At 34.8% G+C, this 72,089-nt stretch overlaps 1 long non-coding RNA gene across 1 annotated transcript; it reads right to left on the bottom strand.

Annotated features, from left to right (window-relative positions):
• Window positions 1-15,860: 15,860 nt before the first annotated feature.
• On the bottom strand, window positions 15,861-22,374 carry LOC134247675 (uncharacterized). Its single transcript, XR_009987907.1, has 3 exons — window positions 22,091-22,374; window positions 19,149-19,321; window positions 15,861-16,012 (listed from the first exon to the last, which is right to left on the bottom strand). It is a non-coding gene; the product is annotated as an uncharacterized LOC134247675 (long non-coding RNA).
• Window positions 22,375-72,089: the final 49,715 nt, after the last annotated feature.

Here is a 72,089-nt window from a genome sequence, read left to right as displayed (position 1 = left end):
ACAGAAGAAAGTTTACAATGTCGGGGTATGTCACAGAAGCCCATTTTTCCACGTCTTTCGACCATTTCGTTTTCTCTATCTGATACGGGTCTTCTTTCTGAATTAAAGCGAGTTTGTCATCATATCTCTGTTTTGAAACGCTGTCTAAACTCTCTCGGTACGTTAAGGAACGATCGACTAACTTTTCCCTTGATGTACCCCTTTGACATGGTTTGTTAACGCCTTTTTCACTCATGATGCGAAAACAAACTCCACCTCCAATATGGCTGCCAACTCTATTTTGAGAGGGCGGAAGTCACGTGATCGAAAACTATCTATACATTTTATTTCTATTACGGAACTCTTCAGAGTTAGAGGTACGGTTAGTCAGCGCATTATGTGACAAAATAAATTACGTAAGAAAAATTATGCTTTGCTCTAATAATAAACAATAAATATTTTATAAATAGTACATTGAACATTAAAACAAACAGATAAGTACTCTATAACCAAAAAAAATCTGTACAAATGCCAAATAATAAACATGTGATACGTACAGTTGTGTGCCAAATGTGATGATGATTAAATTTCTTTTGATTTATATATTTCCTTCCAAACAACGTTTTGTAAAATCGTGGTGTGACATTCTTTACATATGTAATCACTAATTTCTTGTCAGTTCTAAAAGTATTGTATTTGAAAAAATTACGATTTTTTCTTCAATGAAATACGTATAGAAAAAAAATAAAATTATCTTCACTGGATGTGACCTACATTTTCTAGATGATTGATTGATTGATTGTATGTTGTTTAACGTCCCTCTTGAGAATTTTTCGCTCATATGGAGACGTCACCGATGCCGGTGAAGGGCTTCAAATTTAGACCTATACTCGGCACTCAGGGCCATTGAGCAGTGAGGGTTCTTTATCATGCCTGCGCCTACCGTGACACGGGACCTACGCTTTTAAGGTCATATCCGAAAGACCCGTGACTTTCACTTCTGATGCCGAGCGCTTGGCGAAGGAACAGTCGCTACCTATTTTTAACGTCTTAGGTTTGACCCGGCGCCGGGAACGAGAATCGAACCCGGGCTTCCCGATCACGAAGCGAACGCTCTACCAATAGGCTACCGTGAACGGTAGATGAGTGATCAGGTTAAAGATTTTGGAGCAGGTCCATTTCCAAGTAACTATAAGCGGTACCTGAACCAAACTTGCATGAATGATGCATCTAGGGATGGACACTATCAGACTTGCTTCGGATGCTGGATGTGTTTTCCAGTGACCAGGTTAAAGTTTTTGGAGCAACCCACTCACTCGTATTATTTTAGCATCATGTGTTGCACCTTGCCATGTGGATACAAGATACTTGAAAATTCTTTCATGAGCATCTGAAACAGTCTGAACATTTATACTGTTGGAATCTTTCCAGTCCACAAACTCTATTTCATGCTCACTAGGTGCAAAAATTCTAACATGGGTACAATCAATAGCCCCTGGAAATTTAGCCTCTCGAAAAAAAATCTGCCTGGTGCTACCTTATAGTCTCTGTTTGCATTGGAAAAGAAATGAATCTTTTCACAGTGTGTGGCTGTACAATAGTTGTTACTCTTTGAATAATTTTTGAAACCGTAGACTGATGCAGTCCAAAATTTTCAACGCTGCATAACTGCATTTTGTCAGTAATATCTTAAAGTTACCATAACTTGTACATGTGCTGGCACACTATTCTTTCTACCAGTCGAAGGCGTAATGTCTTCTCTGATTAAATATGTAACGAATTCATTTCTTTCATGAGTAAATCTATATCTTGCCAGTAGCTCAGCTGCTGTGAGTGTACACAATTGATCCATTCCAGGTTTAAATGTCCTCTTCTTTCGCGCAACTCAAACGCGTAAAGCGCATATTGAATCAATGTCATGACCTTTATGCGAAGTATAAGGCAAATTTTCAGTTCTCCACCGGCAAGTGGTGGCGTCACCATATGGGGTGAAAAAAAAACTCAAAAGGGACGTTAAACACTGTACAATCAATCAATCTGAGTATTAAATAAACCAAGCAAGTACATAGTTATGATGAGCAAAAATGCCTTTTCCAGATTTTTTAACTTTATGGCCCCGGGGTCAGGGGTTCGGGGCTTTAATGATTATGTAGTGAAAATGCATAAATATTTATTTATGTTCACCAGCTTACCCAAACACGCACATTGAAAGACACACCTTCTCCTTTCTACGGCCTGCTCAGAACTCACCAGTCGACAAAATTGTACAAACCGGTCTGACAGTCGTGGCCAACTATCCGTTAGGACTTTATACTACGGTAAGAATGAAAGAACCACGAATGAACTATATTGTTCTTCCTTCACCTCTAAGTCAAAAGTTAACATATGTGAATTACCCTAGTCACTAAACAGGTAAACAGAATAGCCCAACGTTTCTGACTTGAACTTCCACCCCTGGTTCGGCGATGCACAACCGGCCATGGGCCAAGGTGTCGACACCCACATAAGAAAATGGCGGACATGGTTTACTACGATCTTCCGGAAGATCTGCCATATGTTGCCATCCTGGCTGTCCACGAAGTCTACGACACACAATACAGCTCTTTATAAATGAAACCGTCATCTGTCTCGAACTCACTACCCAGAATCCAGCGGAACGTACAGCTCCCTCTGTGAAGTGTCTGCCTTGATGAAATACCCTCTGGTGGAAGTGACGTATGATGGGGAAACTGACATGGTTGTTCTTTGGTCGGATAAAAGGGTTGCGCATGTCATCATCTAGCTAATCCGCAATTTGCTGAAAATATTCATTGCTTTGAAGTCAGCATATACTCCCCTGTTAAAGAACTTAATTAAATATAACTCCATCAAGGTTTGGATTTGTGGGGCAAATATTGGATATTGATCAGCTTGGACGTTGCCTCTCTCACAAATAGAGGAAAAAAACTCCTTCCTGGGACCACCTAGGTCAACGACCTGTTCCCCATAGAAGACGATTTTTATGGGGAATCGAATGTTAGGTAAAGTTGCTATTTCATCGACGGTGTCTTCGAATATGTTAACACGGCTGACAGAAATGCCAGCTGTTTCCCCCTCCACTACTTCGTCTTCAGATAGAACATCTGGAGGCCTTCCTTGCAGGAATACGTCTTCATGAGTTTGGAGAATTTTGCGCTGTTTCTAGTTTCTATTTCTAGTGTTACATGTTTCATTTGAAGTTTCTTATCAGATGTAGAGAGAAAATCCGGGCCGCTGGGATATACGTTCGGTCTATCGCCATCCGAGTGCACTCTTATAAAGTTATACTTAAAAGTAAAAATCCAAAACGATCATGAAATGTTTACTGAGGGCACTTTCGCCATGTTCGGCTCTTCATGCAGTTATGAACATTCGTATATACCAGTGTATAACTGCACTAAGTGCTGAAAATGACGAAAGCGTTTTAAGTTAACATTTTGTGATCTTTTTGGATTTTAACTTTATCAAAAACATGTGTATCTGGTCTTCTATTTTCCCTTTTTTTAAGTTGTTACTTAATGTTGTTCTAGACCTAATTCATTGGATCGCAAAATGCAGCAAGTTTGTTTTTTTTGTTTGAAAGTTATTTAGATTCCTCTTGATTTCTTGATTTTAACTTCACGGCAACAAAACTTTAAACTTAAAGTTTGAGAATCTTTATTATTTCTTATCCCGCGATATAATAAAATTGTTGTTAGATTATCTGGGTAAAATAATGTTTTATATTTATTTCTACGCTTTCCCTTGTTTCCATTTTATTAGTGACCTGTTGCCATCCGTTTTCGTCCGTCGTTGTGCGTTGTGCGTTAACATTTGAACATTTTCATCTTCTTTTCTGCAACCACTGAACCTATTTCAGCAAAATTTGGCAAAAAGCATCTATGGGTGGAGGGAGACAAAAATTTAGAATTTGATGATCCCTGCCCCCCCCCCCCCCCTTGGGCCTGAGGAGTGGGGCCAAAACAACTAAAATTAGTGCAATCTTTCAAAATCTTCTTCTTTACTCCTAGACATCAAGCAGTCAAACTGTTGGCATGATTGTAATTAGCATTGAGTCCTCTACCAAAATTATTAAATTCATGGCCCTGGGGTCAGGGGTTCTAATACTAGGGCGGGGCTAAAAAAGTATGTAGGGAAAATGCATAATTTCTTTGAAAATCTTCTCCTCTGCTCCTGGGTATTAAATAAACCAACTAAGTGCATAGTTATACCCCCCGCAAACGAAGTTTGGGGGGGTATATTGGAATCACCATGTCCGTCTGTCTGTCTGTCTGTCTGTAGACGAGACTTTGTGCCGGACCATTACTAGAAACTATTGGAAGGATTTGTCTGAAAATTTGTACACATATTCTTCACCATATGAAGTTGTGCACCTGATATTTTTCATCTTGATTGGATTATTATTTTGAATTTTACAGGTGTTTTTTCATTTTTATTTTGGGGTTTTGTTTGGACCGTTTCTCAGAAACTATTGCAAGGATTAATCTGAAAATTTGTACAATTATTATTCACCATATGAAGTTGTGCACCTGGAATTTTCAAATCTTTATGTTCATTTTTCTGCATTTTACAGGTTTTTTTAAAATTTTGATTGACTTGTTCATTTTGGGCTCATGTATAAGGTTTGAGACATAGATCTAGAATATCTGTACAAAGACATGAACTACAGCTTAAAACTACTCATAAAAACTTAAAAAAAAAGATAGTGAGTGTATATTGACAGTTTTTACATTGCACAGAAGATAATGTAATTTCATTTGTCTCTTGGGAATAATGACTAAACATGCATCCAGTTAAAGATAAATTAATGAGTTTGGTGTTGGAAGTTGTTTAGGCATATCTCTTATCATGTGTGTGTGTGTGTGTTATCAAATCTTCAGGGAATAAGGCACAAGAATTAAAGATCTCTCTTCTCTTATTCTCTTAATTGTAATTTATTGTCTGTCAAAACACTTCATTACTGGATGACCAGTTCTTTATTTTCAAAATGCATTTCAAATTGATATATCAAGATTAATTTGATTTTGTAAAATGGTTTGTTTTTTCAACAATCAGTTTGCAGAGTGACATAACACATTATTGCAATATATTTTTTTAATGCAGTAATGAAGAAAAATTAAATGACAAAAATAAAAAAAAATGTTACAATGGAATTACAATGTATTAGTATTGATGTTTCATTTGGTTGCACCTCCGTTTCATTCATAAAGAAAGATGATGAGCAATTTTATTTCACTGCAAATTTTTTATAGTAAATTGTGAGCATGTCTAGATCCATAAAGTATTTTTGAATAGGCACCTTCTCTGAAAAACCCAGCGGGGGGCATTTGTCCCTATTGGACAGTTCTAGTTATAATAAGCAATAGTGCCTCTAACAAAATTGTGAATTTCATGGCCCCAGGGTCAGGGGTTCTGATGTTAGGGCGGGGCTCTATTGATTATATAGTGAAAATACATGAATTCTTTAAAAATTTTCTTCTCTGCTCCTTGGTATCAAATAAACTAACTAGTGCTAATTGTAACGAGAAAAATCATGCAGTATTCAAACGCTTCCCAACTCCCTTTGTAGTCATATTCCCTGTAAGCGTAATTAAATAAGACAAACTCTATGCATTTGAGACTTTAACAACGTTTACCCAGAAGCGTACCATGTTCATTCAAATTTTATCATTGCACAATTGCGCATGTGAATGCATGTGCGTAATGATATATCATATTGTCTACACAATCTATATATTTTAATATGCTAAATTTTAAATATTTAATCCAAAAGTATAAAAAAAAAAGCTCATTCAAGTGTATTTATGATTTTACCCATTTCACGTGCACGCACGTGCATACATGAGCATGGTGACGATACCTTCTTGTAGAAGTCCATTACATCTGTCTATGTTCCAAATCCCACCCCGTTTGGTTGAAAACCAAGGGAGTTATACCTGTTTAAAATTTCAGCCAATCACACGTTGCAGCGCACGTACACGCATATGTACGCATGTGCATAGTGACCATACCTTCTTGTAGAAGTCCATTATATATATCTATGTTCCAAATCCCATCCTGTTTGGTTGAAAACCAATGGAGTTATAGCTGTTTAAAGTTTCAGCCAATCAGATTGCAGCGCACGTACACGCACGTGTATGCATGTGCATGGTGACCATACCTTCTAGTAGAAGTTCATTATATCTATCTATGTTCCAAATCCCATCCTGTTTGGTTGAAAACCAAGGGAGTTATAGCTATTTAAAGTTTCAGCCAATCAGATTGCAGCGCATGTGCATGCACGTGTTTTCATGATAATTGCTATATATCCTGTTGTAGGAAATCTTAATTCATGGCTATGTTCAAAATTTCAAAGGATTTCGTCAAAAAACAAGAAAGATATAGAGACTTTAGTTTCAGCCAATCAGAGCGAAGCGCACGTGCATGCGCGTGAGATCTTGCTATTTTGACCATGTCATATTGTCTATGCCACAAATATATCCTTATATAATGAGTTTCAAAGCATTTCATCAAAAATGTGAAAAGTTATGCCTATATTAATTAAATCGGTCATTTCAAGTGTTGCACGTGCGCGCTCTTGCAAGCACGTGCGTGCAAAATGACCTTTGTTCGGCAAATCTACATAACATGTCTACTAACCCTAAAAACATTTTACCTTAGTCAGATGTGTAGTTTACAAGATCACTCAAGTACAAAATTTTCCCAGGAAGAAAAATAATAAAAACAATAAGAAACTCGTTGCGAGCAACAATATGTTCCCCAATTCTTGATGAGATGAGATAAGAATTTGATTGCGATTTTCATACTAAAATAATGATTTACCACAAACTCTAAAAAGACATTGAACATAAAAGACTTTTTAAAAATCGGCCTTTTGCCCCTAACGGCTCACTTATTTTCTGATCAGCATTTTTATTCACATCATCTTAAAACTCTTAAGATTTTCATTTTGTGTTCAACAACTGGGCCAATTTCAACCAAATTCCTTTTCGTTTTTGAGCTATTAGCAAAAGAAATATTTAAATGGGGCCAACCCTTTTCCAATGGGGAGATAATCATGAATTTGTTAAAAATGAAAGGTAGCATTTTGTTCAATACATTATTTTGAACATCTTTTGTTCAAGATTGCTTATCAAAATATTGAAAGCATTTTGAGGTATTAGCATCAAAGATTTAGTTCTGGCCCCTGGGGCAAGGGTGGGAACCATACGACATAAAAATCAAGTTTTACATAGGAATGTATAGGAAAAATCTTTAAAACATCTTTGCTTCAGTAATGTATTACAAAATATGAACTGATAAAGAATTATGGATTGAAGAGTTTGTTGGCCCCCGGGCCCCTAATTTGAGTGCCTAGCCCCTTTTTAGGGATCTATTTAAAGCTCTTAAGATTTTGAACATTTTGTGTTCAACAAACTCATGTGGAATTCCTTTTCGTTTTTGAGCTATAAGCAAAAGAAATATTCAGGGGCCAACCCTACAACTTTTAATAGGAATATATAGCAAAAAAGGAAAAATCTTATTGTTCAGAACATTATTTTGAAATCTTGTTCAAATTGCTTATCAAAATATTTCTCCAGGTTGAGCTATAAAGCATCAAAGATTTAGCATTCTGGCCCCTTGTGGCCCCTAATTATGAACCATACGACATTAAAATCATAATATTTAGATGTAGATGGTTGAAAACATCTTTGCTTCAGTACCATGTATTACAAAATATTAACTGATAAAGAGTTATCGATTGAAGACTTTGGCCCCTCTGGCCCCTAATTTGAGGGTGGCCAAAATGGCTCGACCCAAGCTTTTACATTTTGAATATTTTGTGTTCAACAACTGTTTAAAAATTCCTTTTCGTTTTTGAGCTATTAGCAAAAGAAATATTTAGGGGCCAACCCTTCAACTCTTTAATGGGGTCGTCAAGCAAAGAATGAAAGGTAGATTCTTGTTCAAAACATTATTTTGAACATCTTTTGCCAAAATTGCTTATCAAAATATTTCCATTTGAGATATTAAGCATCAAAGATTTAGCATTCCGGCCCCTTGTGGCCCCTGAAACTCATGTGGAATCATCCTCAGGCATAAAAATCATAATATTTAGATGTAGATGGTTGAGATGAACATCTTTGCTTCAGTAATGTATTACAAAATATTAACTGATAAAGAGTTATCGATTGAAGACTTTTGGCCCCTCTTGGCCCCTAATTTGAGTGCCTAGCCCCTTTTTCGGGATCTCATTTTAAAGCTCTTAAGATTTTGAACATTTTGTGTTCAACAACTGTTTAGAAATTCCTTTTCGTTTTTGAGATATTAGCAAAAGAAATATTTAGGGGCCAACCCTTCAACTCCTTAATGGGGCCTTTTAGCAAAAAATGAAAAGTAGCTTATTGTTCAGAACATTATTTTGAACATCTTTTGTTCAATATTGCTTATCAAAATATTTCTCCATTTCGAGATATAAAGCATCAAAGATTTAGCATTCTGGCCCCTTGTGGCCCCTAATTATGAACCAAACGACATAAAAATCATAATATTAAGATGTAGATGGTTGAGATGAACATCTTTGCTTCAGTAATGTATTACAAAATATTAACTGATAAAGAGCTATCGATTGAAGACTTTTGGCCCCTTTTGGCCCCTAATCTGAGTGCTCAGCCCCTTTTTCAGGATTTCATCTTAAAGCTCTTAAGATTTTGAACATTTTGTGTTCAACAACTGTTTAGAAATTCCTTTTCGTTTTTGAGCTATTAGCAAAAGAAATATTTAGGGGCCAACCCTTCAACTCCTTAATGGGGCAGTTTAGCAAAAAATGAAAGGTTGCATATTGTTCAGAACATTATATAGAACAACATTTGATCAATATTGCTTATCAAAATATTTCTCCATTTCGAGATATAAAGCATCAAAGATTTAGCATTCTGGCCCCTTGTGGCCCCTAATTATGTACCATATGATATAAAAATCATTATATAAAGTTGTAGATGGTTAAGATGAACATCTTTGCTTCAGTAATGTATAACAAAATATTGACTTTAAAAGAGTTATTGAATAAAAACTGTTGGCCCCTTTCAGCCCTTAATTTGATGAGTCAGCACATTTTTCTTGATATCATATTAAAGATCTTGATATTTTGCACAAATGTTGTTCAGTATGTTTTAACAATATATTTATATTTTAAAAGATATGATACAAAATGTCTCAAAAAACCACTCGTAAAACGTGTCCTAAATTTTGACCCCTACCGAGCTTCCATACTAGGCACTTCCGGAAAATATCCTGACCCAGGTGCAAGATGGCAACATGTCCTCTACCATCCCTCAAAATTTCAGCTTTCTAGCTTGAGCCATTTTTGAGTTCCATCACAGACAAGGAGGTCCTCCAAATTTTGATCAAAGGGCGATAACTCCCGACCGGAAGTGAATTTCCAAAAAATAATTTGCCGGAATTAACTTCAGATGACAACGCATCGACTGTGAAAATTTGAAGCAAATCGAACGAGCCATCTCCGAGAAATCCTCTGCACAAATTTTGTAAGAAGAAAAAAGAATAAAAATAATAATAATAATAATAATAATAATAATAATAAAGGTAAAAAAGAAACCGAAGAATAATAGAAGGGTCTTCCGCTGAAGACGGAAGACCCTAATAATAACTAGTGCTAATTGTAACAGATTAATCCATCTTCCCAAATGCTCCCCAACTCCCTTTTGGTGCCATATTCCCTGTGAGCTTCATTGAATAACACAAACTCTATGCATTTGAGACTTTAACATTTACCCAGAAATGTACCATGCTCATTCAAATTTTAGCATTGCATGTGTGCGCATGTGAATGCATGTACGTAATGACCATATCATCTTGTCTACACACATCTATATATTTAAATATACTAAATATTAAAGTATTTAATCCAAAAGTATGAAAAAAATTCGCTCATTCAAGTGTATTTTTGATTTTACCCATTTCACGTGCACGCACGTGCATACATGAGCATGATGACCATACCTTCTTGTAGAAGTTCATTACATCAATCTATGTTCTAAATCCCATCCCGTTTGGTTGAAAACCAAGGGAGTTATAGCTGTTAAAGTTTCAGCCAATCAGATTGCAGCGCACCTACACGCACATGTATGCATTTGCATGGTGACCATACCTTCATGTAGAAGTCCATCATATATATCTATGTTCCAAATCCCATCCTGTTTGGTTGAAAACCAAGGGAGTTATAACTGTTTAAATTTTCAGCCAATCAGATTGCAGCTCAGGTACACGCACGTGTATGCATGTGCATGGTGACCACACCTTCTTTTAGAAGTCCATTATATATATTTATGTTCCAAATCCCATCCTGTTTGGTTGAAAACCAAGGTAGTTATAGCTATTTAAAGTTTCAGCCAATCAGATTGCAGCGCACCTGCATGCGCGTGTTTTCGTGATAATTTCTATATACCTTTTTGTAGGATATCCTAATGCATGGCCATGTTCAAAATTTCAAAGGATTTCGTCAAAAAAAAAAGAAAGATATTGAGACTTTAGTTTCAGCCAATCAGAGCAAAGCGCACGTGCATGCGCGTGAGATCTTGCTAATATACCATGTTCATCTTATCTATATTACTAATATATCCTTACATTATGAGTTTCAAAGCATTTCATCAAAAATTAAAAAAGTTACGCCTATATCAATTAAATCGGTCATTTCACGTGTTGCACGTGCGCGCTCTTGCAAGCACCTGCGCGCAAAATGACCTTTGTTCGGCCAATCTACATAACATGTCTACTGACCCTAAAAACATTTTACCTTAGTCGGATGTGTAGTTTACAAGATCACTCATGGACAAAATTTTCCCAGGAATAATAATAATAATAATAATAACTAGATACGATCTCGTTGCGAGCAACGAGAGGTCTTCCGTCCGATTCAGGAAAAAAAAAAAACTCGTAAAATCGAGCTGAAAAGTGATTCAAAATTTTGGTCATAATCAGGATTGAACCCAGGTCGCCAGCGTGAATGCGCTTTTTTTTCTCTTTTTTCCCCAACACGCTAACAAGTAAGCTATTGGGAGTACTGCTCTAAATGTACTTGTTTATGCTTTTGCAACAGTACACCTGTCTAAGAATTATAAAAGGCGGGCCACTATTCATAATTTCGCGCGAAACGCCTTAAGTAAATCTTCTCGCCTCTTCTTTAGACTGATCTATTAAATAGGTGTGATAGCCTCAATGAAATTAAAAAAAACTAAAACGTTCTTGTCGCCCTTATTTTATTTCGACGTTAAGAAAGTAAAGAGTTAAGAAAGTGTATTTAACACATTGTACCATTACATATCGCATCTAGCCCAGTAACACTAAAGCAGTGAAACGGAAATTAAGTTTTAAGACTGACACTGAATTGCAACGTTCTACTACGTGAAAGTCCACGTAGCTTTTTTACATTTCATGTATCCTTATGTCAGAATCGTTTAAGCAAACGCTCAGCTGCCTCCATAAACCCCTACTTGCGAAATGGCGGAGTTGAAAGAGACAGCCGCCATCTTGGGCCCGCTTCAGATTTTCAAATATTAATATCTAGAGTTCTGATTAACCAATATTCAAACAACTTATATAGTAAGCATCAATAGAAGGGTCTCTATTAATATTCCAAACATTAATAAAAAATAATGAAAAACAAAAAAGTTGAAAATTTTGATTTTTTTGATTCGCTTCCGGTAGCGACCGGAAGTACTGACGACACACGAAAAGGACATTCCGCATATCTAGAAGTCATGCCCTATGTTCTCCAATAAGTCTCCAGTTCATATCTTTAGTAGTTCCTAAGATCTCGAACTGACAAAATTTCATTTGAAAATCAGGAAAATGGCCATAACTTGGCACCAAAAGCGAGTTGTTCCAAAATTCTTCCAAAGTTAACAATGGCATATAAGAGCGCATAAACCCTGAAAGTTTGATTAAAAACCGATGAATAGTTCTCGAGATATCGCGTGCACAAAAATTGTCTAAAAAATAAGAATAATAATAATAATAATAAGAAACAGTAGAATCACTATAAGGTCTTCCGTGAAGACGGAAGACCTTAATAATAATAAGAAACAGAGTAAAAACAATATGTTCCCCAACTTCGTTTGGGGAACATAATAATAAGAAACAGAGTAAAAACAATATGTTCCCCAACTTCGTTTGGGGAACATAATTAAGTGCATAGTTATGATGAGCAAGGGTGCTTGTACAAAAATTGTGAATTTTATGGCCCCAGGGTCAGGGGTCCTGGTGTTAAGGCGGGGCTCTATAGATTATATAAAGAAAATACATGAATTCTTTGAAAATCTTCTTTTCTGCTCCTAGGTATAAAATGAATAAACTAAGGGCATAGTTATGATGAGCAAGAGCATTTACCAAAATTGTGAAATTTATGGCCCCAGGGTCAGGGGTTTTGGTGTTAGGGCGGGGATGTATAGATTATATAGTGAAAATACATGCCATGCTTCCAAAAGCAGCCTTTCAGAGACCATTCATGTCCAACTTGCCCTTCAATGATAACCATATATTATTTGTGCTATGATGGTTTTCACGAAATAGTCAAAATTAAGCAGGTGCGTTTTTCTTTAAATATGCATATTTTCTGATACAACATTTTTCTTAAAAATATCTTTTTAAAAATATTTGTTATCAAGTGTTACTTTCTATCTATTAATGATATATTTATAAACTGTAAATGTTTTGACCTTATACCATACATAGTTTTGGAGTTATTGTTAAAATATTTTTTTTCTAGTCATGTTGACTTTGACGAAACCTTAGAGATTCATTTGGGTCGGAAATGGGCAAGAGAGGCACAAAATGGTTCAAAACAAAGTTTTTCTGGCAATCTTGTCCCTTGCAAATGAGTCAACATAGTGTAGATTTCTTCATTTTTTACGGTCTTCACTAAATTGATAAAACACTCTGTGCATATCATCACGTATTGTGTGGGATACAAAGAAGTTAGACTCTGACATGATGTATCTGATTGACCCTAAGCCACCGCTTGATATACAATATCAACATGGAAACGTCGGCGTATTGGAAAATTGCAAGAAGCAGATAATAAGAAGGAGATTGAAAATACATCAATACTATGGCATGTCAAGAAAATCAGCTAGGCGTAACCAGCCGATTGATCAAGTCGGACCAAACTTGACCTCCCGTCTAAATAAATACGAGGCCAAAGTGGAGTGTTGGCCATCACAGGTGCACTACACCAAGCACCTGTAGACCTCAGCCACCAGTATCCCCTTCTCCACCAACACGGGTCACAAACAAGGCTAACACTTACATTGTAAACTAGTGCTAATTGTAACGGGGACCGTTACAGATGTTCCCCAAACGCTCCCCAACTCCCGTTTGGTTCCATATTCCCTGTAATCTCTATTAAATAAGAAATACTTTATGGAATTTAGACTTAATCAAGGTCTTCCCGGAAAAAAATTTGATAATAGGCATTGCATGTGTGTTTATGTGCGTAACGACCATATTATCTTGTCTACACTATCTAAAATTTTAATATACGTAATATCAAAGCATTTAATCCAAAAGCATTAAAAATGCACTCATTCGAGTGTATTTTTAAATTTACTTATTTTACGTGCGCTGACTTGCACGCACGTGCAAGCACGTGCATAATGACTTCACCTTCTTGTAGGAGTCTCTTATATTTATCTATATTCTAAATCCCATCCTGTTTGATTGAAAAACAAGGGAGTTATAGCCATTTGAAGTTTCAGCCAATCAAATTGCAGCACACATGCATGCGCGTGATTTCATAATTTTTTATCTCTATCTTATTGAAGGATATCAAAATGAATGACTATATTTTAAAATTCCAAATATTTCGTCAAAAAAAAAAGGAGATATAGCCATTTAAAGTTTCAGCCAATCAGATTGCAGCACACGTGCATGCGCGTGATTTCATGATTTTTTTTTCTATATCATATTTTAGTTTATCCTAATGCATGACTATGTTTTAAATTTCAAAGCATTTCGTCAAAAAACAAAGGAGATATAGCCATTTAAAATTCCAGCCAATCAGATTACAGCACACGCGCATGCGCATGCTTTCATGAAAAATTTTTTATATCATGCTGTAGAACTTCATAATATAGGACTATGTTCAAAATTTCAAAAGATTATGACAAGAACCAAGAAAGATATTGAGACTTTAGTTTCAGCCAATCAGAGGGAAGCGCACGTGCATGCGCGTGAGATCTTGCCATATTGACCACGTCATCTTATTTATACTACTAATATATCCTTATATTATGAGTTTCAAAACATTTCATCAAAAAATAGAAAAGTTATGGTAGGATTCATTATATTGGTCATTTCACGTGTTGCACGTGCCCGCTCTTGCAAGCACGTGTGCGCAAAATGACCTTCGTTCGGCAACTCTGCATAACATGCCTACTAACCCTAAAAACATTTTACCTTAGTCGGATGTGTAGTTAACAAGATCACTCGTGGACAAAATTTTCCCAGGAAGAAGAAAAATAATAATAATAACTAGAGCAAAGCTCGTTGCAAAGCAACAAGTAGGTCTTCCGTCCTGTTTTGACCGGAAGTGACGTCAACAAAAAGAAAGCAATGAGCTAAGTTGTCTCCAGTGACTTTATAATTTCAATTTTGAGTCAAAACCTTCAAAATAAGCTTTTTTGGCTACTTCTGGTTTGACCAAAAGTGATGTGAATTGACAAAAAATTAAGTTTATTGCCTTCAGTGATATATGTTACCCAAAACCTTGTCAAGAATGACAAAAATATGCACTTTCTGATGACTTTCGGTTTGACCGAAAGCGAGGCTACCAGACGCATTTTGACGAATTCAATAGATTAAGCTTGACATTTTGAACAACTTTGCTTCTTTGACGTATTACAAATTCAAATTTTTTTTCAGATATTAAGGAAAAAATTTTGGTCCCTCTAAGTCCTTAATTATAGGGGCAAGCCCTTTATAGTTGATATCCTTTGAAAGATTGTGATATTCTTCACAACTTTTGTTCTTAATGTCTTTACAAAATATTAACATGTAAAAAGATATTGCAGAAAAGGTGTGAACATTTTCTAAATCCCCGATGGGATTTTTTACAAGCCATAGCGAGCGTCGATGTGCTGCACTTCCTGAGAAGAGAGAGGTATGTGTCACATCAGCACATGTAGCTCTATCATCACTGAAAATATTATGTTTCTGTCTAAAAGCAATTTTGAGAACAATGATGGTCAATGTGACCCTATGAAAATCACAGAAATCTACACTAAAGAATGCTCTGTGCCAAGTTTAACTTTACTTTGTCCAGTTGTTCTGAGAAGGAAATGAAATTCTGAAGAATTTAAGATAAAGATGATAATGGGTGAATTTTCAAAATTTTACTACAGCTTTAGCTCATATGAGCTAAACTGTAAACAGATTTTGTGCTTTGTTGACTTTGAAATGTGACTGGACATCTCTTTGATCTTGTGTTTGAAATAACATGTCCTTTGTTCTGAATCATGCACATTTGTTAATGCTTTAGTTGTTTATGCCAAGATAGCAATGTTCTTTCAATTATACTGTAAAAATACACATATTAGATCTTATATATTGCCACTGAAGACAGACCTCTATCATCTTTACCATTAGAATTGGTATGTCTTCCCTTGGAAGCGGAAGACCTCAATACAGATGTAAACATGCAAGATCTGACAAATATTTAAATTTAAGGAACATTTATTCCAAATTAAACATATTAGATTTTGCAACAAAATCTGTTTATCTTGAAAAACTGAAAGCAATTGATAAAATCATATTTTTGGAATTATGTCCGTTTCTCAAATCAAAATTTAAATACAGTGTATGATATATTTAAAATCATCTTCTTAAACTGAGACTTGATTCAGTTGATTGTTTCAATTTCATTCTGCTGTTTATTCTTTGTCATCTCCCAAAAGAGGCTCTTCTGGCAAATCATGATCATGCTTGGCATCAAATTTCAGTACTCAGATGACAGTCACACCTATCAAAAGAAATTGATTTTTTTAAAAGTACAACTTATCAGATAAGATAAACCATCAAACTTAGTTATAAGATATTGTTATAACTTTAAAAAATTGTTCTTATACAAATCTATACAGAAAAAAGATTTTTAATGTTTACTGAGTGGGCATAAAAAAATCGATGTTGGACTGCTCGGAGAGATGTTGGACTGCTTACGTCACAGAATGGGCGGAGCTTAATCTCATTTTCATTCTTTAGTTTTAAACAATGACAGATCTAATGTTACATTACGGAATATAGTACAAAATATATGTATGTCAAAAAATATATAATAAAATGAAAGGTATAACAAAACATTTATTGACTGAGTTCGAGGGCAACATGCGTTTTGTCGGACCCAAGAACCAAACTGTCTGCCTTCGGCCTAACGGCCTAGGGCAGACAGTTTGGTTCTTTGGTCCGACAAAACGCATGTTGCCCTCAAACTCAGTCAATAAATGTATACTGTCACGTTTCTGCATGTGTATTATTTGTAAAACTACTCTATAATCATTTATAAATTTAGGTTTACAGGCAGTCATTTGAGGATGTAATAAATGACATATTAGTTTTTCATGATTTCAAATAAAGGGTATGTACTAGGGATGTCAACGAGTACCCGGTTAACCGGGTACTCGATCGAACGTCCGAGTATCGAATACTAAAGTCGGTACTCGGTTACTCGGATGTATATTTTTAAATATTTCTAATCTTATTTATTTATGTATTGAAACGTCCGTTTTAAAACGTTAAATGTTCATTGCACTTGTACATACAGTAATTAGGGTTTCCTGCGCCTCTAAATGACCGTTATCACCTGTGGCAGTGTTTATACAGTAATTACCGTGACCAAGCACCTGCTACCTACCTGGCTTTTCTCACATTCGGCTGTCTTCTACCCTTATGTTTAGTTTGCTCTAATTATTTAATTTCATTGAACATCGTTTAAGGTCTATTATGTTTAAATAAATTAGATAATTTTGTCAATTCTGCAGAAGCCGTAAATTCTCGGTGAAAGTGACGATATATCGCACGTGCGATTGTTGAAATGGATGTGCTTTCAATTATCACTCATGCTTATAACTAAACTTTCAATATTATAATCTAAAATGTGCAAAATATATTCTATTTCTATAATTCAACCTTTTATTAAATGATCAACAAAACAAATTAATCTGAATCTCTATAAAATAAAAAAATATAAAATTACAAACACCGCCGTCTAATTATCTGCTAAATGACAGACTGACAGCTGATCGCTTCATCCGGTCGCCATTTTGCTTTGTAGCACTAAACGACGAAACATGAGAAATGGAGAGAGATGACATCACAAATTAACAACGGTTTGCCTTTTTAATTGACAATTTCTATCAGTTTCTATTAAAACTGAAACAAGATTAATGTAAATATTTTTTAATATGCATTGTTTTCCCTCAAATATCGGCTGTAGAAAGGAAGTATCTTACTTAGTACTGATTCGTTAATTAGCCTACCCTTTCAATGCACGGAGAATTCCATTTTGGCGAGTCTGGAATCTTTTTTAAAATATAATTTAAACGTATAACAATGTTTTAAAGGTTAAGAAATACCGTTATCAGTACCGGTATTAAATGAAACGGTATTTTACCGGTATTTTTGAAGTAACTATTCAGTACGGTACTGGTACCGTGTACCGGTGTCCAACCTTACTTATGAGAATGGGCTAGTGTGCTTATGACAACACGGTGACAATGTACTTAGTGCGTTTGTAACAGTTTCAGCAGGCTGTTTACACTACGCCGTCAAGCTTACACATAAGGCCAAAATAAAATATACTCTTGTTTCCTGTCCCCTGATCAAAAAAATTATGGTCGATAGGTAGGGAAAAAAATCTATTTTGAGAAAAAATTTTATTTTCAAAATTTAATGAATGCAGAACATATAGCATGTAATAACTGTAATAACAAGAAAATGATATGTTAACAGTTTCAAAGCAAGTTTGTTAATCAAGATTTATAAAGTAAAGGTAACCTGTACACTTGTGATGTATTAATTCTGTAAATATCATTGGTCAACTTTAGTATTTTAGAGAAATAGTTATCCAAAAAATGAAAATGTAATAAAAACTTTTAGGGTCAGAGGGTAAAATGTAGGGTAGGTCGGGTGACAGGAAACAGGAGTATTTTTTATTTTGGCCTAATAGATTGTGTAAAGTTGTATTAGGCCATTCCAAGTTTTTTCTCAGTTTAGCGTCCACCCATCTTTCAAAAACCTACCAATCTATTCGCAAAAAAAACAACAACACAGAAGCCAAAACATAAAACACAGGATTAAAATGATTTTCAATGATTTGATCTAACTAAACTACTTTAATAGAAGAAATGTCTATTCTTAAGCAAAAACAAGGGAATAAATGCTTACAATACACCAAATATAACTTACTGTACAGAATTATTTGGAGAAATTGACAAATTCAACAATTTTGCCTAAATTAATCAATTTCAGGACTCCTGATGTTGTGTGTTTTTTCTAACATTGGGTGTCAAAAACCAAGGCACATGCGGACGCTAAACATAGAAAAAACTTGGAATGGCCTTAGCATGGCAGCATGTTGAGAGCATCAGCACAACTGCATGTTGTTCTAAGTTGCCTTAGCCTAACAGTGTTGAGAACACTGTGTTAGCATATTGTTCCTAACACACACTTTAACAAATTGCCTTATCAGGACACCATTTAGTTTTCCATATATATTTTAAAAAGACTGGGAATAAAATTCAATTTTCGATAAGCTTCTTTTCATTATAAGTGTTTGCCTAAGCGTTTTTTACTATATAACCCAAATACATCATTGTCTGTTAGTGGAAGGGCAATTGCTATGTATAATCATGAAGCTGGGCTTGATTTTAATTCACTGCATCAAACCTAAGACAAAAACATGTACGCAGTTATGTTCCCTAACCATGCACCCAACATTTGTAGTGAATAAGACCCTAAAAACCTCACAGTAGATGTTAGGATAATGACCCTGAGTTCCAAGTAAAGGTCCATATTGAAGCTATTCACCAGTATATATTGAATGAGTGAGATTCTCATGATAACATTATCAATCAAAGTATCAATAAGAAGCTGATACTTACTGCTAAATGCTAGAGACAGGTTTCTCCAAACAGACTGTATAAACCGAGATTCTGTGTCACAGTAGGTGTGGGTGTTGGCACGAAAAGGATCCCTTACTTCTCAAAGGCAATAAGTGCTGAGTACAAGTCTATATTTGCAGCTTACTATCCCAAGTGGTGGCATCATAAAATGACTGAAAAATTTTCAATAGACTAATTAAACAAACAAACCATTTCTGCAGCCTCATCACAAAAAAAAGCAAACTCTACTATTACATTTTTTTTTTTTTACAAATTTCTTTTGCAATTTAACTAAGAAACATACATATGACATAATAAAATATTGATTTAATTAACTGAGCAATATTGTATTGTGTGCAATTTTTTTGTCAATAAATTATACTAAATTTTTTTCTGCAGTAACTTTGGACCCACAGTGCTTTGCTTCTTTGAGCTACATTCAAGCTTTAAAGTGGTATTGTAGGCCAAACTTACACTACGACGTCATGTGACTTTAGAGTCTAGTGCCCTGTTCAGACGGAGAGTTTAATTCGCAGTAAATTATTGCGAAGTAAACTAAATTAAATGCAAATCAAACTAATGCGAATCAAACTGTGTTCACATGACAGCTAATTATAATGCAAAGTAACCAAATTGAATAAAAATTTTACTTTGACAGTCATGCAGGCTTCAGTTAGGCTTTTATGACATCATTTACATATCATGTCACCTTAGGCATAAACAGATGTATTTGACATAATGTCACAGTGTCTGTTTTCACATTTTAGTGATTAACACTATATTTTCCTTAGTTTTTCACTCAAAAATAGCACAAGTACTTAAAGCTGACCACCAACATGTAGACATTTGACTTAATTTTGCCATTTCACATGCCTCAAAATTTAATTGGATTTAGCTTACCTTAGTCATATTAGTGTTCACAAGGAGCTAATGCAAAGTAATTTAATGCGCAGTAAATTAATTCGAATTAAAATAATTTGAATTGAACTCAGTCCGTGTGAACATGCATCGATGCACCAAATGTCTAGTGCGGTTTGACAAGCCTGATCTAAATTAAAAGTGAATAAGTATCTGCCCTTACCATGCTTATCGTACCCGATTATCACACCCGTCAACATATACTACTCAAAATTTGATAAGGATCATTTAAATTTTCTATAATTTGAGATAATCAATAACTGTATAACTGGCAATATTTTGTCCAAATGCAAAAAAAAATGTCTTCAACAAACTTACACGTGCATTTCATGTCATGGAAATGGTTTCTCGTCACAGTTTATACTTTTGCTACAATTGCACGATTTTCACTCAGGCAGCGGTGTGATTCTTTCTAAGATTTAAAAGAACTCACCTGAGTGTTTACACTACGTTTATCAACACAATGGCCCCTCAACGTGTAAGGCATCGCCTGACGACAGAACAACTAGGTAGATGTATTGGAATGCTTGACGCTGGTTATTCACAACGTGATGTTGCAAATGCGCTAAACGTCAGCCAAAGCGTTGTAAACAGAGCCTGGAACCGACGACAAACTTTTGGTACAGCAGCACACAGACATGGGGGTGGTCGTCAGAGATCAACAACTCAACGACAAGACCATTTTGTGGCTCTTCAGGCACGACGCCACCCCTTCTGGACAGCAACCAGCCTGCGTAACGACCTCCTGAACGCCTCAGGGGTAAACGTCTCGACTCAGACGATACGGAATCGGCTTCACAATGCAAGTCACAACTCGAGAAGGGCATGTGTTCGAATCCCTCTGACTGTGCGACACCGGCGGGAGCGATTGGACTGGGCTGAAGACCATGTCACTTGGACACAGAACGATTGGGTTCCAGTTCTGTTTACCGATGAGTCCAGGTATTGTTTGGACTTTACAGACAGGAGGCAACGAGTGTGGAGACGACGGCGTGAACGTTTTCATGATACCCACATCAGTGAACATGACCGTTATGGTGGTGGTTCCATCATGGTCTGGGGTGGAATCAGCAGGGATGGAAGAACAGATCTTCATGTCCTGGAGAGAGGAACAATGACGGGGGTGCGGTACCGGGATGAGATCCTGGATGTTTATGTTAGACCCTACGCTGGTGCTGTTGGCCCTGAGTTCATTCTGATGGATGATAATGCCCGTCCACATCGTGCCAGGGTGGTGGAGCAGTACCTTCAACAGGAGACAATTGTCCGTATGGACTGGCCAGCACGCTCGCCGGACTTGAACCCGATTGAGCATGTTTGGAACATGCTGCAAGTTGCCCTGTCATGCCGTAGAACACAACCCACGACTTTGGCAGATCTGGGAAACGCCCTCGTTGAAGAGTGGAACAACCTTCCAATTGGAAACATCCGGGTGCTTATTGACAGCATGGCTCGACGTTGTCAAGTCGTCATTGATGCAAGAAGAGGCCATACTCGGTATTGACACTACATTGACTATTTGTGATGATGGACTTTCTCCAAAAAATGTGCAATTTTTTCTCCGGTTTTCTGTTAACTTTTTTGTAATGAAATGCCTTTTGGTGTTGTTATAAGATTTCAAGCATTTCTTACTGGTAAAAATTCATGTTGTTTATAGATATCCTTTCATAAACTGAGTAAAGACATTTTTGACTTAAATTTTTGTCCGTTGTTATGTTAGTGGTAAAATTACACATATATAACCTAGTGATCCTTATCAAATTTTGAGTAGTATATTATTAGTTGAAAAGCATTTTGTTTTGAACATGTTGAAAGCAAGTCTTGTTGAAATTACATGCTCACACATATTTAATTAAAATTTAAAGCTGTGGGGATTTTAAAAGGCTAACTGAGAGCGTCTGAACTGTAAAACAGTTAATATATCGCTGTGTCTGTGTATTTCTAAAAAGATCGACAGCTGATAAATGCTCTAAGCTGCCATAGTAATATAATTAATGTAAATTTTAGGTAAACAAAAATCTTACCTTCGAATTCATTCCCATGGTCCACGCCAATCATAAATTAAAATGTAACCGTCAGCTCTTTAATCATTCGATACAATTATCACTGGGGAATCCGAAACAGAGTCAAGAGTGTTCATCCTTGTTTATTACTGTGACAGTCGGAATTTCCTCGTAAACAATTCACACAAGAATATATAAATCGGATAACTTTGCTTAGAATAATGCTCCAGAGGATTGATAAAGTACTTTGAGCTGCAGATAAAATGTCCGTGCATGTTTACATACGGCTTGTATGGTGAGAAAATCCTCAATTTACTTTGTAAACATGATCAACATGTGTCCGATTTGCCGATTTCGATGGGACACACTGAAACCCGGATGTACTAAAGACCTGAAATTACCGATGTTTTTATTTTAAATTGAATGATAATATTGAGTACTTAAAATGTCTTATTTTAAAGACCTTTGACTATGATGCATTATGTTATACAAGAAATCATTTGTTTGGAATATTACTGACAATTTTAAATCAGGTCAAATCAGGATTTTAGCATATCAAGTCTTTAGTACCTTCCCGTTTCCCACAATGCCGCGCGTTGTTTACACCTAGTATACAAATGCAGAAAAAAAACCCATTTTGATTACATACATCACATTTTAAATTACTTGCATAAAAAGAAAACAGAGAAACACCAAATCAACACTATATCTTACTGATGCATCAACTAAAACCAGGGACCTATGTTAGTATATATAGGTCCCTGCTAAAACTGTGCGTTAGTGGCACAATAAAGGCTTGGCTGGCTACAGTAGCTAGACAACTTGTCCATGTAAGGTTTCCCACATATTTGTTTTATAAAAAACAAATATAGTTTGGAGTTTGTTTATCTTTATACCAAATGACAGGGTTTTACATCAATTCGAAATGATTTCAGATTAAATTTTTCATAGTATAACTGTTACCATTAAAAAATTAATATTTTTAGCTCTCAGAAAAAAAAAAACCGTTTATGATCTATTTACCCCTGGCCTAATTATAGGGGCCAGCCCCTTTTCCTTAATCTTATATGAAAGCTCTCATAATTACGCACAACTTTTGTTGTATATTTCTTGGCAAACTATTCTCGGTGCAAAAGTAATTACGCGTTTTGACCGGAAGTGACGTCATTTGACGACTTTTGACAATTCCGGCATTATTTCCGGCTGACATCACAGTCAGCAAGTCAGAAAAAAATTGAAAAACTCAAATTCAATCGTTTTATTTGATTTATTTTGATTCAAATGAAAAACGTTGAATTTTCGACTACTTCCGGTTTTTACCGGAAGTACTTCTGATGGATACTTTTTGTTGAGGATTGTGAATAAAAATATATGTTCTATTTGCCGTTTAATTTTTCAAAAAATCTTAAAATTAAACATCCCTTCCTGTGTCGACCGGAAGTGACGGATGCGAAATTAAAAGACGTCATGCATAACTCAATATGATGTTTTATAATCCCTGAAAATATCATGATTCAATCTTGAGTGGTTTACAAGAAGATGCTTGGACAAAATGACAACTTAAAAAAAGAAAATCGGACAAAAAATGCGACCGGAAGTGATTTTCAAAAAAATGAAAAAAAGGTCTGGAGATATTACAACAATGCATCATTCCTGAAAAAATCTTTGAAATCGGTTCTGTAGTTTCGGAGAAATCACGTGTACTATGAAAAGGGAAAAATAATAATAATAGGAAACATAAGAAAAACAGTAAGGTCTTCCGAAGGAAGTCGGAAGACCTTAATAAGAAACAGAGTAAAAACAATATGTTCCCCAACTTCGTTTGGGGAACATAATACTGTGGTTTCATCAATATTCGTTGAGCACCAATTTTCGTGGATTTCGTTGTTGAGCAGATCCACGAATTCAAATGTTCATTGAATAACGAAATATGACATTCATTTGTATAGGCAATACTCTTGTCCACGAAATTACGTATCCTCGAAACTGTCTGTTTTACAAAATCCACGAAAATTGATGCCAACGAAAATTGATGAAACCACAGTAATTGATAATGATTATTCTACTCATTAAAATATTTTTCCCAAACCCTATAGGTTTACAATTACTAGGTCATTAATGTCTGTGGTTACAATGTCTTGGCGTAGGATCCCTATGTTATGCAGCTTAACGCATGTAACAACATACATACACGCTCTGCTCGGGTTGGTACGAAGTCCTACTGACAGGCATTTTCAAAATACCATAGGTTTGTTCAATGAGGACTTTTGTCCTACATATAGCGCCCTATTGAATTTCTCCCTGTAGTGCACATCATGGCGGGTTGGTAGGATATGGAAATAACGAACAGTATTCAATCTCAACGTCCATTAAACAAATCTACAAAATAAGAGCAGACACGGACCTCCGAAACATCAGAGGTGGGATCAGGTGCCATGGAGGAGTGAGCATCCCCTGCTGACCGGTCACACCCGCCGTGTGCTCGATGTCATAATCAGGAAATAACGGAAAAAATCCGTGGTCAGTTCAGTGTATAAATAATGGACTAACAATTGGTATGAAAAACGTCAGTCAGCATTTCATTCAATGATAAATTGTATTTCCTGACAAGGTCATTGTATCGATCATAGAATTTACGAAATGATGACTTTAAAAGGGACTGTTGATATTCTTGTTTCATCAACTTGCTTGTCAATAATTTACCTCGTTTAAGGTTATCTGTTTTCTGAAGTTTCAGGGTTTTCAAGGTCCGACACATCTTCTTCCTCATAGTTAGGATTCACTTCATTGTTCTGTGGCTTGTCTTCCTCTGGACTTTCTATTTTCTAGTTTTCCTCTTTTGATGTTAGTGCTCACATGAGAATAATAATTTGTAAAGATTCTTCAACGTTCACTTCTTCTTCATCTGAAATGTCGGATTACATGTCGTTCTTGATGGTCACAAACACTGGCTCAGGCTCATCATAATAACTATGGTTATTACTAAGATTTTCAGATACAAAAATACTAAGCATTTGTCGAAGTGTTCTGTTAAATCTTTATACGAGACCATCTGACTGGAGGTGATAAGGGGTTGTTCTTGTTTTTTCAATACCTAAAAGATTACAAACATGTTAGAAAAGATGTGATTCAAATTCCCTCCCCTGGTCTGTATGAATCTGGTCTGGACATCCAAAACGACATATGAACTCTGTTACTAATTTGTCAGCTACTGTAAGTGCTGTATGGTCACGAATTGGAAATGCTTCTTTCCATTTTGTATAGTAATCCCTTACAACCATAATATATAAATTCCCATTTACAGTTTCTGGTAAAGGCCCTACTATATCTCTGGCTATACATTGCAAAGGGGCACCCAATTTGAATTGTTGAAGGAGGGAATTCCCAACCCAGGGACCTAGCTTACAACGAGCACAAAGTTCACAAGACTCACACCATCTTTTAATACAATCATCCATTCTAGGCCAATAAAACCTGCGTTTTGTTAAAGTAACAGTTGTTTCAAGCCAAAGTGGCCAGCAATTTTCTTAGCATGCAAATTTTCAAAAATGTGTCTTTGAATTTTGGTTGGGGCAACCAATCCTGACTGTAATATTTGCGATATAAAATTTCATTTGGAATTCTAATATGTCCCACTGGGAAAACAAAATTTTTGTTTCTCTTGAAAACCCTGACATTTCTGATTCTCTTGGTTTGTTTTGATTTTGTAATTTGAATAAACGGGCCAATGATGGAATCATTTCTTTGCATCTCTTTAATTTCATTGTCTTGAAAACTCTCTAGCCAATTAGGTTCTTCATCATGATCTTGAAGATTTTCATTGAAAGTCATTGGGAAAATGCTAAAAGGGCTACTAGAATGCTCATAGTCCAAATTTTTAGCATTGGCTAACTGATCTATTGATAATTGAATATTACAAAATCTAAGTCAATTGCATTATAAAGATATCACATAATTAGGAAATCCAGTGTAGAACTTGGTGCGTCGATCATCTCCTTTCAGAGTATGGAAACTAAGTGTCTTTTCAACATCATCCCTCAGAAATTTGTTTTCTTCTTCCAGTCTTTGTAATGAGGCCTATTACGTTTCATTGTCTTTAACCTTCTTCACATTTGCGCTGTAGCAGTTCCTGTTCTTGTGTCAACTGGGCACAAGTTTCAACATTCTTGTCGCACACACTCTTCTTTGTCACAATCAGACCTGTCATGACTGGTAGTGAGATTTCAGTTTTTACGGCGATATGGCAGACAAATCACACTGGTGTTTGTGTGGAGGTTCCAGTCGTGACACATAATGGTTCTTCCTGGCTCAAGGAGAGTAGAACTTGGGCAGATTCGTTTTTCGCAAGGTTCTTTTTTCTATCAAGAAGCCTCTGGTGACGTTGAACTTTTTCTTGCAGAATGCTTTCAGGAACGGCTCGGTGAGAGAAAGTGACCTACTTTTAAATATCTCAAATACATATTGGTTTAGAATCTTCAACCTTAGTTTGTCTATAAATGCATCTTGAGTCCTCAGAAAACTTCAATCTTAAAGTAGGTCACCGTGACCTACTCATGGTTTTTTTATAGCTTTATAAAATATCTTTAGTCCTTATTGGCTATGAATCATCAAACTTTTTATCAGTTGATGCAACTTAGGATTTAGGATACTTAGGGTTAGAGGCTTCAAAAACAAGTGATAGGTTGTACAATTTATCAGAAGAGCGATTCAAGGCCCTTGGGCCTCTTGTTTAAACATACCTTTGCGGAGTTTGAAAAGTATCAGTTCATGGGACAGTTCTCCGGTTCGCCCTGCTCTACCCATCTGCTGCACGAAGGTATCCAATTCCTGTGGCAATCCATAATAAATTATGTTTTCTAACTAGGAGATCTTCTGTAGGAGAGTAGGTTTTCTCCCAGCACAGTACACTAAGATATATTGTGTTCCGGACTTTTTTCTTGGAAAAAGTCAAAGAGTGTAGACGTTGCCAGGGTCTGGTTTCTTTGATCATCTATTATGGCATACACAGTCCGAGCTACTATTGGTGTATCTTCTCGGTACATGTATACACGCACTTGGAGTATCTTAGCACATAATCTGTTCGTAGGATGAGTTGTTCCACAGACTCAGACCTGCCTACCCTTCCGCTTTTGGCGTAATTCTTCTGCTTTTTACCACAATATTACGCTATTACGCCCCTTATATTAATATTACGCTTTTGATATTTTGGTTTAAAATCCATTATGAAAGTCTAAATTTAAAGTCAAAGTACGACCTGCAGAAATTAAATGAGGAGTTCTAGTAAAAGTAATAAAAAGAGGACGAGTTCCATAACGTACCAAGTAGTTATATGTAAACTGGTATGGCGAAGATTCGGAAAAAGACAGGAAGGCACTACTTACATTGTACGTTAACTAATAAACGATATTGCAATAAATACAGACATTTCTATGCTTGAATTTGGTTTATTTTAATATTGCTTAGAACAAGATAGAGAAATGCGAGTATGAAAAAGAATAAAATACAGTGTTATTATGTACAATTTGTGTAAACATACAAACGAAAGCCTTCAATTAAGGAATTTGATACAAATTGACCAAATGCATCAGAGTGTGCGGTTGATTTGAGTTTAATATAGGATACCAGTATTTCATTACACTTTCTTTGAGTCTAGATGATTCGAAAAAGAAACATTATGGCAGCTTTGTTAAGTAGTGTACAATTTCGGTCGTTTTGAAAGAAAGTATTATAGTACAATAACAAAATGGGAAAACATAATTGATTACACTTTTACCTTTGAAATTCTGCCAAAAATTTACAGAAATTACACCCTTGTAATGAAAAGGGTAGGCAGGTCTGCTGAGACTTGTTTGCAGGCGGCTGTCACTTCTTTATCGTTTTGGTCAGGGTGAAGCGCCGTAGGGTGTTCATTAGATTTGCATATGCCACATGGTGCATTTGAATGCAGTCCAGTCGAGGCTGCTTTAGCAAATGTTATAACAGGCGGTTTGAGGAATGCATCCTTGATGGTTTTTTTTTTCCAAAGGAGAAAGGGTAAAGCTTGTCTCCATGATCTATGATAAAAATTATATATGAGATTTAACACACAGACACCCATTACATACGGAGAAATACAAAATACATGTATATGTACATGCAAAAAATTAATAAACGGAGAAGTAAATTAGTAAACTATATGAAAAATAATTGCATACTATGGAATCATTTTTAATTTCTTCCCCATACATGGGGTTTTCTGTGACTTTAAGGAGTTTGATTTTTGCATTCTCTTTAAAGTTTTTGGCCATGTTCCTTTTTGAACGTAGAAACAACTTTCACTTCTCCGTCAATGATTGCTTGCGAAAAGTATTTCACTGTTTTCCCTGTCCCTGAGAACTTTGATTTGATGGTACGTGGTTCAGCTGCTTCTAAGATATGGGCCTTTAGTTTCGGTTCTGAAAATGAAAAGATGTTTCAGATGGGATGGGGATTGCAATTGAACTAGAAACAGTAGTTGTGGGAGTATGTAGAGAAAATGATGAAGAAGGTTCGGATATTACGTAGCAGCATAAAAGGAATTTATACCCTTCACTGCAGAACTGTGTACATGAAGTTGACACTCTGTCAGTTGTTCAGGATGTACCGTATGTACTCGCCTATAAGTCGGTCCGCCAATAAGTCGGATATATTAAATAAGCTTGTATATCAGATGGACTGACCTAAAAAAAACCATACTTTTGATAGCTCGACTATAAGTCGGACAAAGAGTTTTAGACCAGAGATTAACTCCCCAAAAACTGATTATACACTGTAGTAGGTGGGCTATCAGTTGTTGCAGCCACCGGTCCAGCAGATTGTTGCAGCCACCGGTCCAGCAGATTGCGTAGATTGTGAAAATGTCTGGTTGCTGACGGTTAGCCTCCCCGCCATGAACACTTTCTCTTTGTACATAGGATCTTTCTGGATGTAAGGCTGTAGCATGAGAATGACTACCACACGTTCTACACTGAATGTTCACGGTGCAGTCTTTAGGTAAGTGTTTAAAGGTACAACATCTGGTACAAATGCGTCTACTCTGTAGAAAGTTCTTGCGCTTCGGAGGTGGCTTAGCACGATATCCATTACATTCATGAATGCTATAGTTCTTGCGCTTCGGAGGTGGCTTAGCACGAAATCCATTACATTCATGAATGCTATGGTCCGCTTTATGATATGGGCAGCGATTGTAGTTTTTCGTTCACGTCCGTTCTACGAGCATGAACACCAGGGATCCGTGGGACTGGCATCTTGGTAGTATTTCTATTACTTGGAGTCACTGATCTGTTGAACATAACTGCAGGATCGTTTCTTATAGCACACATTTCCTTTATGAACTGTACAAAAAAGGAAAATGATGGAAAATGTACACTTTTGTCTCTTTTTGTAAATGGATGCTCTTGAGATCCATTTCTCCTGCAGATGATATGGTAACTTCAGCAATATGGGGTTGACACCTGCTGACGAGTCGAAATAAGCTAAGCTGGTTGAAAACTGTGGATTAGACTTCAGTGATTCTACTTTTTTCAAAATGTTCAATAAGTCATAGAGTCAACTGTTTTCACTAGGAGCAATCTGACGAAAGTTTTCCAGCTGTAATCGAAGAGATGACTCAATTCATATCTGGTCTCCCGAACAATTCATCTAGTCGATCCCAATCAATTTCACTGCACGGTTCACTTCTCCAGGTTTTTTTGCTTTTGTGCGAAGCTCAGTAAAGTACTGCATGGTCGATGGTTTCGTCCGATTTTTGCATCAGTGTGAAAAAAAACTTAAGCCGCGTTTTTCTTATCGTCATTTTGTGCAAACTGAAAATTGTTATAGATTTCTAGTGCATCTTCGCCGATCAAATGAAGGAACAAAGATGCTTTCTGGGTGGACTTTTCTTTGTCTGCCTCTAACCCTGTCGCTTGAATGTAAAGTTCAAACCTTTGTTTGAATTTAATCCAGTTATCGGCCACATTTCCAGTCAGTGACAGTCCTTTTAGTGGGTCCAGCTTATCCATGTTAATGTCTAAGATATTTTTGAACTTCTGACACCATGTTTTGTCTTTTGTTTGATGAAAAACGCCATGTGCTTTTTCATTCCATTTATTAACAACTAAAACTAACTTTAAAGCTTAACACTACTCGTAAATAGGCATAGTCCGCCATATTTCTCGTTCTTCAACGCTCTCCCTACATCTCTTATATAAGGAGCAGATCGCTAGACAGTTCATTGTATTTTACTATAGAGATCCGACGAGTGTAGACGTATATCTGACAAAGCGTGCTACTCAATATCGATGAAATTATCAAATTTTACGGATTTTTTCCAAAACAGGACAAAGGTATAATGGAAAATAGAGGTCAATACATTACTTACAATCAGAAAATGCACATGAAAACAAGAAATAAACGTAAAAAATCTAAGACCACGATAGGAGTTCTACATATCGGGCACGACTTTTAAGTGTGCAATCGGGTGTAACGGAAGCGAACGGTTTATATACCCGTCTGACGGTGCCTATATATGAAAAGTGTTCAGCTTTAATAACAAAAGCGTTCCAATCACATTTTAGATAAGTCGTACATAATGTAACAAGATGCCCCTTCGGGATGGAGAATTTCACGCCCATTTGCACGAGCTACTTCTGGAACGACTTGATTTAAATGAAAATTAAACAATTTATGAAGCCGTACTCAAATTATTCGGACAACCAATTAGACTAGATTTAATGTCCCTCTCGAGAATTTTTCACTCATGTGGAGACACCACCACTTTGTGCATGTTTTCTCCTATACTCGGCACTCAGGGCCATTGAGAAAGGAAGGATCTGTACGATGCTAGCACCCACTGCAACACGGGTCCTAGGTTCAAACGGTCTCATCCGAAGGACCTGTCTCCATGTCCCACAGTGGGATTTGTACTCGCGACGTAAGGATTGACTCTTTACTTCGCGACTCTAGAGCAGACGCTCTAACCAGTCTGGGAATTCATGGCTAGCCATAACCTACAAGAAGTTATGGGTTACCCAAACTTTAATTTTTTCAAAAGTTATGGGTATCCAACACCAAGTTTTGTTATGGTTGACCATAACCTTTTATCATTAAATAAGTTTTGGTTACACATAACTTAATCATTTAGTTAAAGTAAATTGTAACATGGCCTCCATGTTAGAATATGATACATTTATGAGAGGTAATAATGCCAGGGTCTGTCCTATCAGACCTGTAAAGTTTGACTGGAGTGTTAAGGGTTACCATGCCTTTAGAATAAGGCCACATCCTGAGATACATATGAATGTGGATTTAGAGGATAACAATCCATATGATCCGAATGCCATGAAAGTGTGTTTTCCAACACTTCAGCAAATTCCTCAACATCTGCATAATGCAGTTACTCAGGATAACCCTCTACAGAGGGTAAGGCATATAGCAGGTAAGAACAATTGTTTTTTTTTTGTAAAAAAAAAAAATTAAAAAGGGAATTTCACTAAAACACAGTTATTTTTATAAATGTACGTGTATTTTACATACACAACATTGCTGTATAAAAATGCTGTGTAAAACATTACTGTTTTTACTTCAGGAAAACAGATAGGGAGATGCCCAGCAAACCTTTGTCGGGCATTTCGCCTCATGTAAGAGAGGGGATATGTAACATCAATAGTGTGCAAATGTTCTGGAGAAGTAATCCAGTCAACAAGACCTCATCTTCACCAACAATACAGAAGAAGAAGAGGAAATGAAAGGCATGACCAACCTGGGGGTGGAGCAGAAATGAAATGTTTTTATGTTGTTTATATAAAAAGACAACATGTTGAGGCTGCAATGCATATACTAGAAGACTGTCTTCCACTGGGTGAACTTAATCAAAGACTCTATGTCTAAAAATAAAATAAAAGCACAAGGAGATAAGATTATATAAACATTTTAATAAAAAAAAATATTGTACATTAAAAAAATGTACCATTATAGAACACAACCTGAGCTGAGGATGGAAAATATGTGTACAAAAAATATACACCATGTACACCGGTATAGGACACAACCATAACCTGAGGTTGGAAAAATATTTACAAAAAAATACAAATTTACACCAGTATAGGAACAACCGTGACTGAGGATGAAAAAATATTTACAAAAAAAAGATAAACTGGTATAGGACATAAACATACACAGGACACAACCAATATCTAAGAATGATAATAAGATATGTAAAACATACTTGAGGCTAATTGAATTCAAAATGCACTATAACAAAGTAAAAAAAGGTTGTTTTTATTTTAAATGTACTCCTCTTCATACAATTTCAGTTAACCTGGGTTTTGAAGATCAAAAAGAAACTAGTGCTAATTGTAACGGGGACCGTTACAGATGTTCCCCAAACGCTCCCCTACTCCCTTTTATAGTCATATTCCCAGTAAGCGTAATTAAATAAGACAAACTCTATGCATTTGAGACTTTAACAACGTTTACCCAGAAGTATACCATGTTCATTCAAATTTTATCATCGCACACTTGCGCATGTGAATGCATGTGTGTAATGACATATCATATTGTCTACACAATCTATATATTTTAATATGCTAAATTTTAAATATTTAATTCAAAAGTATTAAAAAAAAAAGCTCATTCAAGTGTATTTATGATTTTACCCATTTCACGTGCACGCACGTGCATATACATGAGCATGGTGACGATACCTTCTTGTAGAAGTCCATTACATCTGTCTATGTTCTAAATCCCACCCCGTTTGGTTGAAAACCAAGGGAGTTATACCTGTTTAAAATTTCAGCCAATCACATTGCAGCGCAAGTACAAGCACATGTACGCATGTGCATAGTGACCATACCTTCTTGTAGAAGTCCATTATATATATATCTATGTTCCAAATCCCATCCTGTTTGGTTGAAAACCAAGGGAGTTATAGCTGTTTAAAGTTTCAGCCAATCAGATTGCAGCGCACGTACACGCACGTGTATGCATGTGCAAGGTGACCATACCGATTAGTAGAAGTTCATTATATCTATCTATGTTCCAAATCCCATCCTGTTTGGTTGAAAACCAAGGGAGTTATAGCTACTTAAAGTTTCAGCCAATCAGATTGCAGCGCACCTGCATGCACCTGTTTTCATGATAATTGCTATATATCCTGTTGTAGGAAATCTTAATTCATGGCTATGTTCAAAATTTCAAAGGATTTCGTCAAAAAACAAGAAAGATGTAGAGACTTTAGTTTCAGCCAATCAGAGCGAAGCGCACGTGCATGCGCGTGAGATCTTGCTATTTTGACCATGTCATTTTGTCTATGCTACAAATATATCCTTATATTATGAGTTTCAAAGCATTTCATCAAAAATGTGAAAAGTTATGCCTATATCAATTAAATCGGTCATTTCAAGTGTTGCACGTGCGCGCTCTTGCAAGCACGTGCGAGCAAAATGACCTTTGTTTGGCAAATCTACATAACATGTCTACTAACCCTAAAAACATTTTACCTTAGTCAGATGTGTAGTTTACAAGATCACTCAAGTACAAAATTTTCCCAGGAAGAAAAATAATAATAATAATAACTAGTGCTAATTGTAACGGGAACCGTTACAGATGTTCCCCAAACGCTCCCCAACTCCCTTTCGTTGCCATATTCCCTGTAAGCTTCATTAAATTAGACAAACTCTGTGCATATTTGACTTTCACAACGTTTTCCCAGAAGGATACCAATTATATTCAATTTTTAGCATTGCACCCAAGCGCATGTGAATGCATGTGTGTTATGACCATATCATCTTGTCTACACTATTTATATATTTTAATATACTATATATTAAGGCATTCAGTCCAAAAGTAATAAAAATCACTCATTCAAGAGTATTTTTAAATATACTCGTTTCAAATGCACGCACGTGCGTGCACGTGCATGATGATCATACCTTCTTGTAGGAGTCCCTTACAACTATCTATGTTCTAAATCCCATCCTGTTTGGTTGAAAAACAAGGGAGTTATAGCCATTTAAAGTTTCAGCCAATCAGATTGAAGCACACGTGCATGCGGGTGATTTCAGAATTTTTTCTCGATATCATTTCGTAGGATATCCTAATGCATGACTAAATTTTAAATTTCAAAGAATTTCGTCAAAAAACTAAGGAGAAATAGCCATTTAAAGTTTCAGCCAATCAGATTGCAGCACACGTGCATGCGCGTGATTTCATGATTTTTTTTCTATGTCATTTTGTAGGATATCCTAATGCATGACTACATTTTAAATTTCAAAGAATTTCGTCAAAAAACAAAAGAGATATTGCCATTTAAAGTTTCAGCCAATCAGCTTGCAGCACGCGCACATGCGCATGCTTTCATGAAAATTCTTATATATCATGCGGTAGATCTTCATAATGTAGGACTATGTTCAAAATTTCAAAGGATTATGACAAGAAACAAGAAAGTTATTGAGACTTTAGTTTCAGCCAATCAGAGCGAAGCGCACGTGCATGCGCGTGAGATCTTGCTATTTTGACCATGCTTTCTTGTCTGTACTACTAATGTATCCTTAAATTATGAGTTTCAAAAAGTTTCATCAAAAAATAGAAATGTTACGGCAATATCCATTATATTGGCAATTTCACCTATTGCACGTGCGCGCTCTTGCAAGCACGTGCGCGCAAAATGACCTTTGTTTGGCAACTCTACATAACATGCCTACTAACCCTAAAAAGGTTTCACCTAAGTCGGATGTGTAGTTTACAAGATCACTCGTGGACAAAATTTTCCCAGGAAGAAGAAAAATAATAATAACTAGAGAAAAGCTCGTTGCAAAACAACGAGTAGGTCTTCCGTCCGGTTTTGACCGCAAGTGCCGGAAATGACGGAACAAAATAAAGCAATGAGCTAAGTAGTCTCCAGTGACTTTATAATTTCAATTTTGCATCAAAACCTTCAAAAAAAGCCATTTTTTGCTACTTCCGGTTTGACCGGAAGTGACGACCACGGACGGAAAAATTACTTTTTATGCTCCCAGAGACAAATGTAACCCAAAATCTTGTCGAGAACGGCAAAAAAACGCGTTTTCCGACTACTTCCGGTTTGGCCGGAAGTGACGTCACCGGACGTATTTTGACGACTCCAAAAAATTAAGCTTGAAATTTTGAACAACTTTGCTTCTTTGACGTATTACAAATTCTCAATACTTTTTGAGATATAAAGAAAAAACTTTCGGCCCCTCTCAGCCCCTGATTTAAGGGGCGAGCCCTTTTTCCGAGGTATCAGTTGAAAGATCTTGGAATTCTATACTTTTTTTGTTCTACATGTTTTAACAAAATATTTCCAGGTAAAAAGATATCGTAGAAAAAGTGTCAAAAATTTTGAAATTCGTGATAGGACTTTTTTCAGCCCATAGCGAGCGCCGACGTGCGGCACTTCCGGAGAAAGAGAGTGGTGTGTGACAAAAGAGCACACGTTGCTCTATCATCGCTGAAAATCTCATGTTTCTGTCTTAAGGCATTTTCGAGAAAAGTGATGGACAATGAGACCCCCTGAAAATCACTAAATCGCGGAAATCTCAAAACCGGAAGTGACGTCATCAAAACAAAAAATTATATATCAGGTTTCTTTGATGTTCTATCAGTCCTGAAAGTTTCATGAAAATCTATCCAGCCGTTTTCGAGAAATCGCGTGCACAAAATCGGTAAGAAAAAAAAACAATAATAATAATAACTAGAGCAAAGCTCGTTGCAAAGCAACGAGTAGGTCTTCTTCCGTCAGGTTTTGACCGGAAGTGCCGGAAATGACGGAACAAAATAAAGCAATGAGCTAAGTAGTCTCCAGTGACTTTATAATTTCAATTTTGCATCAAAACCTTCAAAAAAGCCATTTTTTGCTACTTCCGGTTTGACCGGAAGTGACGACGACGGACGGAAAAATTACTTTTTATGCTCCCAGAGACAAATGTAACCCAAAATCTTGTCGAAAACGGCAAAAAACGCGTTTTCCGACTACTTCCGGTTTGGCCGGAAGTGACGTCACCGGACGTATTTTGACGACTCCAAAAGATTAAGCTTGAAATTTTGAACAACTTTGCTTCTTTGATGCATTACAAATTCTAAATACTTTTTGAGATATAAAGAAAAAACTTTCGGCCCCTCTCAGCCCCTGATTTAAGGGGCCAGCCTTTTTTCCGAGGTATCAGTTGAAAGATCTTGGAATTCTATACTTTTTTTGTTCTACATGTTTTAACAAAATATTTCCAGGTAAAAAGATATCGTAGAAAAAGTGTCAAAAATTTTGAAATTTGCGATAGGATTTTTTTCGGCCCATAGCGAGCGCCGACGTGCGGCACTTCCGGAGAAAGAGAGTGGTGTGTGACAAAAGAGCACACGTTGCTCTATCATCGCTGAAAATCTCATGTTTCTAGCTTAAGGCATTTTCGAGAAAAATGATGGACAATGAGACCCCCTGAAAATCACTTAATCGCGGAAATCTCAAAACCGGAAGTGACGTCATCAAAACAAAAAATTATATATCAGGTTTGTTTGATGTTCTATCAGTCCTGAAAGTTTCATGAAAATCTATCCAGCCGTTTTCGAGAAATCGCTTGCACAAAATCGGTAAGAAAAAAAAACAATAATAATAATAATAATAACTAGAGCCGAGCTCGTTGCAAAGCAACGAGTAGGTCTTCCGTCCTGTTTGACCGGAAGTAGCTTTCACTTTTAACGAAAAAGAGAAATAATGCCCAAAAATGGGTTGAATCCTATAAAGCTATGTTAATTAATGCAAAAATATGCAAATTTTTGCTACTTCCGGTTTAAGCGGAAGTGATGACGACGGACGGAAAATTAATTTTTATGCTCCCAAAGACATATGTTACCCAAAAACTTGACAAGAACGGCAAAAATACGCGTTTTTGACTACTTCCGGTTTCGCCGGAAGTGACGACGCCGGACGTATTTTGACATAAATAGATAAAGCTTGACATTTTGAACAACTTTGCTTCTTTGACGTATTACAAATTCTCGATACTTTTTGAGATATCAATTAAAAACTTTTGGCCCCTTTAGATCCCTTATTTTAGGGGTCAGCCCTTTTTTCTAGATATCAATTGAAAGATCTCAGAATTCTTCACAACTTTTGTTCTATATGTTTTAACAAAATATTTATAAGTAAAATGATATAATAAAAAAGTGTTAGAAATTTTGAAACGCTCAATATGACTTTTTTCAGTCCATACCGAGCGTTAATGTGCAGTACTTCCGGTGAAAGTTAACAACACAATGCAAATCTACATATGTTGCTCTTTCTTCCTGAAAAGGTTTCATCTTCCTGTGATGAGCGGTTTTCAAGAAGAGCGACGGACAAACTGACCCTTAAAAATCACAAAACTGCGAAAATCTCCGAACCGGAAGTGACGTCATCAAAATAAAAAAAAAAGGTATCGAGATTTTTTAATGTTCTATTAGACCTGAAAGTTTCATAAAAATCCAGCGAACCGTTTTCGAGAAATCGCGTGCACAAAATCGGTAAGAAAAAAAATAATAAGAAAAATACGCGTTTTCCGACTACTTCCGGTTTGGCCGGAAGTGATGACGCCGGACGTATTTTGACGACTTCACTAGATAAAGCTTGACATTTTGAACAACTTTGCTTCTTTGACGTATTACAAATTCTCAATACTTTTTGAGATATAAAGGAAAAACATTCGGCCCCTCTAGTCCCTTAATTTTAGGGGCCAGCCCTTTTTTCGAGATATCATTTGAAAGATCTTGGAATTCTACACTTCTTTTGTTCTATATGTTTTAACAAAATATTTCCAAGTAAAAAGATATTGTAGAAAAGGTGGTAAAAATTTTGAAATTCGCGATACGACAATTTTCGGGCCATAGCGAGCGCCGACGTGCGGCACTTCCGAAAAAAATGAAATACTTTATACATATCTATAGACTTTGGTCTATCATACCTCAAAGTTTCATGATTCTATCTTGGCCCATTATTGAGAAAGTCTGGAGACAACCTGACCCTTCAAAAATCATAAAATCGACAATATCTCCAAACCGGAAGTGACGTCATCAAATCGGGAAAAAATGCATAAGGTTCAAGTTATGTTACATAAGTCCTGAAAGTTTCATGAAAATCCATCGAGCTGTTTTTGAGAAATCGCGTGCACAAAATCGGTAAGAAAAAAAAGAATAATAATAACTAGAGCCGAGCTCGTTGCAAAGCAACGAATAGGTCTTCCGTTGGAGCTACGGAGAGGAAGACGTAACCTTGAGTGTAGGTCAAGCCACATTTTAAAGTTATACAAGTAAGCAACCTAAAGGCTTGTAAAGGAAGCAACTTACAATGTTTCGCCAGGAAAAAGACTGTAAAGGAATGTATGTGACCTTCAACTTTCTAAATGACCTTTCGTCAAGCAATGACAAACTCTGTTAAAAAAATCTAATATGTGTATTACCGACTGGAAAAGTTCACATATGTTTTTTAGATATTCTTTTAGTCTATGAATCCAGCCAAAACATCTCATCTTTAATGACCTTGAACTTGAGTCAAGGTCATGTCCCATCCTGCATTATACATGTATCAGCAATGTTTCACAGGTACAAATACTGTAGCGAATTTACAGTTTCTCTGTCAGTAACCTTGACTCATCCGAATGACTGGATTTGTTCCGCCTTTTTTTTTCTGAGCATATATCGAATCGGAAGAATTTATTAGGTTCAACACTATGAATTACCTAATAATTTAACTAGAAATATATCTATAGGACATGAATGCCCCGCCGAGTGTTTATTAGTAAATAATGCAACATTGAATCTGTATAAGTGTATGACGTTTGTTGAGAATATCTTGAATAGTTTCTTAAAAATTGAAATCTTAAAAAATGGATATAGATTATAAAATCCCCTTCAAATAATGCATAAGCTTACATAAAAATATCTCAAATGGTTTCTTTAATGCTAAGCAAGATGCAAATTAAAGACAATTGAGGTAAAGGTCACAGGAAAGTGCAAGGTTAAAATGTATCAGCATACTAAAGTTTGATAAAAATGTCTTGAATGAATTCTTCAAATCTGAGCACCGCCCATGCGGTGCAGTGGTTAGAGCATCTGTTCTAGATTAAGGTTTGGATAGCTCTCAAAAGTGTGTATCAGCATATGAAGTTGAGTAGAAATATAAATGCTTTCTTCAAAACCGAGCTAAATACTAACTTAAGTAAAGTAAGATCAAGGTTACAGGGGAGGTCAAAGATAAAAAAATAAATACTGATGCAGTTGAACAGCTTACATCAGTATGGATCACCATAAGAAGTTCGAATACTCAGTCTTGAATGGTTTGTTTCTACATGTAACTGAGTTATACACTAACCTGAGAAAAGTTAGCTTAAGGTCAAAGGAAAGGTAAAAAAAAATGTTGATGCTAGCAGTTACATACGTGTAGCCTAGTACGTATCGGCACATATCAGTACATATCGGCACATGAAGTTTGATTATACTATCTTGAATGGTTTCTTTAGACAAATTTAAAAAAAGTGAGGCCAAGTTCAAAAGAAAGGTCAAAGTCAAAATATGTTGATGCATGAAAATAGCTCTCATCAATGTCTATCAGCATAGGAAGTTTTATATAAAAAATTGAATAGTTTCTTTGAAGTTGAGCTTTGAACTGAGCTAAACGCAAAGCGACCGGACGGAGGGACAGATGGAAAGATGGAAGACGGACATGACAAACTATATATGCCCGGCCATTTTTATGGGGGAGCATCAAAAGTTCATTGAGAATATTTTATGTGAAGTTTGGAGACTCGTGAAACGATGCCTGGAGACCGATCCTATGGATGAGACTGGACTCAAGGTCTCGTGTCGGGGTAGGTGCTGGCATGAATAGTACCCATAGCACCTGATTCCATCTCTCCTGATTTGTATTATTTGAATGGTATTTTTACATGTAGCTTCAATACTGATCTCTTTCTCCATATTTTATCCCTCGTTGCTCAAAGGCCGTAAGTACCTGTACATTGTACATGTATAAATTCTCTGCCCTTCACCTTTTTTTATCCTAGTAAACTTTTAATTCCACCTATTTTGTTAATATAAAATTGCTGGATATATATATTGTCCAAAATCCAAAATGAAAAAATAAATGTTAGAAATGATATTATACATTGTCGAAAATGCAATACAAAATTCCGAAAATAAAATATATCATTAAATACCGGGGTATTAGACACTTCGTCGATCAATTGACCAACCCAGTGAACATAGAAATCATTACATTCTTTTTTGGGTTTTAGATATAAAATAAAAGACTTTCAAAAATTAAGAAAGTAGGAAAGTTAAGTCACAGATATTAATCGTGTGTAAGACCTTGTTTTTCATTCATTTGACCACTCGTAAAAAAAAATGTGTATGATTCTATAAAAAATAGGTTGTGACTTTCTCTTGGAATTCAATACCAGCCCCAACCTATATGTACACATACCTACATTCGCGGCTCATCAGATTAACAATGACTGACCAGAAGGAGGTTAATATTACTGTTATTAAAATAACCCAATATCAGAGCGAACCGATAATTTAAGTACATGTACCTCAAATACACAGATATACAGTAAGTAAGAAAAGAAGTTAATTGATATTTTATAGTAGAGATAATGATTAAGAGACAGTAATGAATTTTTCTAATTTTTTTTAAAATCGTATTCTGAAAGCTCGGGATGCATATACTTTGGCCGCTTTTCTATGTAAAAATGCATACATGTATATAATTAAACTTACATGTACAAGCATGTTCCAGTAAAATCGTGCAATTGAAATATTCTTTTCGGGTTTTTCCCGTGAGTTGGAAACGTCACTTACACTTACTATTACGCCGCGGTATCATGCATGTGTCATGCAGGCATAAAACTTGAAATTAATAAATGCACAAGCGGTTACCATTGATTAAAACAAGCATGAGATAGAGTAAAATAAAATAATATGAAAGAGTCGACATGATTTCAAAGCCTATTTCCATTTATAACTATCGGAGCACACGATGTATTTTCAAACACCGACATGCCCGTGGTTCTCTGCGGCCACGCACGTGTGAACGAGGACTCGTGTGCAAAACTTTTAGACACAAGGCGACAAAGGTGGATGTAAACTGTACATGTAATGATATTACAGAGGGCATTGTGGCATCGCACTTTGAAAAAAATGCATAAAACAAATTCTAGACTTACAGATTTTAGTAAAATTGAAAGTGGATACACCCCCAAGGTAAGCCCCAATTTTCAATGCCTATATAATGTCTTTGCAAAACATTTGTGTGACCCCCCCCCCACCCCCCGTACAGATGCCAATGCTACACACCAATATACCTGGTATTACATTAAAATTTTTCAATAAATTTCAGTTTTCATAAAATGAAAACTGTAAAAAAAAATTAGTTCAGTAAAATATTTAAGAGAGAAAGAATTTTCAAAGTCCATCAATGACAAAATCAAAATCGCCTACTTTCACATCGTAAAGTGACCATACCGAAGAGTTATCAAACAGGTTCAATTATTTATCATACCTAAGATTTGCAAGGATATTGACCAAGCCATACACATTTTTTCAAAGTGCGTTAATATGGTCGATATTAACGCACTTTGAAAAGAATTTTATTTTTTCAAAGTGCGTTGATCTGGTCCCAAATTTTGAAAAAAAATTTCAAAGTGCGTAATTTTTCAAAGTGCGTCGTAACAGGGCATACATAATGAAATTCGATTATTCGCGGATGATACATCATCTTGATAAAATAAAGAAATGGTCAAAAGTCTTATTTTTATTAGATTTCAGGTATAGGCGAATGTGTGTCGATATGTGGAAGGGATAGTGTTAATTAATTCATTCAAGATTTGCTAAATTGTTCGTTTGGGCGAAGGCTTAGAAAAAGTGACACACTGCGTGTACAGGTACACATCAGTAAATGTTCTGATTAAAATAGAATTCGACGGACATTAATTTATTATACTCCCCGCTTGAAAAGTGGGAGGGTATATAGTAATCGGTATTTCCGTCCGTCCGTCTGTTACGCTTTATCTCTATCCGCAACTCCTCTTAATGAAACTTTCACAGAATCTTTTTTTTACATATTCCCATTGTGCACTTCTAATTTTACTTTTTTATTCGACACGTATTTTAGGTTCCCCATAGCAAAACATGGACATTGCAATTATATGTTTACCTATGACGTCACATATAGAAGCTTCTGGATAACATTTGGTAGGACGAGTTATTCCTCTTCACACATTACCGTAAAACAATATATAGCAACACATGGACATTATGGGAGGCGGGGGGTATCATTTAGTGAGCTCATTGCTCACAGTACCTCTAGTTTTAGTTAGAAGACAACGTAATCTTCAGAGAATGAGGCATTATACAATGTATATATTTTCTGTTTTTCTTACCGCAGATTTCCTTTCTTTTGATTTACCGTTTACACAGGCCTGTGTTTTAACAGCTGTTCATAAATGCTGTCAATTTATATATGATAAGAGAAAACGATACATCTCTCGGTAATTTATTTTTTATGGGGGAAAAAAGGTGAAAGTATATAGATTGACACCTTAGTACATGTATTTACCTGTGTAATTATGATGTTACAAACCGTGACGATGACTGACCAGGATGAAGAAGGGCTACATATTATAAAAACAACTCATAATCAACTCAGCGGACCTATAATTAGTTCACTTTAATGTCTGTATTTCAAACACAGATTAGGCTCTACATGCGTGTATTTGGGCACTCTTGCATATGCATTATACTTTAGTTATAAAACGTGCATGTTCTGTATTTGCATGCATGTACATTATATGTCTCCGTAAAACCTTAAGCAATACGAGAGCTGATAAGAAAAAATAACGGAAACCTGCTCGCACAAAATTACGTTTGATAGAAAATACTCAGTAATCATTTGTTCAAGGTTAATTAGTTGTCTAATGGAATAAGTTACGCATGTGTGTCTCAATCTACATACTTTGGTGGCGCGTGTGAATGTTGTATTTTGTATTAATGTATTCTGATAAAACGCTCGATATTTGTATATTTGGGACGTCTACAGTTGTACATTTTAAGGACGTCGACAAAAAGAACGTACAGTGTATACTGACTTACATACATGTACATTTAAGATAAAAATCTATCACTAGTAGAAATTAATCAAAGTAGCATATTTTCGATGGTATTTGAAGTAAAACAGATCATGACCGCGATATCGAGAAAAACATTGGCTATAAAAAAAATGATTATTTGCAACTTTCATTTAACTCGGCTAATAAATTATTGAATGAAATGCACTAGCGACATAATCAGTCAAAGATACTATGAAATAATCTGAAAGATTCACCATATTAATCCACTCATCAATTAGTTAACAAAATTAATTTAACCATGCATTCTGTGGTTTCTTTTGTGTATGACTGTAGGTCGCTGGATCACATGCCGATTGATTCCCGGTGACCGACTTTGCCCCGCGTTATCGAGGGAGGCGTGTTATATAATTGTAAACAAACAAGGTGAATGTAAAAGGCATGCACTTAATGGCTGTGAATAGTATATGCTTTATACTTATGTTTTATTTTCTCACTATATTGTTCGTTTTTATATGATAAGAAGAAACGATTATCTTTTCTTCCCTTTTTAGTAGACTTGGTTTATACGATTTAAAAAAAAATGAAATGAAAGGGAAAGTTGACAGTGAATAATCATGACAATTTGGGGAAAAAACACAAAGCACTTCAAGAACCTTATTCTAAAAAAATATTAGCATCCAATGTAGCCATGTTTATTATTTATAGTAAGTTTGTTATGGTTACACGCATGAGGAGCTCGCGTTTACGTGCTGAGTGGAAAGAATTACCTGTACATATATGGGCCATGCATCTAGCTCATTTAAAACAAGACTCGAACAAAATAACAATTTCATGAGATCAATAAGATGTTAAAGCACAACTTTTAATCGACAGTCATTTCGAAATATTTGCCGTTTTTGAGTTATAAAGCAAAAAATTTCAAGGGCCGTAGATCCCTAATTTAAGGACCCATCCCCTTTTAAATGATATTAAACGAAAGCTCTTGCAATTATGCACAACTTTTATTCAACATGTCTTAACAAAATATTTTTAGTTTTCAAGATAAAAAGGAAAATATGTGTTAATTTTTGCTCTTGTAGGCGTTCTAATTTTTGACCCCTATATAGCGCAATTTTGAATATAGAAATCGAAAAACAAAAACCGATGTGCACAACTTCAATCCTTCTGTTATCTAAAACCAGTAAAATTTCTGCTCCAGCTTTTGTGGTCTCTGAGCCTTTATCTGGAAATGAAAGCCTATAATTTTTCGTTTAAAGGGAAATAACTCATAAGCGGAAGTAAATTTTTGAAATGTTAGACAGCATTCAGATAGAGTTTATTACCGTCTATAATGTCTGAAAATTTGAGCAAAATCCATTGAGAAATGAGTGAGATATGAGGCCTCAAAGTTGGCGTCTAGGAAGAAAAAAAAAGAATAATAAGAATAATCTTAATCATCAGAATCAGTAGAAGGTCTTCCGTTGGAAACGGAAGACCTTAATAAAAGTGAAAAAGAAACCTAAGAATAACAAGAAGGTCTTCCGCTGAAGACGGAAGACCTTAAAAATAGTGGAAAAGAAACCTAAGAATAACAAGAAGGTCTTCCGCTGAAGACGGAAGACCTTAACTAGATACGATCTCGTTGCGAGCAACGAGTGGGTCTTCCGTCCAATTTTTGATGAAATGAGATAATATTTTGACTGGGATTTTCATTAAGAATAATGTTTTTAGGTAATTGATGTTGATTTGTGTAAATTTGTATTTGGACAGATGGAGAACATAAAACTTTATGTTCCAAAATCTCTTTACTTCCAAAATTTAAAATCAAGTACAATATTTGTATTGTGAGATATAGAGAGCATCATACAATGTGTTTGAAACCTCTCAGAGGTCAAATAGAGTGAGATTTAAAAGATTTAATTTTTTTTAATAATTTAAATTGCTTCCAAATGTAAAATTATGTACTACATATATATTGTGACAGATAAAAAACAACATACAATGTGTTTTGAAACCTCTCAGAGGTCAAATTAAGTAAGATTTAAACGATTTAAAATTTTCAAAAAAATTAAATTGCTTCCAAATGTAAAATCAAGTACTACATATGTATTGCAACAGATAGAGAACATCATAAAATTTGTTTTGAAACCTCTCAGAGGTCACATAGAGTGAGATTTAAACGATTTAAATTTTTCAAAAAATTTAAATTGCTTCCAAATGTAAAATCAAGTACTAAATATGTATTGCGACAGATAGAGAACATCATACAATGTGTTTTGAAACTTCTCAGAGGTCAAATAGAGTGAGATTTAAACGATTTAAATTTTTCAAAAAATTTAAATTGCTTCCAAATGTAAAATCAATTACTATTTATGTATTGTGACAGATAGAGAACATCACACAATGTGTTCTGAAACCTCTCAGAGGTCAAATTAAGTAAGATTTAAACGATTTAAATTTTTCAAAAAATTTAAATTGCTTCTAAATGTAAAATCAAGTACTATATATGCATTGTGACAGATAGAGAACTTCATACTATGTGTTTTGAAACCTCTCAGAGGTCAAATAGAGTGAGATTTAAAAGATTTAATTTTTTTTAATAATTTAAATTGCTTCCAAATGTAAAATTATGTACTACATATATATTGTGACAGATAAAAAACATCATACAATGTGTTTTGAAACCTCTCAAAGGTCAAATTAAGTAAGATTTAAACGATTTAAAATTTTCAAAAAAATTAAATTGCTTCCAAATGTAAAATCAAGTACTATATATGTATTGCAACAGATAGAGAACATCATAAAATTTGTTTTGAAACCTCTCAGAGGTCAAATTAAGTAAGATTTAAACGATTTAAATTTTTCAAAAAATTTAAATTGCTTCCAAATGTAAAATCAAGTACTATATATGTATTGCAACAGATAGAGACCAACATACAATGTGTTTTGAAACCTCTCAGAGTTCAAATTGAGTGAGATTTAAACGATTTAAATTTTTCAAAAAATTTAAATTGCTTCCAAATATAAAATCAAGTACTATACATGTATTGTGACAGATAAAGAACATCAGACAATATGTTTTGAAACCTCTCAGAGGTCAAATTAAGTAAGTTTTACACGATTTAAATTTTTCAAGAAATTTAAATTGCTTCCAAATGTAAAATCAAGTACTATATATGCATTGCAAGAGATAGAGAACGTCATACAATGTGTTTTGACACCTCTCAGAGTTCAAGTAGAGACAGATTTAAACGATTTAAATTTTTCAAAAAATTCAAATTGCTTCCAAATGTAAAATCAAGTACTATATATGTATTGTGACAGATACAGAACATCATACAATATGTTTTGAAACCTCTCAGAGGTCAAATTAAGTAAGATTTAAACGATTTAAATTTTTCAAAAAAATTTAATTGCTTCCAAATGTAAAATCAAGTACTATATATGTATTGCAACAAATAGAGAACATCATACAATGTGTTTAGAAACTTCCCAGAGGCCAAAGAGAGTGAGATTTAAACGATTTAAATTTTTCAAAAAATCTAAATTGCTTCCATATGTTAAATCAAGTACTTTATATGTATTGTGACAGATAGAAAACAACATACAATGTGTTTTGAAACCTCTCAGAGGTCAAATTAAGTAGGATTTAAACGATTTAAATTTTTCAGAAAATTTAAATTGCTTCCAAATGTAAAATCAAGTACTATATATGGATTGCGACAGATAGAGAACATCACACAATGTGTTTTGAAACCTCTCAGAGGTCAAATTAAGTAAGATTTAAACGATTAAAATTTTTTGAAAAATTTAAATTGCTTTCAAATGTAAAATCAAGTACTATATATGTATTGCAACAGATAGAGAACATCATACAATGTGTTTAGAAACTTCCCAGAGGTCAAATAGAGTGAGATTTAAACGATTTAAATTTTTCAAAAAATTTAAATTGCTTCCAAATGTAAAATCAAGTACTATATATGTATTGCGACAGATAGAGAACATCATACAATGTGTTTTGAAACCTCTCAGAGATCAAATAGAGTGAGATTTAAACGATTTAAATTTTTCAAAAAATTTAAATTGCTTCTAAATGTAATATCAAGCGCTATATCAGATTTCAAAACACATTGTCTGATGTTGTCTTTCTGCCAAAATACACTTGTATACATTTTGTTACATTTTTAAGCAATTTAAATTTTTCAAAAAATTTAAATCGTTTAAATCTCATTCAATTTGACCTTTGAGAGATTTCAAAACACATTGTTTGGTGTTCTTCATTTTTCATCTTTGAATTTTCATTTGGATGAAATTTAATTTTTTTGAAAAATTTAAATTGTTTAAATCTAGCTTTTTTCGGCCTCTTAGAAATTTCAAAACACATTGTATATTGATCTCCCTCTCTCGTAACACAGATATAGTATTTAATTTTACATTTGGAAGCGATTTAAATTTTTTGAAAAATTTAAATCGATTAAATCCCACTCAATTTGACCTTTGAGAGATTTCAAAACACATTTTATGATGTTCTCCATCTGTCTCAATACAAATGTAGTACTTGATTATACATTTAGAATCAATTTAAATTTTTTGAAAAATTTAAATTGCTTCCAAATGTAAAATCAAGTACTATATATGGATTGCGACAGATAGAGAACATCATAGAATGTGTTTTGAAATCTCTCAGAGGTCAAATTAAGTAAGATTTAAACGATTTAAATTTTTTGAAAAATTTAAATTGCTTTCAAATGTAAAATCAAGTACTATATATGTATTGCAACAGATAGAGAACATCATACAATGTGTTTAGAAACTTCCCAGAGGTCAAATAGAGTGATATTTAAACGATTTAAATTTTTCAAAAAATTTAAATTGCTTCCAAATGTAAAATCAAGTACTATATATGTATTGCGACAGATAGAGAACATCATACAATGTGTTTTGAAACCTCTCAGAGATCAAATAGAGTGAGATTTAAACGATTTAAATTTTTCAAAAAATTTAAATTGCTTCTAAATGTAATATCAAGCGCTATATCAGATTTCAAAACACATTGTCTGATGTTGTCTATCTGCCAAAATACACTTGTATACATTTTGTTACATTTGTAAGCAATTTAAATTTTTCAAAAAAATTAAATCGTTTAAATCTCATTCAATTTGACCTTTGAGAGATTTCAAAACACATTGTTTGGTGTTCTCCATCTGTCAAAATACAAATTTTCATTTGGATGAAATTTTGAAAAATTTAAATCGTTTAAATCTAGCTTTATTCGGCCTCTGAGAAATTGCAAAACACATTGTATATTGATCTCCCTCTGTCGTAACACAGATATAGTATTTAATTTTACATTTGGAAGCGATTTAAATTTTTTGAAAAATTTAAATCGATTAAATCTCACTCAATTTGACCTTTGAGAGATTTCAAAACACATTTTATGATGTTCTCCATCTGTCTCAATACAAATATAGTACTTGATTATACATTTAGAATCAATTTAAATTTTTTGAAAAATTTAAATCGTTTAAATCACACTTTATTTGACCTCTGAGATGTTTCAAAACACATTGTATGTTGTTATGTATTTGTCACAATACATATATAATACTTGGTTTTACATTTAGAAGCAATTTAAATTTTTTGAAATTTTTAAATTGTTTAAAACTCACTCTATTAGACCTTTGAAATATTTCAAAACACGTTGTATGATCTTCTATATCCGTCAAAATACAAATGAAGTATTCGACATTTGGGAGCAATTCAAATTTTTGAAAATTTTAAACCATTTAAATTGCATTCTATTTGTCATTTGAGAAATTTCAAAAATCACCATATGTTGTTATCGATCTTTTACAATGCAGATGTATCATTTAGGAACCATTTCAATATTTTGAAAAATTTTAATTGATTAAAAGTCACAATTTTTGACCTTTCAAAGATTTCAAATTATGTGGTCTTATGTTTTCAATCCTTAAATATGCAATAATAGTTCTTATTTTACCTTAGAAAGCAATTTAAAACAAAATTGAAAAATTTTAATTGTTTCAATTTCATTATATTTGACCTTTGAAAATTTCAATTACACTGTGAAATAATTTTTGTTTATATCAGAGGACACAAGCTAAAGATCATAAAGTACAGTCATTCTCACCAACCGCAAGCGTCTTTCACAATGAGTTTGACATGTTCTGTCAAAACAGCATGCTAATATACCTGAGGTAATTGTTTCTTAATTAGTGCATTAAAAATCACAAGATATATACCGTTGGAAAGGTCTTGAAAAGATCTATTTGATGGTTTAAAAATTTTTAAAATCGGTCTAGAAATGAGCGAGATATGACGTTTTACATACATCAAAGGATTTCCACCAAAGATCAAAGAGATCTAAAGAGTACCGTCTAACCGCAAGGATCCTTGATAATGAATTTGACATGTCCTGTCAAAATTAAAGGCTAACTTACCTGAGCTTATATTTTCTTCATTATTACACGTACAGTTAAAAGAAATATACCGTTGGAAAGGTCTTGAAAAGATCTATTTGATTAGAATTCGGTCAATAAATAAAAAAGATATGAATTCTTAAATGAAAAGTTCTAAAAGTACATTTGCACTCTAGTGTCGAAACACACCTGAGCTTATAAAATGTTCATTTTTGTACTCTCAAACAAAACAAATACATTTTTGGAAAGTGCTCGCCAAGATCTATTTGATGACATAAAAAAATTTGAAATTGGAATAAAAAATTTTTTTTTGAAAAATTTAAATTAAAAATTTGAAAAATTTAAAAAATTTCTTTAAAATTCAAAAGCCTGTTACAAATGTAGAGTTCACATTTAATCACACCTGAAAATTTCAAATCTCTATTTTGCGTAGTATTCTCAATGAAGGACGGACAAAAATTGTAGAAATTACGTCATATTTCACGACCGGAAGTAAAATTAGAAAAAGTGAAGGTATTGGATTGAGCCATAAATGTTTCCTTTCATCACCGAAAGTTTCATATAGATCCACTGTACCGTTACTGAGATATCAGTGTAGGAAAAAAAATAATAATAAGAAAAAGAAACATTACAATAATAGAAGGGTCTTCCGTTGGAGACGGAAGACCCTAATAATAAAAATAGTGGAAAAGAAACCTAAGAATAACAAGAAGGTCTTCCGCTGAAGACGGAAGACCTTAACTAGTGCTAATTGTAACGGGAACCGTTACAGATGTTCCCCAAACGCTCCCCAACTCCCTTTCGGTGCCATATTCCCTGTAAGCTTCATTAAATAAGACAAACTCTGTGCGTTTTTGACTTTAACAACGTTTTCCCAGAAGGATACCAATTATATTCAATTTTTAGCATTGCACCCAAGCGCATGTGAATGCATGTGCGTTATGACTATATCATCTTGTCTACACTATTTATATATTTTAATATACTATATATTAAAGCATTCAGTCCAAAAGTAATAAAAATCACTCATTCAAGAGTATTTTTAAATATAATCGTTTCAAATGAATGCACGTGCGTGCACGTGCATGATGATCATACCTTCTTGTAGGAGTCCCTTACATCTATCTATGTTCTAAATCCCATCCTGTTTGGTTGAAAAACAAAGGGAGTTATAGCCATTTAAAGTTTCAGCCAATCAGATTTCAGCACACGTGCATGCGCGTAATTTCATGATTTTTTTCTATATCATTTTGTAGGATATCCTAATGCATGACTATATTTTAAATTTCAAAGAATTTCGTCAAAAAACAAAGGAGAAATAGCCATTTAAAGTTTCAGCCAATCAGATTGCAGCACAAGTGCATGCGCGTGATTTCATGATTTTTTTTCTATATCATTTTGTAGGATATCCTAATGCATGACTATATTTTAAATTTCAAAGAATTTCGTCAAAAAACAAAGGAGGTATTGCCATTTAAAGTTTCAGCCAATCAGCTTGCAGCACGCGCACATGCGCATGCCTTCATGAAAATTCTTATTTATCATGCGGTAGACCTTCATAATGTAGGACTATGTTCAAAATTTCAAAGGATTATGACAAGAAACAAGAAAGTTATTGAGACTTTAGTTTCAGCCAATCAGAGCGAAGCGCACGTGCATGCGCGTGAGATCTTGCTATTTTGACCATGCTATCTTGTCTATACTACTAATGTATCCTTACATTTTGAGTTTCAAAAAATTTCATCAAAAATAGAAAAGTTACGGCAATATCCATTATATTGGTTATTTCACCTGTTGCACGTGCGCGCTCTTGCAAGCACGTGCGCGCAAAATGACCTTTGTTTGGCAACTCTACATAACATGCCTACTGACCCTATAAAGGTTTCACCTAAGTCAGATGTGTAGTTTACAAGATCACTCGTGGACAAAATTTTCCCAGGAAGAAGAAAAATAATAATAAGAATAACTAGTGCTAATTGTAACGGGAACCGTTACAGATGTTCCCCAAACGCTCCCCAACTCCCTTTCGGTGCCATGTTCCCTGTAAGCTTCATTAAATAAGACAAACTCTGCATTTTTGACTTTTACAACGCTTTCCCAGAAGGATACCAATTATATTCAATTTTTAGCATTGCACCCAAGCGCATGTGAATGCATGTGCGTTATGACCATATCATCTTGTCTACACTATTTATATATTTTAATATACTATATATTAAAGCATTCAGTCCAAAAGTAATAAAAATCACTCATTCAAGAGTATTTTTAAATATACTCGTTTCAAATGCACGCACGTGCGTGCATGTGCATGATGATCATATCTTCTTGTAGGAGTCCCTTACATCTATCTATGTTCTAAATCTCATCCTGTTTGGTTGAAAAACAAGGGAGTTATAGCCATTTAAAGTTTCAGCTAATCAGATTGCAGCACACGTGCATGCACGTAATTTAATGATTTTTTATATCCTTTTGTAGGATATCCTAATGCATGACTATATTTTAAATTTCAAAAAAATTCGTCAAAAAACAAAGGAGAAATAGCCATTTAAAGTTTCAGCCAATCAGATTGAAGCACACGTGCATGCACGTGATTTCATGATTTTTTTTTCTATATCATTTCGTAGGATATCCTAATGCATGACTATATTTAAAATTTCAAAGAATTTCGTCAAAAAACAAAGGAGAAATAGCCATTTAAAGTTTCAGCCAATCAGATTGCAGCACACGTGGATGCGCGTGATTTCATGATTTGTTTTCTTTATCATTTTGTAGGATATCCTAATGCATGACTATATTTTAAATTTCAAAAAAATTCGTCAAAAAACAAAGGAGAAATAGCAATTTAAAGTTTCAGCCAATAAGATTGCAGCACACGTGCATCCACGTGATTTCAGGATTTTTTTTCTATATCATTTCGTAGGATATCCTAATGCATGACTATATTTAAAATTTCAAAGAATTTCGTCAAAAAACAAAGGAGAAATAGCAATTTAAAGTTTCAGCCAATCAGATTGCAGCACACGTGGATGCGCGTGATTTCATGATTTTTTTTCTTTATCATTTTGTAGGATATCCTAATGCATGACTATATTTTAAATTTCAAAGAATTTCGTCAAAAAACAAAGGAGATATTGCCATTTAAAATTTCAGCCAATCAACTTGCAGCACGAGCACATGCGCATGCTTTCATGAAAATTCTTATATATCATGCGGTAGATCTTCATAATGTAGGACTATGTTCAAAATTTCAAAGGATTATGACAAGAAACAAGAAAGTTATTGAGACTTTAGTTTCAGCCAATCAGAGCGAAGCGCACGTGCATGCGCGTGAGATCTTGCTATTTTGACCATGCTATCTTGTTTATACCACTAATGTATCCTTACATTATGAGTTTCAAAAAATTTCATCAAAAAATAGAAAAGTTACGGCAATATCCATTATATTGGTAATTTCACCTATTGCACGTGCGCGCTCTTGCAAGCACGTGCGCGCAAAATGACCTTTGTTTGGCAACTCTACATAACATGCCTACTAACCCTAAAAAGGTTTCACCTAAGTCGGATGTGTAGTTTACAAGATCACTCGTGGACAAAATTTTCCCAGGAAGAAGAAAAATAATAATAATAATAATAATAATAATAATAATAAGAAACAGAGTAAAAACAATATGTTCCCCAACTTCGTTTGGGGAACATAACTAGAAAGTCTGCTATTGCAAGCAATAGCATATGTCGCCCCGTATTAGACAAGACTTTCATTTTTATCATCACTAAAACAAAAGTCCATAAGCTAAGTTTGAACAACCATTGAGTTATATCAGTCCTTTCCATTGGAAACGGAAGACCTTAATTCGGTACATCCCACTCATTATTTTTAGAATCGGTAGGAGAAGAAAGTAGTGCAGGAAAATTACAAGTTCCTCAATTTGCCGACTTGCATAAAAGAAATCTGGCAGATGTACTGAACTGAGCCTCATACTTGTTAATTGGCAGTATCTTTCCTATGATAAAAGCTTGGGAAATGTAATTTATGAAGAAGATCAGCCAAATTATTTTGTGTATTGTAACGCCAGTGAGAACTCTGAAATTTCCCTCTTTCACTTTCATTTTAGAGGTTCTACCGAAAAACGAATCTGACATGCCACCATCAATTCGAGCATTTCTGCATTGCAGAGAGCTGATGTGTGTTATGAGATAATAAATCATGTGTGAACTTTCTCAGTTTAGCGGAATCATGAACATTTTCGGCGAGATGAATGTTTTGTATACAGTGGTGATCAAGGCTTTGCGAACCATCAGGAGCGGATCAAAGAATTTATGAATGAATAAAAACTATGGAAATGACGTACCAATTTATTAATTTATACTTGCACTATCTAATGAAATGAATAATATACAAGTGATAGATATACAAGAAAACGCGAAATGATAATAAATGCAGCTGACAATCGTTATTTTTTTTTATATAGATAAAATAAAATATTTATAAATTCAAGAGACAAAACAGAAGGAGAATGAATGATGGCAAAATATCACATGACCGGAACTGAATTTTATGAATGAAGATTTTAAAAAGTTACTTGTAAGTTGTATATGTTATATCTGTGTATTCTACTTGGCTGTGTGCTTCAAAAAAAGGGGGGGGGGCGTCGTCTTGAACATAGTAAATAGCCATAACGTTTGAACGGTAAGTACTAGGGCTTTCGTATTTCAAATATGTAATCCTTGTGAAAAGAACTTTTATTGGATACGACGAACTTTGACCCTTTGACCTAGACCTTGGAGAACACATGTGTACATCTGAATCTTTTTTTCTGTTTCGTTTCTATGGCAACCGTGAGCGACTCATTACAATTATTTTGAAAGTAGAAATCACTTTGACAGATTGCAAGGAATAAACATTGAAAGTTTGAAAACGATTGCCTGAGTAGTTATTGAGAAAATCGAAATTAAAGAATTTTAACTTTCACCTGGTTTCCATGGCAATAATCGATTATATGAAAATTTTAAATACGAGTTGCAGAACTACAGATACTAATCATTAAAATAAGAAAAGTTTCATGACGAACGTTTAAGGGACCAGAGAGAACACTCTCGGACAAAATTTGTCGCTTTTTACAGGTTTCCATGGCAACGGTAGACATATTGGAACTGAACGACCTCACTGCACAACTACAACCAGTGATCGTCCTTTAAGGAAAGTTTCAGGAAGATTGTCCCAGCCATCTCCGAGAAACAGCCTGGATAAAAAAAACATGCGTACAATATCAATATGTCGTCCCCGACTTCGTTAGGGGCGACATAATAACTCCTGAATTTTTCTCATCAATAACTCCTGAATTTTCCCCTTCAATTCGAGCATTTCTGCATTGCAGAGAGCTGATGTGTGTTATGAGATAATAAATCATGTGTGAACTTTCTCAGTTTAGCGGAATCATGAACATTTTCGGCGAGATGAATGTTTTGTATACAGTGGTGATCAAGGCTTTGCGAACCATCAGGAGCGGATCAAAGAATTTATGAATGAATAAAAACTATGGAAATGACGTACCAATTTATTAATTTATACTTGCACTATCTAATGAAATGAATAATATACAAGTGATAGATATACAAGAAAACGCGAAATGATAATAAATGCAGCTGACAATCGTTATTTTTTTTTTATATAGATAAAATAAAATATTTATAAATTCAAGAGACAAAACAGAAGGAGAATGAATGATGGCAAAATATCACATGACCGGAACTGAATTTTATGAATGAAGATTTTAAAAAGTTACTTGTAAGTTGTATATGTTATATCTGTGTATTCTACTTGGCTGTGTGCTTCAAAAAAAAAGGGGGGGGGGTCGTCTTGAACATAGTAAATAGCCATAACGTTTGAACGGTAAGTACTAGGGCTTTCGTATTTCAAATATGTAATCCTTGTGAAAAGAACTTTTATTGGATACGACGAACTTTGACCCTTTGACCTAGACCTTGGAGAACACATGTGTACATCTGAATCTTTTTTTCTGTTTCGTTTCTATGGCAACCGTGAGCGACTCATTACAATTATTTTGAAAGTAGAAATCACTTTGACACATTGCAAGGAATAAACATTGAAAGTTTGAAAACGATTGCCTGAGTAGTTATTGAGAAAATCGAAATTAAAGAATTTTAACTTTCACCTGGTTTCCATGGCAATAATCGAGTATATGAAAATTTTAAATACGAGTTGCAGAACTACAGATACTAATCATTAAAATAAGAAAAGTTTCATGACGAACGTTTAAGGGACCAGAGAGAACACTCTCGGACAAAATTTGTCGCTTTTTACAGGTTTCCATGGCAACGGTAGACATATTGGAACTGAACGACCTCACTGCACAACTACAACCAGTGATCGTCCTTTAAGGAAAGTTTCAGGAAGATTGTCCCAGCCATCTCCGAGAAACAGCCTGGATAAAAAAAACATGCGTACAATATCAATATGTCGTCCCCGACTTCGTTCGGGGCGACATAATAACTCCTGCATTTTTCTCATCAATAACTCCTGAATTTTCCCCTTCAATTCGAGCATTTCTGCATTGCAGAGAGCTGATGTGTGTTATGAGATAATAAATCATGTGTGAACTTTCTCAGTTTAGCGGAATCATGAACATTTTCGGCGAGATGAATGTTTTGTATACAGTGGTGATCAAGGCTTTGCGAACCATCAGGAGCGGATCAAAGAATTTATGAATGAATAAAAACTATGGAAATGACGTACCAATTTATTAATTTATACTTGCACTATCTAATGAAATGAATAATATACAAGTGATAGATATACAAGAAAACGCGAAATGATAATAAATGCAGCTGACAATCGTTATTTTTTTTTTATATAGATAAAATAAAATATTTATAAATTCAAGAGACAAAACAGAAGGAGAATGAATGATGGCAAAATATCACATGACCGGAACTGAATTTTATGAATGAAGATTTTAAAAAGTTACTTGTAAGTTGTATATGTTATATCTGTGTATTCTACTTGGCTGTGAGCTTCAAAAAAAAAGGGGGGGGGGTCGTCTTGAACATAGTAAATAGCCATAACGTTTGAACGGTAAGTACTAGGGCTTTCGTATTTCAAATATGTAATCCTTGTGAAAAGAACTTTTATTGGATACGACGAACTTTGACCCTTTGACCTAGACCTTGGAGAACACATGTGTACATCTGAATCTTTTTTTCTGTTTCGTTTCTATGGCAACCGTGAGCGACTCATTACAATTATTTTGAAAGTAGAAATCACTTTGACACATTGCAAGGAATAAACATTGAAAGTTTGAAAACGATTGCCTGAGTAGTTATTGAGAAAATCGAAATTAAAGAATTTTAACTTTCACCTGGTTTCCATGGCAATAATCGATTATATGAAAATTTTAAATACGAGTTGCAGAACTACAGATACTAATCATTAAAATAAGAAAAGTTTCATGACGAACGTTTAAGGGACCAGAGAGAACACTCTCGGACAAAATTTGTCGCTTTTTACAGGTTTCCATGGCAACGGTAGACATATTGGAACTGAACGACCTCACTGCACAACTACAACCAGTGATCGTCCTTTAAGGAAAGTTTCAGGAAGATTGTCCCAGCCATCTCCGAGAAACAGCCTGGATAAAAAAAACATGCGTACAATATCAATATGTCGTCCCCGACTTCGTTCGGGGCGACATAATAACTAGTGCTAATTGTAACGGGGACCGTTACAGATGTTCCCCAAACGCTCCCCAACTCCCTTTTCGTGTCATATTCCCTGTAATCTCTATTAAATAAGAAATACTTTATGGAATTTACACTTAATCAAGATCTTCCCAGAAAAATACAAAATATATTTAAAAATAGGCATTGCACGCGTGTTCATGTGCGTAACGACCATATTATCTTGTCTACAATATCTCAAATTTTAATATACTTAATATTAAAGCATTTAATCCAAAAGTATTAAAAAATTCACTCATTCGAGTGTATTTTTAATTTTACTCATTTAACGTGCACGCACGTGAAAGCACGTGCATAATGACTACACCTTTTTGCAGAAGTCCTTTATATTTATCTATGTTCTAAATCCCATCCTGTTTGGTTGAAAAACAAGGGAGTTACAGCCATTTGAAGTTTCAGCCAATCAGATTACAGCACACATGCATGCGCGTGATTTCATAAATTTTTATCTTTATCGTATTGAAGAATATCTAAATGATCTAAATGAATGACTATATTTTAAAATTCCAAACATTTCGTCAAAAAACAAAGGAGATATAGCCATATAAAGTTTCAGCCAATCAGATTGCAGCACACGTGCATGCGCGTGATTTCATGAATTTTTTCTATATCATATTTTAGGATATCTTAATGGATGACTATGTTTTAAATTTCAAAGCATTTCGTCAAAAAACAAAGGAGATATAGGCATTTAAAGTTTCAGCCAATCAGATTGCAGCACGAGCGCATGCGCATGCTTTCATGAAAATTTTTATACATCATGTTGTAGATCTTCATAATTTAGGACTATGTCCAAAATTTCAAAAGATTATGACAAGAAACAAGAAAGATATTGAGACTTTAGTTTCAGCCAATCAGAGCGAAGTGCACGTGCATGCGCGTGAGATCTTGCTATTTTGACCATGCCATCTTGTCTATATTACTAATGTATCCTTACATTATGAGTTTCAAAAAAATTCATCAAGAAAAAGAAAAGTTACAGCAATATCCATTATATTGGTCATTTCATGTGTTGCACGTGCGCGCTCTTGCAAGCACGTGCGCGCAAAATGACCTTCGTTCGGCAAATCTACATAACATGTCTACTGACCCTAAAAACATTTTACCTTAGTTGGATGTGTAGTTTACAAGATCACTCGTGGACAAAATTTTCCCAGGAAGAAGAAAAATAATAATAACTAGAGCAAAGCTCGTTGCAAAGCAACGAGAAGGTCTTCCGTCCTGTGTGACCGGAAGTAGCTTTCATTTTCAACAAAAATGAGAAATAACGCCTAAAAATGGTTTGAATCCTCTAAAGCTATGTTAATTAATGCAAAAATAAGCAATTTTTTGCTACTTCCGGTTTCACCGGAAGTGACGACGAAGGACGGAAAATTAATTTTTCTGCTCCCAGAGACATATGTTACCCAAAAACTTGATAAGAACGGCAAAAATACACGTTTTTTGACTACTTCCGGTTTGGCCGGAAGTGACGATGCCGTACGTATTTTGACGACTCAAATAGATTAAGCTTGTCATTTTAAACAACTTTGCTTCTTTGAAGTATTACAAATTCTCAATACTTTTCGAGATATTAAGTAAAAACTTTTGGCCCCTCTAGATCCCTTATTTTAGGGGTCAGCCCTTTTTTCGAGGTATCATTTGAAAGATCTTATAATTCTTCACAACTTTTGTTCTATATGTTTTAACAAAATATTTACAAGTAAAACGATATAAAAGAAAAAGTGTTAGAAATTTTGAAACGCTCAATATGACTTTTTTCAGACCATACCGAGCGTTAACGTGCAGTACTTCCGGTGAAAGTTAACAACATAATGCAAATCTACATTTGTTGCTCTATCTTCCAGAAAAGGTTTCATCTTCCTGTGATGAGCGGTTTTTAAGAAGAGCGACGGACAAAATGACCCTTAAAAATCACAAAATTGCGAAAATCTTCGAACCGGAAGTGACGTCATCAAAATCAAAAAAAATGCATAAAGTTTTTTTTATGTTCTATCAGACCTGAATGTTTCATAAAAATATAACGAGCCGTTTTTGAGAAATCGCGTGCACAAAATCGGGGAGAAAAAAAATAATAAGAAAAACAGTGGAAAAGAAACAAACGAATAACAAGAAGGTCTTCCGCTGAAGACGGAAGACCTTAATAAGAAACAGAGTAAAAACAATATGTTCCCCAACTTCGTTTGGGGAACATAATAATAAGAAACAGAGTAAAAACAATATGTTCCCCAACTTCGTTTGGGGAACATAATAAGAAACAGAGTAAAAACAATATGTTCCCCAACTTCGTTTGGGGAACATAACTAGAAAGTCTGCTATTGCAAGCAATAGCATATGTCGCCCCGTACTGGACAAGACTTTCATTTTTATCACCACTAAAACAATGATCCATTAGCTAAGCTTGGACAGCCATCGAGTTGTATCAGTCCTTTCCGTTGGAAACGGAAGACCTTAATTGGGTACATCCCATTTTATTTTTAGAATCGGTAGGAGAAGAAAGTAGTGCATGAAAAAATTACAAGTTCCTAAATTTGCAGACTTGCATAAAAGAAATTGGGCAGAGGTACTGAACTGAGCCTCTTACTTGTTAATTGGCAGTATCTTTCCTACCAATAAAGCTTGGCAAATGTATTTTTTAAGAAGATCAGCCGAAATATTTTGTGTATTATAACGCCAGTGAGAACTCTGAAGTTTCAATTTCATTTTTAGAAGTTCTGCCGGAAAACGAATCTGACATGCCACCTTCAGTTCGAGCATTTCTTCATTGTCCAGGGCTGATGTTTCTCTTGATATGATAAATCATGTGTAAACTTTCTCAGTTTAGTGGAATCGTGACAATTTCGGCGAGATGAATGTTTTGTTTACAGTAGTGATCAAGGCTTAGCACACCTATAGGAGCGGATCCTAGGATTTATGAATGAATAAAAACTACGGAAATAACGTACCAATTTTCTAATTTATACTTGCACTATCTAATGAAATTAATAATATACAAGTAATAGATATACAAAAAAAATGTGAAATGCTAATAAATGCAGTTGACAATCGTTTTTTTATATGTAGATAAAATAAAATAATTATAACATCTAGAGACAAGACAGAAGAAGAATGAAGGTTGGCAAACTATAAAATCACATCAGGAGAACTGAATTTTATGAATGAAACTTTTGAAACGTCACTTGTAAGTTGTATATGTTAGATATGTGTATTCTAACTGGCTGTGCGCTTCAAAGGGGGGGGGGGGGTCGTCTTGAACATAGTACTTTACGTTTGAACGGTAAGGGCTAGGGCATTCGTATTTCAAATATGTAATCCTTGTGAAAAGAACTTTTATTGGATACGAAGAACTTGGACCCTTTGACCTAGACCTTGGAGAACACATGTGTGCATCTTAACCTTTTTTCTGTTTCGTTTCTATGACAACTGTGAGCGACTCATTACAATTATTTTAAAAGTAAAAATCACTTTGACACATTGCAAGGAATTAACATTGAAAGTTTCACAACGATTGCTTGAGTAGTTATGGAGAAAATCGAAATTAAAGAATTTTAACATTCACCTGGTTTCCATGGCAATAATCGATTATTTGAAAATTTTAAATGCGAGTTGCACAACTACAGATACTAATCATTAAAATAAAAAGAGTTTCATGACGAACGTCTAAGGGACCAGAGAGAACACTCTCGGACAAAATTCGTCGCTTTTTACAGGTTTCCATGGCAACGGTAGACATGTTGGAACTGAACGACCTCACTGCACAACTACAACCAGTGATCGTCCTTTGAGGAAAGTTTCAGGAAGATTGCCCCAGCCATCTCCGAGAAACAGCCTGGATAAAAAAAACATGCGTACAATATCAATATGTCGTCCCCGACTTCGTTCGGGGCGACATAATAATAAGAAACAGAGTAAAAACAATATGTTCCCCAACTTCGTTTGGGGAACATAAATATTGTGCATTACTATAACCAATGAAATGAGGTACTCTGATATAAAAAAAATTTGACATTTTACATGTTTTGTGTTACATATACATAAATACACGTATAAGTCTATTTAAATATTTTCATTTGAGAAAAGATACATGATTTCCTGAAAGTAATTATTACTAAAATATATACAAGAATGGTGGCAAAATGAAATAATTTTGATCATCATAGAAAGTAACATTATCTTAATATTTCAAAAATTGAAAATTGGATTTTTGCATAAAAGAACGAGTCGACAATATAGCTAGGCCCTGAGCATTCAAAAATATAAACCAATCCATGTTTTCTTTAGTATAATTTTTCTGTTAAGTTGTTCAGCTTTAATTGATTTTGTTGAAATTTATTCTTTGTTTGATTTTTTCCCCCTTCCTTTTCCTTTTTTTGAGCTTGTTTCTTTCATGAAAAGTCTAACATTAACCTTCTTCTTTTTGGCGGATACAACCGGGATATATTCCGACATACTGTCAGCTTCAAGGGACTCTCGTTGTCTTTGTCCAGGAAGCAGGTCTCTTGCAAGCAGAGGAATCTTCGATGGTGGTGGATCTGGAGATTCCTGGACAGATTCCATCCTCTTTCCTACGGCTGATAGCTTCAGCATGACATTTGACATGTCCACTTTGTGCATGTCCTTTTTTTAATTTCATCTAAGGTCTCAACAAGGACTTCCTTGTTGTAGAACTTCTTTTCGAGCTCTGCGTCAGTCCCCCCACATACAACCTTTTTTTTGTCTATGGATCTCAAGATGATCAGTCCCTCCCACCCCGTTTCTAACTGTAGATGTAATAGGTCTTTGTATAGAGCGGTTCGTCTTCTATGATGGATTCCTTTCAGTCTGTTCATTTCACGTTTTCTTTTTTCCTCTTTAGTCCCCGTTTCTTTTTTCATGAATTGGCCCCTCTTACGCTTTCATGGTGATTTCTTTTTCTCAGGAACTGGTTCATAAACTATGCTCTCTACGCTATTACTGGAATCTAAAAAAAATGCATACACAATATATGTTTGCTGTAGATGACTTAATGAACAAAACATGTAATTCTATAAAGGTATCAAGTATTAGGTGATATTTTAAGCGATTGAATAATTACTTTCTCAGTGTCTCGAGTTGGGAAGGTCATGGAAAGAAAAATCCCTTAAATAGAAGGGACTTAAGGGGTCAGTACCGAAAACAGTCTTTTCTCTGTAACTTTTTTATTTCTCAACCAATATCCAAACTAATTCTGGTTTTGAAGTTAGTATAAAGAGTGCAGTTTAAAAATTATTGGCCGTGGGGTCACTTTTTGACCCCTTATATGAGTTTTAGTGGATTGAAAAATAGTTAATTTTCGTATGTTTGAAATATTTATGAAAGAGTTCTGTTTCCTGAGTAGACACTGGTGGACAAAGAGAATCGTTATTTTTTCAATTCACTATTGATCTGAAAAGAACGTTTGCGATATTGTATTATTTGATTTTTTTTAAATGTTTAATTTAAGATTTTTCTTTTCAAGGGGTCGAAAAGCCCTCCGTTTTTGTTGGACAACAAAAAGATCTAGTTCTATTTCTTTTTCTGAAAAAGGTTGGAATATTTAAAGTGACATCCATCCGTGCAAAAAGATCCTGAACATTAAAACCCTTATCAGCCATTACACTGTCTTTAGGATCATAAGGTTCGCTAGCTTACATCTCTCTACAATCTGTCTATCACTTGTACTACCTCCATAAGCATTTGATATAAAATTAACTAATCCATCTGGTGTTGAGCCAACAAGTATCTTAATAGTGTTTCGATTCTTGTATAATGAGAATGTAGCCTGTTGTGCCCTTGGAGCTATAGGCTTTTTGATAGGACATTATGTGCAATCAACCAAAATTTTAGTGGTAGGAAATTTTGCTTTAAAATCAGAAGGAGCAAAGTATTTGACTAAACTACGAGATGCACAAATATTAACTTATTGCCATTGCTTTGACATGAAAATTATCCATGTGTAGACAATATTTTTAACAGTTGACTCAGACACTGAAAAAAATCTGGACAATTAAAAATTGGATAAATAACGCCTAAGTTTCATCAAAGTCATGAAAATCTGATTTTCAACAGAAACAGTTTGATTGTCGACTTAAAAAAATGTATTTCAAACAATAAGCAGATGGACCTAATGTCCTAAGAACAAATATAAACTTACAATACGTTTCTAGACCAGTGTAAAAGTGCATCCCTACATTGTCATTCACAAAATTTTCCACATCAAACGTTGGTTTATTTTGGGTTGCTTTCCCAAAAGACTTTTGCTTAGACATAATATCACTTTCCCTATCTTCAGAAATATTTACTTCGGAAACAACTTCTTCTTGCATTTCTATATTTGCATCATCATCTTTATTAATGCGTTCTTCCAAGTTTTTCCTACAACTGTTTTCAACCTTGGATCTCGTTCTCTCTCGTTCAGCAAATCTTTCTTTTCTGTTAGACGAAGATTCTGATTCTGGGTTTGTCCAGGGGAAATTGCATTGTCTGATATAAAGGAGATCAGGTTGGACCACGGAATGTTGTCGATAAACACCTGCTGCAGGTGGTCAAAGGTATTTGCTGCAGGGCCAATGTTGCAGACAGGCATAACAAGGAAGCTTGTTTTGGACCTGTCAGTTAAGTACCTCACAAGGATGACCAACGATTTGTCACATTTTCTGTCATTACTCATCTTTGTCTAGCCAGAAGGGGTTTGGACTGCAACTGTTCGACATCTTCCTGATGCAGGGGTGGGGCAAGTTATCGTTTCACAATTTGCGTTTTTTTTTTGTCCCTCCGCAAGCAAACTTAGAGGCAATTTATTTGTCTGTAATCATGGCCTTTCAAAGTTTAGTAAAGCAATACGCAACCAGGAAAGGAATATTGTGCTCTGCCACAAAGTTGGTAAACAGAACCTCTGCACGTATGAAATCTGAAATATTTTTTAAAAAATATTACAACGTTGAAATTTTAAACTATTTATTGTTGAACATAATCATGGACAAAATGCATTTGTTTTAAGTCACCTGAGTAAACTCAGGTGACCTATTGTTATCCTGGTACCACTGACCCAGCTGCCCTGAAATTATTTATTTTGAAAGAGGCTTCATTATAAGGCTAGCATTTTTTTATGTTTAGGTTTAGTTATGAACATGAGAATAAAAGTCCCGAAGGAGAAGGAAATAAAAAAAGTTGATAAATCAATTATTAACATTTGTACATTCTTTTTTTATGCTATTCAAATAGGCTCCTTACCACTGGACACATAATGCTTACTTAGTTTTTTGAAATCAATTTGGTAAAAAAATGATTTTGTTTGAACATAACATCCAGTCATTTGACTGTCCTGTTCTTGTGCGTGCTTTACAAGCACGCAACAACATAACTGAATTTTCAGAAGTAGTGGATGGTTTTGTTGACACCCAGAAACTCTTCAAACTTTTGAAACCTTGATTACCATCTTATCGACAGGAAAACCTTTGCGAGTGTCTTTCAGGTATAGTCTACTCTGCGCACAATGCTGTAGATGCTGCTGTGGCTTTGAAATCACTAAGTCAAAGTTATTTCACATCCAGTGATCTGGATAGCACTAAAGTCAGAAGGTCATCAATCACTGTTCAAAGTGTCATAGACTCCTACTCATGCCAATTTAAGATAAAATTCGCCTTCTCTCCAGCCCTTAGTTGATAGAAAAATCATCAGTCAAGGAATTGCAAGAAAAATTGCTGGAATTGGCCTTCTCTACTATCATTTGAATTGCTTGATTCTGATTTTTTAAAAAGGAAATGCTTATATCCAATGGTTTGAATAATTATGTTCTCTCTAATAAAATAACTTACTGGCCCATCACGTAAATTCACTAACTGGCCCATTACGAAACTTATTCAGAATATTTGAAAAAAACAAATCCTCATCGTGGTAATGAGAAAAGGGCCTAAGTGTTTGTGTTTTAACTGGCATTACATGATCCTTACAAGCGTCCTTATGCTGATAGAATGTTCTGTCAGAGAAGAACTTCCTGCATTCTATGCACATTCTTATCTCATCTGGTTTCATTTCCCGCATCAACATAGCATTATTCTTATTCAAATGATGCATGTTGTATTTGTATATTCCCACATGACGCTTTTTTAAAACAATATGTTTTGTTCATTTAAATGAAAAATAAATCATCAACAAACTGTTTCCGTCTTCTACATTCATGTCTTCTTTAATTTTTAGGTCACCTGAGTAAACTCAGGTGACCTATTGCTATCCGTTTTCGTCTGTCGTCGTTCGTCGTGCGTTAACATTTGAACATTTTCAGCTTCTTCTCTGCAACCACTGAACCAATTTCAACCAAATTTGGCACAAAGCATCTATGGGTGAAGGGGAACAAAAATTGTAAATTTCATGATCCCTGCCCCCCTGGGGCCTGAGGGGTGGGGCCAAAACCACTAAAATTAATGCAATCTTTAAAAATCTTCTTTACTCCTGGACATCAAGCAATCGAACTGTTTGCATGATTGTAATCAGCATTGAGTCCTCTACCAAAATTGTGAAATTCATAGCCCTGGGGTCAGGGGTTCTAGTGCTAGGGCGGGGCTAAATAAGTAGGTAGTGAAAATGCATTATTTCTTTGAAAATCTTCTTCTCTGCTCTTGGGTATTAAATAAACCAACTAAGTACATAGTTATGATGAGCAAGAGTGCCTCTATCAAAATTGTGAATTTTATGGCCCCAGGGTCAGGGGTTCTGGTGTTAGGGCGGGGCTCTATTGATTATATAGTGAAAATACATTATTTCTTTGAAAATCTTCTTCTCTGCTCCTGGGTATTAAATAAACTAACTAAGTACATAGTTATGATGAGCAAGAGTGCCTCTACCAAAATTGTGAATTTTATGGCCCCAGGATCAGGGGTTCTTGTTTTAGGGTGGGGCTCTAATGATTATATAGTGAATTGCATGAATTCTTTGAACATATTATCCTTTGCTCCTGGTTAATATGCTAATGATCTAAATACATATTTAAGGCCAGGATTTATTTTATTTTCAGTTGTACAAAGCCTCCGCTCAAGGTTTTGAATTTTCAGAAAAAAATAAAAAAAATTTTCTTTCCGATGTCAAATATGAGTCGGGATCGAGATTTCAAATTTACGAACTCGCACTTCCGGTTTTAAACGGCGGGTAAATAAATCTACATAGTGTAAAATTCATCGATACGAGTGCCATTCAAAACGTTTCACCCGTTCAAAGGACAAATAAAATGCTGACGACTTTGTTGCACAATGACATGCTGGTGAGATAATTATGTATTCGTTTCAAGTTTCTGTCTGTAAATTATTTTCCTCCCCAGGTTTTAAACTGCCCGTGGTAGCTATTGCATATTGCCAGCGACATTGTTTAGGTCTCTGTCATAGCTTACAGTCTAAGCATCATTCTTCAGATAAGGGTTGCTTATGCATCAGATGTAATGAATAAAACTATGGGAGAAGTAAGTCCATTTGAGGTCAGAAGAAATGAACAATAACCTGAAGAAATAAAAAAAAATTCAACTATTAAGGCAAGAATATACAAATATATACAGGCATGTAGTATCATTTGTATCAGCCAGAGAAATTATTTTACACTTAATTGAAAAAATGTTCACCGTACTCTCCAATACTCCCTGTCTGTTTTATGATAGAAATTATAATTTTAGGCATCAAGTAAATTTTAGAACAATGTCTACACATTCACCTAACACATATTAAAAAAAATGAAGATATATTGAAAGACTTTTAAAGAATTGATTTTCTAAAATATATTTTGACCAACATCACAAAATTTATATAACTGGCCCAAACTGGCAGATGATGAAATAAGCAATTAAATGTTCTACTTTCCTATTTGTAAGCATTATGTGTCCAGTGGTAAGGAGCCTATTAGAATAGCATAAAAAAAGAATGTACAATTGATTTATCCAAAATTTTTTTTTTTATTTCCTTTTCCTTCGAGACTTTTTTATTCTCATGTTCATAACTAAACCTAAACATAAAAAAAAAATGCTGGCCTTATAATGAAGAGAGGGGCCTCTTTCAAAATAGATAAATTCAGGGCCATTTGGGTCAGGGGTACCATGGGGGTACTTTGACTAAAAATAAATTAATGCTTTGAAATCTGCCCTTTGATAAGCAATGGTGCCTCTTTCAAAATTTGTGAATTTCATGGCTTTTGGATTAAAACACGAACCAAATACGATCGCTGGAAAGTTGTTACATGATACTCAGGTGACCTATAAGGCCCGTGGGCCTCTTGTTTTTAATAGTGTCTGGTGATTATGAATAGAACATTCAACATGGATTATGAATTTCCCCAGTTCCATTCGTAAGGGCGAAAATAATTTACTGCATGTTTTGATAGAAGGACAGAATATCAAATATCTCGCAAAGTTTCTTTTTTTTAAATGAATCAAAAAGAAAAAAAGGCCACAAAGCAAAACAGTGCTCTTAGTTTTAATGAACGAAAAGTTTGATATTTTCCCTTTCAAGATTTTGCACTATTTAATGGCAATCTACCATACAGAACTTTTTCTTTATTTCCATCCGTGCTGATTTGTTACCTGTTGCAGTTATTAAAAAGACAGGGCATAGAGTAAAAGATTTGATTTCACCAAGCTTGCTGATCCATACACGGAAAGGCTCGCTCTCTGTTTCACTTTCACCCCTAAACATATCAACACATACTAATTATAATTTGAATATTCAGATTCTTAGAACATATTTGGTTTCTCTTTTTGTTAAGTAGTGATAATAAATGTCTCCATAAATTAATAAATTTGTTAAGTTGAATTTCAACCATACCAATGCAATACAGTATGGGCCTCATCCAGAACTAATAATGTGAAGCATTTACTTTCAGCCAGCATGTCTCTCTATTTACTCGCAGACAAAATGGATACGGGTGAAGCAAATAGGAAATGAAAAACTGAATTCATAATATCATCATCTTCGCTAGAATCTCTACCAATTTACGTGGCTGTAAAATTACATGATTTCAAGTTTTCACATTGTTCTTTACTTACCATTGCCAGTGATCTTTTTGATGGAAGGTTATCTACACAACTTCTCTCTCGCTTGAGATCAGAGGTAGAACACTCAAAATCCTGTTGAAATGTTTTATCAAAATTAAATGGATAAAAGTACTTTTAAGGAATTTGATAGTTAAACAAGAAAGCAAACATGTAGTCGGTCAAGTAAATCTAAGAAATGATTGCTATTGAACAGAGAATTTGTTATCAGCTTATTTGAGGTTTCAGTTAATAATAATCACTCTAGGTGTTTAGCTAATCACAGAACACACTTACTTTTGGTAAAAATTATATCAAAATGAAATATATGCACTTCATCACTCAGTCAGAAATATATGGACTTCATCACTCAGTCTTATCTGACTATAAGGTAAAAATTGAAACCAAAAAGTAGTCCAAACCATTCCTTTAAGGGCAGCTGGTTTAATTTGCACGACGAGGAGACTAACACGGTGCTGCAGTTTCATGGATGTTACTGGCATGGACATCGTTGTTGGTTTACTCGTCATGTCAAAAACGACAAACTCTTAGAAATGAGACAAAAATAAAACCAAACTTGCACAGTTTTCCAGGGTTTGCTGGTGTATCCCAACCATACAGTACCGAACAGACCCAAGCTGACACAAATCAGTCCCAGAGCAGTCCCGGGGACCGCTTTCTGGGACAGCTAAAGCAGTCCCACAGCGGTCCCAGAGCAGTCCCAGTGGGCGGGGTTTATTTATTTAATGGGCGGAACTAACTCAGAAATGAAATTTCCGATAAACAATGCAACTATAAAAGGCAGTAGAAATTAATTCTGGGTAGTATGCCAGGAATCCTGTACGCGAAGTTCATTTATGAACAGAAAATGTACGCGCATGACAATTGAAATACGAGTAATTATTAATAATTTTATTAGAGGAAGACGGCTTTCACACTTACATGTACATAATCTTATGCATTACACTGAACATGAAAAATCAAACACAATTCTTCGGTATATTAATAATTTTTCTGATTCATACTGCTTCCCATTTAATTTTAATTTTGAAACACGTTTGATTGAAACGTATTCTCATACTTTAGTATGTGAAAGGATTATAATATTCATATAGGCATGTATCTAACTTTGGAATAATTAAATTTTTAAAAGTAAATTTGGATGTCTATTTAAAATACGTTAAACATAAAGGAAAGAATGAATTGGCAATTCAATTTCATACCTTCGTATACTATTCATATAAAATCAATGAGCAATTCATATTTTCTGAGAATTTTTTTTAATCACATAATATTATTATAACTAAAAGAATTTTAGATGAATTTGTATTTGTTAATTTATTTAAAACACACTCAAGATAGTAACAACAGCTGACCAAGTTCAACTAAGCGCAATACGATCGTAAAATTTAAAAGGTATCAGTTAAAATTTAAACATTCACGAATTATCTGGAAAAAATCCCACTTTGCCAACCCTGAATTTACGACTGTTTAAGGAATATTTTTTAATTTTGGCTTCATTTCAATAAAATAGAAAAGGCGATTTGATTACTTTTTTGCTATTAATACAATTGAAAATTGTATAAAAAATGATTGCAAGTTCTTTTATTATACCTGGTTATATGATTAAAAAGAAAACTGTAAGCATTCAAGAAAATACTCGATCATAATCTTTATGAGTTTTTTTCCAATGCTCGACGTTTTTCAAATATATTCTTGTCTCTTCTTGTATTGTTTTCTGTGGGAAAATGGCAATAAATTATAGAATGACAGCCATAAAAAAGTTTTCGACATCAATTCATAGCAGTTTATAGTACTAAATGTAAATGTATTAACTTTGATGTTGTTTTTCTGTTAATTCTTGGATCCACGCCTCAGCAGATCATTTGTGATTCAACGCGCTGACCTAGTTAGAATATTCCATCTGGTGCAGACCATAGATCATTTACGCAGTAGCATACATGTAAACATGTAGATGATTAAATAAGTACATATATTTTGAACACCATGCAAACAACCAGCAGGCGATATTGTGTGTCCGGCCCTCTGTGATTCCTGTGCAGCCCTTTTTCTTTTTCAATGTTCGGATCGCTCATTGTTTACCGCTCTATATTTAGAAAATCGCATCATCATCAACGTGACCACTCGGTGCTCCTCGGATAGTTCTTGCCCGCACAACGTAATCATCCGAGGCTTACCAATTTTAATGGCTGCTTACACTGGGACCTCACATCCGGAAATCAAACTTAATGTGTAATCTCTCTTGAGAGATGACAATAAATTAGGTTTTATCAGTTTCTGGTAATAATTCCGATTTTCTTGTCGGTGTTCTGCTTAAATATTTGAACAAATCCAACCTCAATCGGCAGAGACTCTGCCACTAGTACTAGTATCAAATAGTTGTAATGTATAGATTTTTAGATACGCAGAGGAGATAATTGCTTGAGTATTACTCACACACAGTTCATATGTAGTAGAGCTATTTTTTCAGCATGTGAAGAAAATGAGTTGTATTTCTTTGTAGGAAATTAGACATAACAGAGTTATCTTTCTTTGACAAACATGTTCTAAGAGTTGGCGAATTTAAAACGGGGCAAATCTTTTTACTAGTGTGAATGGGCAAAAATAACCCTGTATAAAGTACATCTGCTGATTGCTGGATTTCCATTCATACTGTTAAACATTTATATTTCTTGTTGGCCCTTTTTATGACCTGTATAATTCGCGTCAATTCTTGGAAATCGGCATGATTTACATAACACTTCTTCTATCTCACCTGCAGCTGGGACTCAAGACTTTAATTTGGTGAAATGCCTTGTCAGACAGTCAATAACTGTAGACACCTTGACTCCACTGGAAATGTTGTTTCCCCTTTAGCACACTACAATTATGTACCTTAATATCCTTGAGGTGATATTTGATTGAGTAGGGGTCATCCCACTAAACCACACGACTTCAAATGGCATCGGAAATTTTGTAAAGCTTAAAGCTCGCATCACGTAGGAGGAACCGAATATGGCGACTCTCTTTGTGGCTATAAAATATAATTATAAATTTCACAGTTATAACAAACTTGAGGCCAATTATGTAATTAAATAATTATGATCTTTTTTGTCACCTTCTAATTAAAATTAATGAATTAATGACAACAAGAGAAGAATGACATTCAAAGTTTTAATCAACGACAGTCAAACTAAGTATTATTAAAAATATTTCATATATGCTCATGTTAATTATTTTTTTAAAACAAATTGACAAATGTTCAATGTATTTCTATTATACATTTAAAAAATATTATTTACCGGTAGTCTAAAAGAAGAAAAAATTCTTACCTCAACGACAAAATTCATCCCATGCTTACAGTTTAGGTATCAATGGATTATAACAATCCAAGAATACATACGGATTGAGATTTGAACAGCAGGTGCATCAAAATACTGTTAAACTTTATTATCTCAACATTAATATCTCACGTAACATAGATATGTTTCAGTAATATTTTGCATATCTAACAATGCCTGTGGACATGATGTATCATTATTAAGACTCAATCTACATGAAGAAATAAAATTTTAATAAACGTATCATCTCATCCAAAGACCCCAGAATCTTTCAAAGAGGACTTTAGGTTAGATTTAGAAAATGCTGAAGGAATCATACATTTAGTAGCTACCAGTGCAGCTGGTATGGGTGAAGATTTTAAGGGTGTTTATAATGTTATTGATGGTCCTCCA

Source organism: Saccostrea cucullata, unplaced genomic scaffold, assembly GCF_032062105.1.
Source record: "Saccostrea cucullata isolate Sc308-1 unplaced genomic scaffold, CSIRO_AGI_Scuc_v1 ctg2070, whole genome shotgun sequence".
Classification (NCBI taxonomy): Eukaryota; Metazoa; Mollusca; class Bivalvia; order Ostreida; family Ostreidae; genus Saccostrea; species Saccostrea cuccullata.
The sequence above is the reverse complement of the archived record's forward strand: the minus strand, read 5'-3'. Positions and strand labels throughout refer to the sequence as shown.